The 72,089-nt window shown below is 31.7% G+C and overlaps 4 protein-coding genes and 1 long non-coding RNA gene across 5 annotated transcripts in view; 3 read left to right on the forward strand and 2 right to left on the reverse strand.

Moving 5' to 3' along the window:
- Positions 1 to 1,373: 1,373 nt before the first annotated feature.
- Positions 1,374 to 6,564, reverse strand: LOC105630005 (mitochondrial dicarboxylate/tricarboxylate transporter DTC). Its single transcript, XM_012211674.4, has 5 exons — positions 6,252 to 6,564; positions 4,903 to 4,964; positions 4,324 to 4,685; positions 1,894 to 2,108; positions 1,374 to 1,613 (listed from the first exon to the last, which is right to left on the reverse strand). Exons 1-5 carry the CDS (start codon positions 6,465 to 6,467, stop codon positions 1,563 to 1,565), a joined length of 906 nt encoding a protein of 301 aa, XP_012067064.1. The 5' UTR covers positions 6,468 to 6,564; the 3' UTR covers positions 1,374 to 1,562.
- Positions 6,565 to 32,277: 25,713 nt separating this feature from the next.
- Positions 32,278 to 33,068, forward strand: LOC149494521 (uncharacterized). Its single transcript, XM_089723774.1, has 2 exons — positions 32,278 to 32,785; positions 33,022 to 33,068. Exons 1-2 carry the CDS (start codon positions 32,278 to 32,280, stop codon positions 33,066 to 33,068), a joined length of 555 nt encoding a protein of 184 aa, XP_089579900.1.
- A 19,352-nt stretch (positions 33,069 to 52,420) lies between these two features.
- Positions 52,421 to 57,372, forward strand: LOC105630047 (fatty acyl-CoA reductase 2, chloroplastic). The gene is made up of 9 exons (XM_089723997.1): positions 52,421 to 52,554; positions 52,865 to 52,968; positions 53,083 to 53,288; positions 53,493 to 53,593; positions 54,058 to 54,226; positions 54,905 to 55,066; positions 56,035 to 56,089; positions 56,171 to 56,538; positions 56,977 to 57,372. The coding sequence occupies exons 1-9, from the start codon at positions 52,470 to 52,472 to the stop codon at positions 57,149 to 57,151; spliced, it is 1,425 nt and encodes a 474-aa protein (XP_089580123.1). The 5' UTR covers positions 52,421 to 52,469; the 3' UTR covers positions 57,152 to 57,372.
- A 6,706-nt stretch (positions 57,373 to 64,078) lies between these two features.
- Positions 64,079 to 65,092, reverse strand: LOC149494522 (uncharacterized). Its single transcript, XM_089723998.1, has 2 exons — positions 64,538 to 65,092; positions 64,079 to 64,477 (listed from the first exon to the last, which is right to left on the reverse strand). Exons 1-2 carry the CDS (start codon positions 65,090 to 65,092, stop codon positions 64,079 to 64,081), a joined length of 954 nt encoding a protein of 317 aa, XP_089580124.1.
- Positions 65,093 to 71,981: 6,889 nt separating this feature from the next.
- LOC149494523 (uncharacterized) overlaps positions 71,982 to 72,089 on the forward strand; it is a 2,020-nt gene continuing 1,912 nt past the window's right edge. Inside the window, exon 1 of the long non-coding RNA XR_016321577.1 lies at positions 71,982 to 72,089. This exon is cut by the window's right edge and continues 423 nt beyond it. This is a non-coding gene — a long non-coding RNA (uncharacterized LOC149494523).

Here is a 72,089-nt window from a genome sequence, read left to right on the forward strand (position 1 = left end):
TGAGAAAATCATAGTCATATGAGAGAGAAACCTTTTTATTGTCCAAAATGTCCTTAGTTCATTTAGAATGTCCAAAATGTCATTAGTTCATCCTCCGTTACAAAAGCGCTCTCTCCCTCTTTCCCTCTCTCTCATACACAATCACAGAGCAGAGAAATAAAGGATCCAAACCAATAAAAAAACCAAATCTTATCAAGAAATTGAAGAGCTCCAAATGCATCTGCTATTAAATGCTTAAATTCTTTAGTTAAACTATCATAAACAAAACCCAAGCAACTACAATTCTAAGTTGAAATTTTACTTTGGGCAACCAATAGAATACAGAAAAAGAAAATAAACCCAAAGAGAGATAAGTCGCACAGTCTAGAGAGAAGATCGACGAGCTGGGATTTGTTGGGAGGGTCAAGGAGAGAACGAAGGTGGTCCTAGATTGTTGATATTTCACCGCCGTTGCATAACCTCTCTTTATCGTGTTTTTGAGACTGCAAGAAGGGAGTTCGGAGTTTTAACACGCTTCAAACACAAACAGACTTCCTAAGTAGTGGTTGTCGAACCCTGCTCTCCCTTTGTTTGTTTCCAATGACTCCGACTTGCCTAGCAATAAAAATGGCCACTTAACGACCAAAATGGCTTTTTATACAAGGGCTTCAGTGTCTTTCCATAGCCACTTAATGTCCAAAATGACATTCATTGGATGGAAATACAGATAAACTATGGAGACAAAACAGTGTATTTAAAAAAAAAAAAAAATTTGGGACAGAGTAGTTAATTTTGTCATTTTGTAAGGACAAGATTATAATTTTTCCTTTTTGTAATATTAGTATTTACATTTATGACATGAATATAAATATGTTGTATCACGGATTGACACCAGGTTAAATGAGTAACCCGTTTATTTAGTATCAAATATAAATACTCTAACTAAACACATTTAAATTTTATTATTGTATTAATTTTTTTATTTTAATCATGAATCTTTATGAATCTATGCATTTTTTGTATGAAAAATTATTTTATACATTATGATTTGAGTTAAGTAGGTTAAAATTTAAAAATATTATAATCAAGTTAAGTGGATCATGTACATACAACTCACTTAACTTGTTTACTATATTAAGCGGGTTATATGGATTGCATATAGGTCAACACAACCTACTTAATCTGTTTATAATATTAGGTGGATTACACATGCCGTATTCGTATCAACTGCCTAATTTTCATATCGTGTTCGTGTCGAAAAATTTGATATGATTATTAAATGGGTCATATTCGTATTGACTCTAATCGCATTGCATGTTAGGTGAATCCGTATCGAATATGACATGTCAACCCGTTTTAAGACTTCTAACCATAATTATAAAAATAAAATAAAATAAAAACAAACAAACTATAACCATATTAGATTGAGAGAATATAGAAACCTGGCTTGCAGATCTTGAATTCCTACTCAATAGTTTAAAAGTTACATAGTTTTTCTTGTGAAGGATATGAAACAACAAGCCCAGGCTTAAAACAAGTTATTTAAATCTCAAATTCAGTCTACACCTCACCTTTTTACCTGTTTAAAAATGCTCTTCAAACTCTTTTATATCTTTTAAATTCCACCACATCATCTGCATATACATCAAGACAATAAATAATGTTGTTGCCTCCATGAGTTTATATATGGCCAAATACATAGATTGCCTCCTGAACTTTCAAAACAAAAAAAAAAAAATCGTATGACACCCCAATTTTGTGAGGAGATTAGTTTATATATAAGCCAAATACGGAACTGGTCCCCCCAAAATTGGGGATGCTGTAGTTTGTTTTTTTGAAAGTTAACGGGGCAATCTATGTATTTTGCCGTTTATATGTATGTGCATCTAGAGTGGGGAGAAAGAGAGACAGTACCATAATTGGCATTGTTGAAACAGGAATTGACCATAGAAATCCTCCATAAAGAGAGAATAGCCCTTCAAATTTCAATATTTTCAAGCGACAGTCCAAGTAGCTTGTGTACGGGTATTTTCCTTGAGAATTTGGTTTCATTGTTCTCATTCGCATGCCAACGTTAACAGGGGGTAATAAGAAGATTGATTGAAAGAACCCTGACACAGCACCTGCGGCTGAAGTGAAGCAAAACAATAACATTTAAACTTAAATGTTCCAATCTTTCTAATGCATACTGTAATTGTGATACACAGTTGCTCCTTTAGTGCATGTAATATTAAAGAAAATGTTGCGTGCAAATTTTTTGTAGGATCATCTATGGATGGTCCAAAGAATAATTACAGAATGTAAATTAAACAATACATGAAGTGAATGAATAGATACATTATTAAAGGCACGCCTACTTAAGGCTCAAGGGCTTGCGCCTCAACAGTCCTGAGGCGAGTGACTTCACTCAGCTATTGCCTCTGGGTAGAGACGTGCACCTTTTTAAGGCTCAAGAAAGGCACACCTTTCTATTTTTTGTTTTCCAGAACAAGTCACCTAAGATTTTTTTTTCAATATAAGGCTATCTAGCCAACGTCAATTTACACAAATAAATAAATAAATATAAAAGAAATAAAATGCAACACAAAAACCAGTGATGTGCTTTGTGATCCAACCTCCACTCTTTCATCTAGCACTCATCTCTTGCAATCTAGTCTTTAGCCCTAGTTCATCGAGATATAACTCTTTCAATTTTTCTTCCTATATTTTCTTTCTATTTCTTTTCTTTTTGTCATTTTTTTGATTATACACTTTTCTGCCTGAACTTTAATATCTTAAAATATAACTTGTCATGTTGCCATTTTTTCCTGATTTATGTGTGTTGCTTTCTATGTTTTCTACTTTTTTTCCTTTTTTTTAATTGATATCTTAAAATATATTTTTCAGATTTATGTATTTTATTATTTTTTTTTGCGCTTCACTTCGCCTGGAGGCTAGCGCCTAGGCTCCAACAGCCCTTTGCGCCTTAGTGCGCCTTGTGCCTTTAATTACTACAGATCGTGAATCAAACACAAGAGAATAACAAAATACAAAAAATGAATGAACATTAGATTACAACAAAAATAATATAGTGAAATGATGCCTTCAAGTAGGGGTGTCCATTTCCCGATTTTCGGAACCGGAATTGTCGGTTGGGAACCAATGGGAATCGGAATTGAAACCGGTCCAAACTAGAACCAAAACTGGGTGTCTGCGGTCCGGTTCCGATTCCAATTTTTGAGGAATCATGAACCGACGATTTTTCCAACCGGTTAGAACTAGCGGTTCCGAGTTCAAAACGGCGGTTCCAATATTTTTGTGAAATCCTGAAATTAATCTTTCTCACAATTATATAACGACTAGTTTTAAGGGTATTTGTGGAAGTTGATTTTTTAGATTTACTGTAAATATCTCCTTTTTAAAAAAATAATTAAGTTCAAGCTTTTTTCTGAAAAAAATAAATTAAGTTCAAGCTTTTTTTTTTAAATAAATAAATTAAGTCTAGTCTTTTTATTAATTTTTTCTTAAAGTTTTTTCTAAAAATTATTTCATAAATATTTAAAATTTAAATTTCAACAAAAATGTTCCATAATTTTAATTTTTGATTTTATAATTATGCAATTCGCCGGAAAATCAATGGAAGAACCGGCCGGAACCGTCGATTTCGAACCGTTAAGGAACCGGAATGGAAATTGTAACTGTTCGGTTCCAAACCGTAATTGAAACTGTCAATTTCCGGCTCCAGATTTTTTGGAATCAGAATCGAAATCTGCGGTTCTGTAATTGTGGCCACCCCTGCCTTGAAGAATTAAAAGTTTACGCTAGTGTTAGTCACATTGTGCTATACCAGGGACAATTTTTACTAGTGACTTAGAGTGGTGAGCATTCAGTTAACCGAACCGAACCAAACCAAATTAGCTCAGTTTTGAGTCGGTTTGATTTAATTCTCGGTTAGAAACCAAGAATTCATCAATCCCTAGTGACGTGCTGAACTCATTTAGATCGAGGGGAATTAGTTGATTGATTATGGTCAATGGAACCAATTGGTGCTCCTTAATATACGCAAATTCTAGATGCTAGGTTCACGTTGCTCAACGGGATAAAGAGAAATTTTGGAAGAAGTAAAACGGAATTTCAGAAAATTCAAAATGGTGGCAATCACTTCTTGTTCAGTAATTAACAAGACGAGATGTGCGTTCTGATGTGAACTAAGTGTATACTGGTTTAGGCAGATCGTCTAGCTATGCATGTGATAATTGCTACTAATTAAACTAAAAAAATGTTACTCATTTCCAATGCAACATGATACTATTAAGTAGCCTGAAAAGAAACAGCTAGTTTTTTACCAAGAAGAAGAATACTTACCAAAACATGCTCTAGTTCCATCTGAACCATATAAGCCCTCAAAATAACCAAGACTTCGATGATACGATGCAAACATAGCAGTTCTAGACAGTATAAATGGGATTGCCATGCTTGTATTTCTTGTCCATAATGCTGAAATCCCTTCCTTGGTACTAATTCGGTGGAAAGCATCATAAATATTTCTGTAATTAACACGTTTTTCAACTGGTAGACCTGAATCAGCCCACATAAGTTTTTTGGCTGAAATGTATGGAGCAGTTGCATAGAACCCGATTGTTGAAGCAAGCAGGCCGCAACCAATTTCCTGGTAGAAACTAAGTGGTCTGCCTTCATTGGAATCAATTGCTTTTCTAGTCAAACTCCTAACAAAACCAAAGGCATTACCAATTTGCTTAGCCAGAAGTTTCAGGCCAATGAACGCATTGTACCACTAGAAAAACAAAATATATAGCCAAAACAAACTCCATATATACAAGTATTAGAGAACCTGTAGTTTTACTTATCCTTCACAGAAAAGGCTACAATAAGAATGACATTCATTGTGTTCATATGTATATACGCATATATAAGAGGACTTACTCAAATGATCCAAATGTGATAGTGTCAAGTGAAAAGCAAATTGGCCAAGTAGCTCGATAAATCTGTATAGATCAGAGCCATTAAATGTTAAACATGGGCAAAACAAATGCCAGACATTAATTTAAAAAGTGAGAGGATGTTACAATTAACAATTTCATCTAATATACAGATAATATAGAAGTAAAGGTAGCATTTTAACAAACAATAGATCCCTCATGCATAAAGATATTGATGTATTCATTAACATGTGTATACACATATCAGTATCCTGAATTCTTGAATAGATAAACTCACATCTTGCAGCTAAATTACTGATCAATTTAATTGGGAGTGATGATGAGATATCATGTGCATCAAAGTACAAATTTGATATCATAATCAAGCATCGTGAAAAGAAACATATATGATCATGAATTGTTTCATTTTCTATGCTGCTGAGTACTAGTTAAGAATGATAGGAAATTGAAGGACTAAAAAGAATTGAGAAGGAACAGAAGATAGAGTTATCTGTGAAATAATTGAATAAACTCAATTATTATACTAGTAGCTTTGCTTATTTCCAAGGTGCTACAAAGTTGAGAAGCATCTATTTGAAGGGTCTATATAATTCATTTGGTTCTTCTTGTTGTAATGAACATAAGTTGTTTTTTCTTGCTAAATCAAAACAAAGAAGACAAAAAAAAAAAAAAAGGATTACTGAATTATATTTGAAGGCTATATATACCTCAAATATCCCAAGTGAAAAAAGAATTAATACTAATGAATAGATTAAAATTAAAATTTGCTGGTCCCATCAAATTTCAAAGTCAGGTTACCATGAGATATAGACGATGACAACAACAACAAGAACAACTAAACTTTAATCCCAAACAAGTTGGGGTAGGCTATAAATTTTTATTCTTTTCTATTCTAATCTGTTAATAACTAAACAGACACAGAACTTGGTTTCTAGCTTATACATATCAAGGATAAGTTTCTTTACAGAGCAATCAAACATTAGTTGATAAATAATAAGACTCTAGCTCTTACAAATTGGACTAGTCCCACCAGGATACATTGAGTTTACAATAGTAGATCTCATGAAATAGAAAAAGAAAAAGAAATCTCTTGCTAAATCATCCCATTTTAGAAATGATTTCATTTCTTTCTATTGATAGAATGGAACGGAATTCTCTATAAGATTTGTTCAAAATACCATACAAATGAATAATAAATTCAACGAATGTTGATCATAAATAACAAATCAAAATTAAAACTTTAGAATAGCAGAATATAGATTATTACATGTATAGTCTAGTCATACTTGACCCAAGAGGTATTAATTAAAATGGGAAAAGTAAAAGGGATACCTTGAGCTGAGTCTTGAGATTTATACGGCTATTCAGTGGCTTCATGAGCTCCTCATTTTTAGCTCCTGATGCCACGACCCAGTCAACACCAAGAGGCATCATCTTACAGAAGAATTCTGTGAGAAGTGATGCTATTCCTGCTTCAACAAATGGCTTCAATGATCCAGTGAAATCCAAAGAAGAAGATCCAACACCATTATTATTATTATTTTCCATCTCCTGCTTCTTCTTGTCTACAACAAAACCCTATTCCCTCTTTGCACATCCTAATCACAACTTACGCTAATTATATGAAGTACTGAGACGGTCCAAATGACCAAAATGTAGAACGGAAATACAAAAAAGAGATTCTGATTTTTGATTTGTTGCATTTATATGCAAATTAAAACGTCGTCGTTGTTATATATAATTAGCCTAATCAATCTCAACCATTTGGCCACTTTTTTAACGGTAGAAACCTTAACACTATTTTTGAAAAGAAAATAATAAAAAATAAGAGTTGCAAAAAAAAAAAAAAATAAATAAATAAAACTTACATTTTTTTTCTGTGTTTATTTTTATGAATAACTAATCTTTTCATGACGTGTGTTGCATGTTGACTATACCCTTTATTTGTATTTTGTCAAATTTTTTATGTCATTACTCACTTTTACTTAATATTTATACTTGTTTTGATTATAATTTTTGTCTTATATTGTTTTGATTTTTATAATATTAAAATAAAATTTCATATGAGATTAGCGTGAATATCATGATTAATTAATAAAACAACAGTGTGTATACACACACATTTTGATTCAATTTATATCGTTATTTATCTAAAATTCATTATAACTGTACATATGCAATCAATATTACCTAATAAATACATTTCAAAATATATAGATATATAGTGTAAACCACTAGAATAGTCGATCAGGGACCGATTATTCCGGCCTGAGCTTAGTCATAGTTAATACTCCTCGCCCTTCCCTGCAGGTAGGGGTGTAAATGAGATTAGTCGAGCTCGAACTTGCCAGTCTCAAAGCTCGGCTCGATAGAATTTAGCTAGACTCAAATATTTAGGCTCAAGCTCGGTTCGATGAAAGCTCGAGCTTGGTTCGAGCTCGACTTGAGGCTCAAGTTCAACTTAGAAAATTTGAAGCTCGAGCTGGACTCAAGGCTTGATGCTCAATGCGCGAGTAACCTAAAATAATATTATATATATGTATGTATAAAAGCTCGATAAGGCTTGATGAGCTTTCGAGCTGAATATCATTAGGTTTGAGTTCAGCTTATTTTCTAAATGAGTAGGCTCGAGCTCGAACTCGAACTCGATTCGAGCCAAGCTTTTTCAAACTCTTTTCAAGTCGAGCTCGAACAGTTTGCGAGCCGGCTCGGCTCATTTACACACTTACTTGCAAGTGTGCTTAGTGAGAGCGAGTCCGAGAGCTCTTCTCACACGTCCAGCATGCGTTGCCAACTGAGTCACAACTTGTAGGTAATAATAATAATAATAATAATAATACAATATTATATATATTTTTAAAAGTAAAAATTTCAATTGTTATTATCCCACACACATATGTTATTTTTAAAAATAAATTCTAAAATGTAAAAATTTAAAATTTTAAAAGGCTTAATAATGTATATTTTAATTGAAAATTTATTTTTAAAAATATATATCCAATCAAATTATACAAACATAAAGAAAAAGAATATCATAAAAATATATATTTTTTCTTTTTTTTATGTTTCTCCTAAATAAAACATTTTAAATTATAATAATATATATATATTTATTAAAATATAAATTTAAAAAAAAAGATAAAACTTAAAATTTAAAATGCAATGTTATCTATATGTATTTATTTAAAAAATAAATTTATCAAATTATATTCAATCAATTATAAAATATAATTTTTTTAATTGGTCATAACTAAGGTTATTTTAGGATATTCAACTTTTATTAAGAGCGCAATTGAAAATTCCTATTATTTCCAATATTCTCATATTTATAAATAATATAGTAAATTAAATATAAATATTTTGAATAATTTAAAATAAATAAACTAAATGGAATAAATTAAATGAACAAATAAATATTTATTAAAATTTATTAGATACAATTTTGAAATATTTATTAGGTGAATTAAAAAATATTAAAATTTCTAATGTGCGTGCACTATTAAAAAAATTTAAAAGTATAGAATTTAAAAAAATAACTAAAAAATCTTTGAAATTCAAAAACTTGAAACTCATAATTATCTACTTCTTTATAAATTATTCAAATATTTTATGTGTGTAGTATTTAAAAATAAAATATAAAATTTTTAAAAACTGAGAAAAAATCCCTAAAATTCAGAAAATTTGATAAGTCATAATTATTATTTATATTTTAGGGTATCCCGAATTTTATTAAAATGTTTTAGTAAAATTTATTATTTCTCCCTCACTCCCACTTTGTATTATTATTTTTAATACAAAATTAAGTATTGATTATTTTATCCTTTTAAAATTTTATAATGTTAAAACATGATTTTGTATGAAGATTAATAATAATGTAATAGCTCTCTTTCAAAAAAAAAAAAAAAAAAAAAAGCTAATTAATAAAAAAATAAAAATCTATCTATATCTATATCCATATATATAAATGTGAGAAGAGGAGGATAAAGAGATTTTCGCCCTTAATGAGTTTTGAACTATCTTAAAATGACCTTAGTTATAACCAATTAGATAATTACATTTTATTAATTGATTGGATATAATTTATAAAAATTATCTTTAAATAAATACAAATAGATAATTAAGAATCTCAAAATTTTAAGTTTCATATTTTTTAAATTTATTTTTTAATGAATATATATGATAATGAGATATTTGAAAATTTTTATATTTTATTTTTAAAATTTTATATTTTATTTTGATTATAATTTAAAATATTTTATTTAGGAGATAGATAAAAAGAAAAAAGTATACTCTTTTTTAATATTCTTTTTTCTTTATGATTTTATGATTTGAATGAATATGTTTTTTAAAAAATAAATTTTTAAATAGAATAATATTTTATTTAGAAGAGAGATAAAAAAGAAAAAAACTTGGCTATAGAAAAAAATGAGGGTATATTTGTAGGGGATAGAACGTTTTTTTTATGTAATTTTTTTCATTAATTATATAAGTTATTTATTTATTTTAATTTGCAACATACAATAGAGAAATAAAATACTTGAATAAAATCATTAACTGACCAATATTGGATCATATCATAATTTTCTTTGAAAATTTCATTTATTGACTTGGCTTTAGTTTTTTTTATTAATATTAAATTATTAAATTATGGTCTTTCCGGATGAAGAAGGAGTTGATTTTTAAAATTCAAATTAGTAATTTTTTAATATAAAATTTTTTTTATTATATGTTGAGTTATAAAAAGAGTTCTAAATAATAATTTTTTATTTTTTATTTTTTTTTACTAAATTAAATTTTAACTAATATCACTTTAATTTAGTAACAGATATATATCTCCATTGAAATAAATAGATGACCTCTTGATGATTAAGCATTTTTAATTTTCGTAATATTTTTTCTCTTATATTCAAAATATGTTTGACTTGACAGAAAATAGTGTGTGTGTTAATTTTTAGAGTTTCAAGAATTTGTGTGTATGCACATATATTACTTTCTCAAATGCACTGGGTAAGTAATACTGCCACTATAACTAAAGTGATTACTATTATCAATTCAGATATTCTCATTTCTTTTGTTTCTTTTACCTAGGAGTAAAAATAACTTATTACTATTTTTCATTATATTTGTATATTAGATATTGATTTGGAGTTGAGGGCAGGAGGTACGTTGGAGATTGAACGATAACTTGATTTTCTTTGTAGGCACTTATTAGGGTTTTAAGAATCTGTATTTATAAATTAGGGATTAAAAGATTAAATTTTAGGATGGATTGAAGTTAGACCACTTTCATTACATAAAACTAAATATATTTACAGAATATTTAAGAAGGTCGGTATTGTAACTTTTTCAGTATATCTCAACGAAATACGATTTCATAATACATTTTACGATCATTTTATTATACAATTTGTTATTTTTTTTAACTGCAAAGGAGGGGTAAAACCCAAGGAGCTAAACTACTTGTCTAAACCCAATTGCACGAACTCTATCAGCTTCTAGAAGGCCATGAATCGAAGAAGGGGCCACCTCCACCACTTGAATCCCTCGCTGCATAGTTAACGCACCCTTAGCCAAAGAGTCAGCTGCCTGGTTAGCTTCCCAGAAGATCTTACAGACCTTCACCTCCCACTTACTACTCAGCACGGACATGCACGAAAAAAATATTCTGATATCTAGGAGAATTGGTAGACCTCCTTAGCAAGATGTCAGCTAACACCGGAGAATCCACACGAAGTTTTACCCTCCTCAAGCCTAAATCCCAAGCTAGGTTCAAACCTTGGATAGCTCCCCATATATTAGCTTCAAAAGCAGTAAAATTACCTATGTTCATCTAAAAACCTTTGACCCATCTGCCATTCTTATTTATAATGATCACCCCACAAGCTGTAGGACCTAAGTTAGCCATACAGGCCCCATCTATGTTAACAGCAAACCAGTCAGCCGGAGGAGGTTTCCAACTGACTAACACATTCTAATAACTCTGCTCCCTTGGGAAATAATGCCATTGAAACAGGCTCTCTCGCACTCGCGAGTCTTCAAAATCAGAAATTGGCAAGAAAAGCCTACTTGTTGCTGAGTAGGATTAAAGATCCTCTCATTCCTCTTTTTCCAAATCCACCAAATCAAAAAAGCAAAGAGAGTATTCCAAGTATAAGCCGATTGATCAACCTCAGAGCAACATAAATAGCTCAAAAGCTAATCTATTAGAGTAAAGAAACTCGTTAACTGATTCCTAAGCTAAAGAGACCACCACACAGCCTTAGCCAATGGACAATCTCTTAGAACATGGATCACATCTTCAGTACCACTCCCACACCCTACGCAAGTACTATAATTAATGAAACCATGTCACTGTCTTTCTGCATTACACATGATCCAACTATGGACAACCTTCCAAATAAAAGTCTGGATCCATTGAGGAAGCTTCAGCTTACAAACAACCTTCCAGATATCATGAGTCAACGAGGGATCCTCATCAACCAAAAGAGAATACACAGATTTAATGGAGTATCTCCTAGTAGGAGAAAGACCCCACACAATACTATCCCAATCCCTCATATCATCGCTTAATAGAACCACACCAATAAAATCAAGGATAAAAGATGGGAGTTTGTGATTAAGTAAGCCCCACTCCCACGATCCCCTGGATCAAAATAATCGCATATGAAATTCCCAAGCTCATCGGGATCAATAGGAGAAAGAGCACAGTCAGACAAAATTCCAACATGAAACCACCTATCAGACCAAAATTTAGTGGACCTTGCATTTTGAACATGAATAACACCACCTCTCTTGACTGTGGTAATACCAGCACAAATAGATTGCCAAATGTGAGAAGAGGAGGACTTGGGTTTATAGTCCCAGGTCAATCGCCCATTCATATAATTTATTCATTTAACATTTTGCCCATACGGAGTCTTGCTTCCGAGTAAGCCTCTAGCAGAGCTTCCCACCATATGCTCTATTCAGGAGATGCATATCGCGAATACCCAAACCGCCATTAACCTTGGAGCAAAGAATTCTCTCCCAACTAATAAGATGCACCCACTTCTCTCATTCCTTGCACCAGCCCATACGAAATCCCTACAAAGACGCTTAATTCAGCTACAGACTAATGCTGTGAAAATGCCAGTTTGCATAGAATAGGCAGGAATGGTAGCTAGAGTAGACTAAACCAATGTGGCCCGTCCAACCATTGAGAGTGAATTAGCCTTCCATCCTGCCATCTTATTTCTCATCTTCTCCAAAATATAAGTACAGGTCATGGACAGATCAATAGCAAGCGATTCATCGATATTGGAGAAGAAGATCTTAGACTTATTAAGACTGATTTTCTGACTTGAGGCAAGAGAGAAACGATCCATATTATTCAAGACAATACCAAGTTGAGGTAAAGATGCTTCCGCAAATAACACCATATCATCAGCGAACATCAAATGAGAGACAAAGGGCCCTCTTCTGGAAATTGGTGATGGAATCCAAGCTCCACAATTAACAGCCTTATGAATCATATTAGAGAGACATTTTATGCACAGGACAAAAAGGTAGGGAGATAAAGGATCTTCTTGACGAATTTCCCTAACAGTTGGAAAGAATCCAGCTTAGCACCATCCCATTAAACAACCATGGATGATGATATCCCAAATAAGGCGGCCGTACGATTTCTCAAGATCAATCTTAACAGCGATAAAGCTCGTAGAGCCCTTCAAAATGCTCATAGTATAGATAGCATCTTAAAAACCATGATGTTATCTATGATTTGACTGCCAGGCACAAAACTGCTCTGCTCAGGGCCAATCTTATTATTTTTGAATGATGTTATAAAAGATTATTTCATCCTTTAATATTGCTCCGTGCATTGAGAGTTCTAACACTAGTAATATATTAAATGAGAGTAGTTTGCCTTATATGAAAGCCAAGTGTAAGTAGTATAATTTATTTTGGATTGTAGAATGACAAATATTAGAAGCATAAATGGAAAATGAAAAAAAAAAAATTTCATGCAAGTAATTTATTAGCTGTGTTTATTGATATGTCTTTTCATTCCTCAAGATGGATATTAAAAATATATATACTGATACATATACATATATAATATATATGTATAATTAAAAATAGAACTTTTCTTTTTATACATGTATAATCTTAAATTTTTAGGAAAATAGTCTATTAAGATGGAACCAAAATGAGAATGAGAAAAGATACTGTTATAATTCTTATTATCATTTACATGAATAGCGTGTGTGCATTTTTTGATACAGGTCATAACATGCATGGTTTTTGTTATTGCATACTTTAGTAAAAGGTTTCGCATGATATTTAATAAAGCACATCTTAGCATTGCAACTTTTCAGCATATCTCAATGAGATACAATTTTGTAATGCATTTCACTATCATTTCATTATCATAAGCTGCTATCATCATAAACTAAAATATATGTGATATTTAGAACTAATATATAGGTGCTTGTTATTTGAACAAGTCCACTGAATTGGCATGTATGAGAATTCAATATGGACAGTTACCTATGTCTATAGAATACTCAAGTGATGGTTGTGTAAGTAATTTTTTAACTTGAAATTACTAAGCTATCTTGTACGAGGATGATTATGTTTTGATTCTTCATTCACATTATTCATTCATGGATAATAAGCAATGATTAATTGGCCATAGTAGAAACTATACGAAGATACTTGTGTATTTAAGATAGGATTCATAACCCTAGGTAAATTAAGAAAAATGTTATAATTGTTCTCTATTAGTATTAATTAAGAAATCCTTGCGCAAGGTAGAATGAAATTAGCAAATTAGATTTGAAATTTTATTCAAATGGTCAATGGCTAAGATTAAGAGAATTAACATGATTTAGTAAAGCAAACACACTTCTTGCTTAATTATTAGATTAAAACATTAATGATGAAATGATATTAATTACATTGATAAGTCATACATTGAAATGTTAAGTCAAACCACTTTGACTTTCCAAATATTTAAATAGTCATTGGTGTGTTATTAGACAATGTTCTTGACCTTCAAATATTAATAATTAATTTAATTTATATTTGTTACCAATATATTTAGAACCTAATAGATCACACATATAAGAATGAATATGAGAAAGTAAAAATGAGAAATCGGATCAAATATGACTTGATTACAAATAAGTTTGGGGCTTTAAGGGCAAAATTATAATTTATATTTAATTACAACTTTAACTAAATTATTAATATTAACTTAGTTAATTTATATCTAAAATTTATTGAGATAAATTTTAGATATATAAACCTAATATATTAATTATGATTTATTCATTTAAATATTTAAATAAATAAATAAAATTAATTAAATTGAAAATCCTAGATATATATGTATTATGATTTATTTATTTAAATTATTTAAATGAATAAATAATGACATATATATTTTTAATTATAATTTATTTATTTAAAATGTTTAAATAAATTGATTATATTTATTTATTTATGACCTAGGACTTTCATATGTAAGGTTTAAGAGACGGTCTGAAACCAATTGTTGGATTCATAGCCACCAAAACTAAATGTAGAGCATAAGATAGCTAGACCCATAATACTCTCTATTTCTTAACCCTCTAAAATAGTTTTAGAGTTTTTCTATTAGCTGTTTGTGTGGATACTACTAGAGGCTGGACAATTGAACGGCTTGTGGTTTGCGAGAATCTAGCAGCGTAGATCAAAGTTTTGAAGAATCTACAAAATAATTATTCTTCTAAACAATTTATTTCTTTAATCATTTAAACGGATCACTGTAGGAATAATTATTTTGCTATAATTATTTTATTTCACCATGTATTATTGATACTGAAACACAACACACTGAAACTGTATTATAACGTGTGAAACAATATTTTTGCATTGATATATATATATATATATATATATATATATATATATATATATATATATATATATATATATTTTTACATTTTAAAGTTTATTCTAAAATTAGGATAATAATCTTTTTTTTGAAAAATTAATGTCCTAATTTATCAATGATTGAAAATTTGATTAGAATAATATATTAAAATAATAATATAATAAAATTTCTTAATCAATTAATAAAAATTATCAAAAAAAAAAATTAATTGATTAATAATTTAATATCATAATTTATCAATTTTTAAAGACTCTAAGTCATTTAAACTTATTATCTATTATCCAGAAGGATATTTTAAGGTTTCTAAAATTTCACTAAGGTTATTATAGGTAATCTCATTATTCCCTCCTCATTCTCACATTTTTATATGGTCTAGATAGATTAAAGAGTAGTGTTATTCTCAAAGCAAATTTTATTAATGTTAGCTTAATGATTTTTTTTTTATATATTTAAACAATATGGTGTTTGAAGCCACAATTCAACTCATCTGAATTCACGTTGGAAAGTCCTATGAAGAGAGGAAAATATACCAAAGCGTAAACTCGAGACCGTTGATTAAGGAGAAAAGAGTTATGTCACCCTTTATGAATCTTTTATATGAAAAAGACTTAGCTACACATAGTGTGTGAGCCCTTCTATATATCAAACAAATCAAAAATAGTGTTTTGGTTCAAACGAGAGTATTTCCGACCATACTCTAGACAAAAAGAGATAAAACGGTAATATTTTCAAAAAAACTCTTTTTTGATTAGCTTAGTGTATAGGACCACCAATACACCAAGCCAATACTTGTAACATCCCTTCCCGGTCCACCCATAAACCCGAATAAACCGAGCCGAGACGTTACAAACTGGTTGACTTTATGGCCTGACATGCTGAAATCATAATGTATATTGAATATAATATCATGCTGATGTTGTTTACATTAATAATATCATTAATATTTATAAAACATGATACTAGTTTCAAAATGGAATGGGCCCAACTGTGTGCCCTGTACATGCCATGAAAAGGATAGACAAAAGATACACATCCAAATGAGTAGCTACCCTGAAGACTGAGTCTTCTACAGATGAACTGCAGCAGTTGTAAGTTGACTCTCTACGGTCCAGTCTCAAAACCTGTGAGTTAAACAGGTAACTCGCTGAGCAAATAAAGCTCAGTGGATATCTCAACATGGAAAGAAACAATTAAGCACATACATGTGTAGAAAGAATCATGTAAACACATATGGCACATATAGACACACATATCACGATACTTTCAGTTTACCTTGATAGCCTTTCTTTCTGTTTATTATACTGTATGATTCATGCAATGTTAAGTCAAGATATCTGTATGGCTCCATAAGGTTATAGTGAAACCGAAGTGATAAGAAAAACTGTATGAAACTGGATGAATACTGTATGCTTGGCTGCTATGGCCCATATATAATCATATCCACTCAACGGCCTTTAGCCGGAGTACCAAACTGTATGAGGTGCAGATCTGCTATCCTATGTCGCGACATGGTCTTATCTACATGGTTTCTACCTAACCTCAATGGAGCATAATGTTGGTATGTCAATAGTATAACACAATATCACATTAATAGTTCATAATTTATGTTCATAACTTCATAAATCATAATGTTTACTTGATTTCACATCATTTGTATGTTTTCATGTTGTTTTGATACATGTTCTAATGTTGTCTTTTCGTTTTAAAATGATTGGAGGCATACAAGTTGAGCAAAGGAATTCAATTGCATTGAAAATGAAGTCCAAAAGTGCATGAAAACACAAGTCGCGAGCGCGCCTTGCAAAGTCGCGAGCGCGTAAAGTGCAAAATGAGAGGCAGTGAGTTTCGGGCACAAGTCGCGAGCGCGCAAATGAAAGTCGCGAGCGCGTAAAGTGCAAAATGAGAGTCAGTGAGTTTCAGGTGAAAGTCGCGAGCTCGCCATGCAATTCGCGAGCGCGCGTCGCGTTTTCCAGCCTGCACAGCCTGTACTCTTTTGGTCATATCTCTCAATATACAACTCCGATTTGGATGATTCAAAAACCCATGTAAAGCTAACACATAGAGGAACAAATAACTCTTCTATGACACTTCCTAATTCCATCATTAAATGGGGTCAAAATCAAGATGAATTTACTGGTAAAATTTCTAGCAAAACCTGTTTCAGCATAAACTCAATATTTACTTCATTTATTCAATTCCTCCCCTGTTTTCTCACCATTACCAGTCCTCCCACTCAACATGAAGCAATATATTGTCTCATTATCAACACACCATACAAATTCTCATGCAAAGAAAATGGTAAATGAAAAGAGATATCAAACCTTTACTCCAAAAAGCTTGAGCTCTTCTTTAGCTTCCTTTTTCTACTACCTTTGAACTCACTTCACCTATAAATAAGCATTCTTATGAATATTCTAAAAATAGCACCAAATGATTCAATTATGAACTTCAAGAAGGTTTACTTACTTGGATAGAAGAGAAGTTGAAGTTAAGGCTTAACTACCATTAAAATTGAAAGGAAGATGGAAGATGAAAGGAAGAAAATGAAGAAGATGAAGATAAAGATGAAAATGGGAAAGTGACATGGAGCTCACGGGTAGGTTCCCAAAATATCATTTATTGGGTGTAAAATTTACTAAATGGTACCTCAAGTGACAAAAGGCTATAACTTAATACCCAAGCTTGATCGTTTAATGCAAAGAAATCCTAATCCTTATACTTTGATCTTTTTCTCTCATTCAAGTAAGTCCACTTATAATCCCATTCTACCCCAACCGGGTTTGGTTCAACTCGACTCAACTCGACTCTATGCAAAGACTCGACTCGGTAGGATGTCACAATACTGCTGGATCAGATATCAATTTTTAAAATAAAATTCACGATAATGTGATTGGATGCAGATCTAGCATAATCCGATCCGAATTCGATCCATGAAAGGTAATTTTGTTTCTTTCTTATATTTTGAAACTTGTTGATTGTAATTCTAGATGTGCATTTGCCTCTATTTTGCTCTTCCTTCATTCTTTTTTATTTATATTTTAAATCATTATCTCCAATTCTTTTACCATTTTCATATTTTTTTAATCTTTATTTCAAATAAAAGAATATAAGTCGAACATTACGACCACTAGCATGATTTCTTTTGCGCTTAGCAATTCTTAAAGCCTCTTCTAGTGATCAAAGTATACAATATTTCTAATTATTCTTAAGAATTTTTGTGTTTTCACGCACAATAAATAATAGAAATTTTTATTAAATTATTCTTTTCTTTTTAAATAAAAATGACAATATCCGATTTGCTCCGACATCCGATCCGATCTGAATCCGAGCGGAGCAGATATAGACATGGCTATATGAACATTTTCGTGGATAGAATATGGATTTTGTATAATCTGATCCGAATCCGATCCATGATCATCCTTATTCACTCGTTTATTCAAGAATTGATGGTGTTATTAGAAACAGAAGACTGAAATATATACTAAACTTGTCTTCTAGTTTTAGAAATTTTCACTTTTCCAATGTTTTTAAAATTGATCGGACATTGAACTAGCGTGATGACTAGGTCATTGTTCGACTGAGTCAATTCGGTTGAATCGAATTTTTTACTTATTTTAATTTATAAAAGAAAAAAAAAATATTTAACCATTTATCACCAGTACAAATAATAATAGTAAATCTTGTATATTAATATAAGAATAATAATAATCAAATATTTAAACAAGAAATAAAAAAATAAAAAAAATAAAAATTCAAAGAAGCATTGTTGTTTAATGGTTAATTTCACAGGTTATTCTTGAACTTAGGGGTTCACACTTAATTGTGCCTAGAATTTAATTTGTAACTTGAAATGATCCAATTTTGAATTGATTAGAGTAAAAAGACCTTTGTCCATTTTAATTGCTTTATGATTATTGGAATGCCACGTAGGATTACAATTCAACTTTTTTATTTGAGTCAGAATTTCACTAACTTGAAATCTTTTTTTTCTCTCTTCCAGGTGAACTTAATTCTCTCTCTTTTCCTTTTTCCTTCCATTTCATCTCACCTACTCAACTTCCTTAATCTTTCTCTCCTTTTTCAGTTGATTATCTATCCTCTCTCTCTCTCTCTCTCTTTCCCCCCCCCCCAATTAATTTCTAGTTCTTCTCTATCTTATTTTGGTTCTTTGGTAAAGAAACACTAGAGCAAACAAATGACGTTCCATTATAGAAATTTTCATCGAAACAAATTGCATTTTAGAGAGAGATAGACGTGTTTGCTTAAGTAATTAACATAGAGAGAAAAAAATAATGGATACAAGAATGCACAGTAACCAGATTGTAGTCTTTTTACTTTCCCTCTTTCCCTTTCTAAACTTGTTTGTCTCCCTTAAAAGTATGATCCTTCTTTGTGTTGTGAAAGCAAAGAGTTGGAGTTAGAGAGTGGGGAGGACTGAGGTCCTCGCCGTTGCAGATAGCGACTAAGAGGAGGAGTTGGTCTTACTTGTCAGTAGAGTTGTTAAAAGCTTTGTTGGTCGGAGCCACTTCCCGGCTAAGCTTGGATGATTTTGGAGTTTTTATATATAAAAAATAGTAATATTTTATTCATCCAAAGCTGTTGCTTGAAAATTTTCCTCCGGTTTCTCTGATTCCAAACTATTAGAAATGGAAAGGGTAGAGGTAAAATAGGTAAGAAGTAAAAACCCATAATGTGAAAATAGGTGATATGAGCTTACTCGGGCTTAGCCAACCAATGCTAAAAGGTTAATACTAATTAATTAAAACCACCATTAATGGATATAGTATTTAGGTGATGTGGGATTACCTTAGATGAAATGGGTTAGTCATAAGAACCAACACCAGGAATAATTAAAACCGGGTCGAACTTGCTTTGATACCATATTAGAAATGGAAAGGGTAGAGGTGAAATGGGTCGGTCATAAGAAGGTGTGAAAATAGGTGATATAAACTTATTTAGTCTTGGGTCAACCAATGCTAAAACATTTGTAGTAAATAATTAATTAGCTAACTTGCCACCTTTATATGCGCTTGATGGACATGGTATTTAGGCGATGTGGGATTTTTAACACAAAGAACCAATTTATCCTCTTGTCTCTCTTTTTCTCATCTCTATAGTTGTTGCATGAATTTTTATAATAAAATTAAATGGGAGAGTAAAATTATGGACGCAGATTGGGGATAGAAAAATCATGGAAGAGAAAATCATGGCATGGAATTAGGAAGTAGATTGGGTAGAGGAAACTTGATGGAGATGGAAAGCAGATCGAAAAAGGAGAGTAGAATTAGGAAAAGAGACATAAATAAATCGTGGGCTTCTATTTTTTTCATCCCATATTGTGAAATCATATAACTTACAGTAGATTTAAAATCTTAAGATCAACGAATAAAAATAATTAATTCTCAAAATTTTGGTGCTTTGAAATGATTTGATCTATAAAAAAGTGGTATAAGAACAATTACAAGAAGATAAAAGGCAAAGATAGGCCATCAAACCTCCAGAACCGAAAAAAAAAAAAAAGAAATGACGAAACACCTTTTGGGATCAGATTTGTCTATGATTGGTGAATAATTACGAAGTCTTCACATCTTTGTAGTAACTATCTACTTCGATTTGTAGAAAGGGCAGTAAGAAGGCGAGAGAGATTGGCGACAAAGAAGGAAAGAACACAAAAGGAGATCGATGATTCGGAATTTGCCAATTTAGTATATATCATTGTTCACTTTTACTTGTTATATACTTCAATTCTATATGGCCTAATACATAAATCGCCCATTAAGCTCTCACTGAAAAATCTTGTGGCTCCATGTACTTAAAGTTTGATCTTATGGCCCCTTAAACTTCATTTTTACATCAATTACACACCTCAAATTTCATTTTTTATGTCAATTACACACAATACCATACTGAAAAACCCAATTAAGAATGCACCCATGAAAAAAGATAGTGATAAATGTTGAAGTATCCAACCTGTCATTTCTTAAGCTTTTGTTTTTAACTTTATATTCTCTCTCTTATTTTCAAACATAAAACACAATTAATTAAAATACTTTTTATGCTTTTCCAATTTTCTTTCCTATCTCTTCTTCTTCTTCTGTAAATTAACATTCTCAGCAATTTTTTTTTTTTTTTTTTGCTTTTTATTATAGAATGGGGAGATCATAATGGTTTTTTAATTAAATAATTTTTTATGGTTTAAAAGCTTTTGCAGTTTAATTTTTTTAAAAAGAAGAATTATGGAGTTTAAAACAAATAGATTAAAGTACCTTATTTTCCTTCTTCTGCAGTTTAAATTTTTAGCTTTAAGTATTTTTTTTTTCTTTTGCTTATTATGGAATGTGAGCTGCTTCTCGACATTTTTGTTATGTTCTTTTATAGAGACTAATCTAGAAATGAAAATAAATTTGCAAACAAAAAAAACATAAATCCCTGAAAAAATATATATCCAAACAAAATAGAATAATAATCGAACAATAAAGCATAAATTTGTAGAAACTTATAACAAATAAACGTAAACTTAGTAAACCTCAAGAAGAAACCTAGATCTCCTGAAATCAAACAAAGTATAAGAAAAAGATCACAAAGAATTTGTCAAGCTAAAAACAAAAGAGATTTTAAAATACTCTCAACAAATTGAACAATATAAAGATAAAGAGATGAAGAAACAAATACTTGAATGCTATGCCAAAAAACAATAAAGCTCTCAACAACTCTCTCATTTTTGTTGATTGGTTTAAGGAAAAAAAAAATTACAAATTGAAATAAGAACCCAGAAGATAAAAGAGAATTCGAAAAGCTAACAACATGTGTAATTTGATGATAGTGTTAAAAATGGATCTACATGTGGATTTGTTATGGTGAGAGCGAGAGTAAAAAGAAGAAGATGGATTCGATGATAGTTTTTGATTTTGATGGAGATATAATTTTGATTGAAGATTAAGAGATAAAGATTTTTTTTTTTTTTTTTTTTTTTTTGGGAAGAGAACCCTTTTGATTATAATTTGGAATTTTAATTTTTTTTGTCATGTTTTTTTATTGGAGCTGAGGTGAGGCTGATGTATATAAATAACTTGTCATTTGAATTGATATTGTCTACATTACAACATGTGTAATTCATGATTTATTTTTCTTCTGGCTTGGTGTGTAATTGACATAAAAAGTGAACTCTACGAGACCACAAGGTCACTAGAGAGCCACAAGACTTTTTTGATGGAAGTTTAGGGATCAAAATATGTATTCAACCATTTTTATGTCGATGCTCACTTTTAGTTGTTATCTATACTCGTTTTAATTTTTTAGTATTAAATATTGATTATAATTTTTATCTTATATTTTTTTCGTTACATTTTGTTTGCATAATTTGACAATGTACGCATATTAAGAATTTAGTTAACAAATATTATGTTGCCTTTTTTACCCTTAACTCATTAATATATTAAAATGTCCTCATTTAATGAAGGATCATAAAAGTTATAATGAGAAGAATAATTGTTTATATATATAAATTTAGAAACCTTGCAAATATTTTGAGACATTCAAAAAAGGAATAACAAATAAAATGAGATCAAGGGAATATTATTTAGATTTTTATAATGTTAAAATAAAATTTCATATAAAATTGATGTGGGTATAACGGTTAAAACAATAGTGTGTATATACACACACTTTACTTTAATTTAGATCATCATTTATCTAAAATTCATTCTAACTAGATATATATATGTACAATTCTACAATATCACCTAATAAATACGTTTTAATATATGTAGATATAACAATAAAATATTATACATATTTTAAAATTAAAAATTTCAATTGTTTGTCATTTCACACACACATACATGTTCATTTTATTTAAAAATAAATTTTATTATTCACCTTATCCTCACATTTATATATAGTATAAATAAGTTGAGTTATTATTCACACACACACACAAACACACACACACACACACACACACAAACACATATATATAAGTTGAAATAAAGAGAAAGTTCCATACTCTTTCTTTCTTAAGCATTCTATTTTTCTTTTTTTTTTTTCAGAAATTTTTGAAGCTTTTCGTTATAGGTTGGACTATTTAAGTATTTTGATTGATATTTTGCTATAAATTATCTATATTGAATTATTTAATTTGCTGAACTTTTTATGTATCTAATTATCTATCATAAAATACATTTTGAGTTGTTTCAATTATAAACCCTATCTAAAATATGGCCATATTAGTTGAATTTTTAAATTGAATCACAAATCATACTTTGTATCTAACACTACATTTTTAATGGTTGTTATCTCATCCACAGTAATTCACACTAATTCTAAGCTTTCTATAAACTAATATTTATTTTTTTTGGGAGCGCTAAGTCCCTTATAAGCATGCCATGCTTTATGTCCCATGCAAGTATACCATTGGAAGTACAAAAAGTTATAGGTCTTGCTGAATTTTGAGACTAGGAAAGTGAGTTAGAATGAGGCTATTTATTCTTTTAAATCAATTTTCCCTTCAATCCTCTTCTATATCTTTCTTCATCTTTACAGGTAATCTTTCTATTTTTTTTTTTTTTTTTATAACCTCTAAGATATTAGAGACTACTTGTAGAGAAAGATTAATTGTGTTTAGAGTTTTATTGCTTCGAGAGTCCCCTCTTTTGAAAAATAATGTCGTATATATAAGGTTCTTTTTTGAACCTCAAGTCAGTATTTATTTATGAAAGCATATGTGTTCCTTATTAGGATTCTATGCTAAATATCAATATTAATCCCTATATTGTTGGAAACTTATATATAAATATCATTAAGTCCCTAGTAAATATTTATATTCTATCAGATTGCCCCCTTGAGTTTTAGACAATTATATCTAAATTATTATTCATTTTCTCTTTCTGTTTTGAATTTCCATTATTATTTTTTTTAAGGTTCACCTTTAAAGGATTTCCAAGGTTCACCTATTGGGATGAATATATAGATTTGGAGTAACGTCTTAAGTATTTCAGCTAAAAAAGTTACCATCTCGTAGCGGTATTTGGATATTAATTGTTTAATTTTTTACCTTTGGAAATTAATTTTTGAAGGCACTTAGCCTTTTTAAGCTCAATCCAGAGCATGGCAAAATGAACCCTTAGCTCAGAGAATGTGCTTAACCTTTTAAAACACTTTGCTTTTTCAGCTCACTTAAAGCATGGCGAGTTGAGTCCGTAGCTCGAAGAAGGTACTTAATCTTATGAAGGCACTTAGCCTTCTTCAGCTCATTTAGAGCATGGCGAGTTTGATACCTTAGTTTGGAAGGTGATTAACCTTATGAAGGCATTCAGCATTTCAGCTCACTTAGAGCATAACAAGTTAAGCCCGTAGCTCGAAGAAGGTGCTTAACCTTATGAAAGCCTTTAGCATTTTTCATCTCACTTAGAGCATGACGAGTTGAGCCCGTAGCTTGGAGCAGGAACTTAATGTTATGAAGACATTTAGCATTTTTCAGCTCACTCAGAGCATGTCGAGTTGAGCCCATAGCTCGGAGAAGGTGCTTAACCTTATGAAGACACTTAGCCTTTTCTAGCTCATTTAAAGCATGATGAGTTGAGCCCGTAGCTCGGAGTGTTAAAGCTAATAATTTGAGAGAATAATGTTGATATTATTAGCTTGTGTATATCAATAGTTACAGCCCTATATATAGAGTATAAATCCTAACAAGAAAAAGACTAAGAAGGAAAGGAAGTCTCCCTACTTAACAGAGATATGAAAAGAGATATAAATGAGATTACAAAATAGGGAAAGAGATATATTCCTTGACATCCCCCCCTCGCAAGTTGAAGTGGGAAGCCGAAGCAAACGAAGCTTGTCCCGAAGCAATAAGAACGGACAATGAACAAGAGGCTTTGTAAGGATGTCAGCGAGTTAGACATCTCCCGAAACATGTTGAACCTGAAGTTGTTGCATCTGTACTTACTTTCGAACAAAGTGATAGTCAAGCTCAATATTCTTGGTACGAGCATGAAAAACAGGATTAGCATAGAGATTCACAACACCAATGTTATCACACCAAAGCATAGCAGGTAGAGAAAGAGGAAAGCAGTTTAAATAGCAGAGAACGAAGCCACATCATTTCAGTAGTGGCATTGGCAACTGCTTTGTATTCACTTTCAGTTGAAGACTGAGCAATAATGGGCTACTTCTTCGACTATGAAGAAATAAGATTACAACCAAAATAAATGGCATATCCACTGGTGGATCAACGATCATCTGGGCAGCCTCCCCAATCATTTTAAGAAAAAATTTGCATGCGAAAATCATCATTTCTAGCAAAAAAAAAAACCCAAAATCATGAGTGCTATTGAGGTAATGCAACAAGCATTTGACAGCCTTCCAATGTTCATCGGTAAGACTGCATAAATTGAGATAGCTTATTCACACTGAATGCAATATCAGGCCGAGCTAAAGTAATATATTGTAAAGCACCTAAAGCTTGGTGATACAGTTGAGGATTGTCATAAAAAACACTTGTAGATTTAGATCAAATTGGACTGCTAGCCATAGGCATCACACACGGCTTAGAAGCCTCAAGGCCATGACATAAAAGAACATCCCCAGTGTGGTGACGTTGGCTCAATAACAGCCCCTTGGCTCGGTTGAATCTCAATGCCTAAGAAAAAGTGCAACGGACCAAGATCATGCACAGGAAAAGTATATACCTTAGAGTTGACACAAAAACCAATACAATTTGGAAGCATCTGAACAAGTCACAAGAATATCATCCACATAAATTAAGATGTAAAATTTGAGGTCATTCTTGTTCAAAATAAATAATAAATGATCAACTTTGGATGATTGAAACCCCAGACCATAAAGAAGAGAAGCAAGATAATGAAACCAAGCCCACGGAACCTGTTTAAGACCACATAAAGATTTTTTTAGTTTGCACACATAATTAGGATGAATAGAATCAACAAAACCTAGAGGTTGATCCGTAAAAATCTCATGATCCAAAAATCCATGAAGAAAGGCATTAGAGATGTCAAATTGACGAAGTGGTCAATTATGTATGGTAGTAAGAGCAATAACGGTACGGATTATGCTCATCTTGACAACAAGACTGAAAGTTTAAGAATAATCAATACCAGATTCCTGTGCATAACCCTTGGCTACTAACCACACTTTGTAGCATTCAATAGATCCATCAAATTTTCATTTAATATGGAACATCCATTTATTGCCAATAATTTTTTACTTATAGGCCTCGGGACCAAGCTTTAAGTTTTAGTGGCAAAGAGTGCATCATATTCAGACTGTGTAGCACCCTTCCATTCTACATAAGGGACGACTTGCTAAAATGTTTGAGGCTTAATTTGAAGATAATTTTTTTTAATGCAAAGCAGAATATGCTTCACGCCTGGCCATGGTAGTGGGGCATAACTGCATAGGGTGAGTACGGGATAGAGAGGTTGCAGTGTGAGGTGGTTTAGTGGGAGGTTGAGGCTGATCATATTTGGGGAAGTTAATGACTAAATTAACGGGAGGAGGAGAGATGGGGGCTGTAGGTGAGCTAATGGCAAGAGAAGAATCATTGTGCAAACATGGCAAGGATAAAGAGGACGATGTACCAACCGAATTAAAAGCTAAAATATTTGAAGAAAAAGAAGGAGATGTACCTGAAGGTTGCACAGGAGCCTCAAGAGAATGAGTTGTATGTGAAACAATAAGTGTAACATCCCTTCCCGGTCCACCCGTTAACCCGAATGAACCGAGCCGAGACGCTACAATCTGGTTGAACTTATGTCCTGTCATGCTGATATCATCCAGTATGCTAAACATGAATACGAAACACTCCCAATTAAACTCCAAACTTTCGATATCTCCAATTAATCATCATAACACAATAACACTTTATATATATATATAGTCATAACGGTATAAATCCTCAATAGCATTTAAAATCCAGCAATTAATTGCATTCATGATCTATATCAAGTCTTCATGAACTAATCATACCAACTATTGTAAAATATTTCATATTCAATCATTTCATAAGGATTATTCTTATCTCCAAATACTTACGCCAAAATAATTACATGCTTCACTTATATTTCCAATTACATAAGCTCCAACAAATGTAATAATTATACATGCCATAATTCTTAATTATACATACCATAATTCTTAATTATACAACTTTCAATCTACTACTCCCAAATTAGTCACTTTTGCTTTGATAGTACTCTTCAAGTCTTCAAATAGCAACCACGATCTTCAACCTACGCGTGATAAAAATCGACGCGCTGAGTATAAAACTCAGTGGTGCTCATAATTCACATACTTAACAAAGTGCGATGGCAACTAACTTAAAATACAAATTTCATAAAAGCATTTAAAATCATAGATTCAGTAAATTTCAACATCAATGTATCTTTATAGCAAAGAATAAACTTCTAATTCATACCATAAATAATTTAGTTCTAATTATCTCATAACTCCTTTACATGAACCTTTAATCACACATATCATGATACTATCATGATCTTACCTGCTGTTCATTATGTTATATGAATGAAATCAATAAACATATAAAAATACATAACAGTATATTTTCATTGTCTTACTTGCTATTCATTACGCTGTATGACTTATGCACTTTTTAGTCACATCCTATAAGTTATGATTAATAACATCTCATAACTGTATGGCGCCTTAAGAATTAAATAAATAAACTTATAAGCATATATAGCATTATACTTTCATGATCCTACCTGATGTTCTTTATGCTGTATGAATTCTGCGACTTTTATTAAAACTCAATGAACATTGCAATGAATAAAGAAACATATAAGCACATACATATGTAGAAATAAACATGTATTCACATATGGAATGTAAGCACACATATCATGATACTTTCATTATCATACTTGCTGCTCATTATACTTTATGATTATGCAATTTGTAGTTAATATAACTGTATAGCTCCATATGATTCTGCAATTTGTAGTTAATATAACTGTATAGCTCCATAAGGTTATAGTGAAACCAAAGTGATAAGAAAAATTGTATGAAACTGGATGAATACTGTATGACTGGGCTGCTATGGCCATTATATAATCATATCCACTCAAAGGCCTGTAGCCGGAGTACCAAACTGTATGGGGCGCAGATCTGCTATCCTATGTCGCGACATAACCTTATCTAAGTGGTTTCTACCTAACCTCAATGGAGCATATTAGTGGTATGTCAATATATAAAACAAAAGCATATTAACTGCTTTATAATTTCATAAACCATACTGCTTACCTGCATGCTGATAGCCTCACCAAGCGGGCAACTTGTGTCATGTTAGTTTCACATCATTTGCATGCTTGCATTTTATGTTTATACATGTGTTCATGTTGTCTTTTTGTTGTAAAATGATTGAAGGCATACAAGTTGAGCAAAGGAATACAATTGCATAGAAAATGAAGTCCAAAAGAGCATCAAAACACAATTCGCGAGCGCGCCATGCAAAGTCGCGAGCACGAGAAGCACACAAGAGGGTCAGAGAGTTTACAGGCCAAATTCGCGAGCGCGCAATGAAATTCGCAAGCGCGAGAAGTGCAAAATGAGAGTCAGAGAGTTCACAAGCCAAATTCGCGAGCTCGACATGAAATTCGTGAGCGCGCATCGTGTTTTCCAGCCTGCGCAGTCTGTACTATTTTGGTCATATCTCTCAATTTACAACTCTGATTTGGGTGATTCAAAAACCCATGGAAAGCTAGCACATAGAGGAACAAATAACTCTTCTATGCCACTTCCTAATTCCATCATTAACTAGGGTCAAAATCATGGTGAATTTACTGGTTATTTTTCCAGCAAAACCCGTTTCAGCATGAACTCAATATCTACTTCATTTATTCATTTCATCTCATGATTTTTCACCATTTCCAGTCTTCTTACTCAACATTAAGCAACATATCTTCTCATTAACAACACACCACACAAATTATCATGCAAGGAAATGAATTAAACTAAAAGAGATAGCACACCTTCACTCCAAAAAGCTTGAGCTCCTCTTTTTAGCTTCCTTTTTCTTCTACCTTGGAGCTCACCTCTCCTATACATAAGAATTCTTATGAATACTCTAAAAATATCACCAAATGATTCAATTATGAAATTCAAGAAGGTTTACTTACTTGGATAGAATAGAAGTTGAATGGAATGCTTAACTCCCATTAAAATTTTCACTACCATTAAAAGTGATGAAGAAAGGAAGGTGGAAGAGGAAAGTAGAGGAAGAAGATGAAGATAAGGATGAAGAAATGAAAATGAAATGGAACTCACGGGTACATCTCCAAAATATCATTGATTTTTATGTGAAAATTACCAAATGGTACCTCAAGTGTCAAAATGGTACAACTCAATACCTCAACTTTATACTTTAGTGCAAGCAAGTCCTAATCCTTATACTTTGATCTTTTTGTTTCCTTCAAGTAAGTCCACTTCTTTTCCTGATTTCAATTACATCCCATTCTACCCCACTCTGGACTTTAATGACTCAAACCGGGTTTTAGATCAGCCTGACTCGACTTCAAGCAACAACTCGATTCAACAGAAAAATGTGACGTTACAATAAGCTATGGCGATGACTTGGAAGAAGAAGAAGAATTTTGGACCTGTACCAAAGATGAATATGGAAAAGATTTTTCATGAAAAATAACATGTCTAGCAAGATAAACCCGATTTGTTGTGACATCAAAATAACGATAAGCAGAGTGGGATGGACTACAACCCAAAAAGACACAAGGCGTGGACCTATGTTTGTTGTATGGACGAAGAAAGGGGTATACAACACAATTTAAAATCTTGAAAGGAGGATGTTTTACAAAAAGGCATAAAGAAAGGTGATTGATTGGTTACGGATTGTGATGACAAATTATTAATTAACGAGACACTAGATTGAAAAGCATAACTCCAAATTTGTGGCAAAGAAGCATGTGATAATAGTGTTAGGATAGTATCCACAATATGTAAGGTTTTTTGTTCAGCTACCCCATTTTGTTCATGAGTATATGGACAAGCAATGCAATGAACAATGCCATAATTTTTAAAATATTTATTTAATTTCTGATATTCACCACCCCAGTTGGAATAAAAGGCTTTAATGGATGTGTTAAATTGTCGTTGATCATATTGCTGAAATTGCAAGAACATGGAATAGACACCAATCTTTTGCGTTAAAAAATAAATTCAAGAATAACGAGTGTAATCATCGACAAATAAAAACATATAATGAAAACCCAAGGTAGAGAAAATGGTAGTAGGTCACTAAACATCTGAATAAATAATATCAAAGGGAGCAGTTTGTATGTTCAACAGATGCTAAAGGAAATCTTAGACAATTTTCCTAAACAACACGCAGAACAAGGACCTAATTTAAAAGAGGAATTAGGCAAATTTGACTGACGAAGAACATTGGCAAGAAGATGAAAATTGAGATGACCTAAATGAACATGCCAATCATCAAATGAGGGAACGGTTGCCATCACAGGTGTGGTGGAGCAAATTGTTTTAGGAGGAATAGGTGTGGTTTGAATCAATAATATAGGAAATGCCTTGATAGTTTAATAATGGAGCAAATTGATGTCTCCAGGCCAAGTAATTTTTGGGGTTGAGTTTAATTGTAAAAGAATCATCTGTAGACATGGATAGATTAGAGGAAGGAAGGGGTGCCAGTATAAGGACTATAGACACGACGATGGTCACTGGTGAAGGGGCGCCGGACATGGTAATAAAATCAGAGTTCGACTATGGCTCTAATACCATCTTAAAGCTAATAATTTGAGAGAATAATTATGATATTATTGACTTGTGTATATCAATAGTTATATCCCTATATATAGAGTATAAGTCCTAACAAGAAAGAGACTAAGAAGGAAAGGAAATCTTCCTACTTAACAAAGATATGAAAAGAGATATATTCGCGATAAAATAGGGAAAGAGATATATTCTTTAACATTAGGGATTATAGAATAGGGAAAGAGATTTATTCCTTAACACAAAGAAGGTGTTTAACCTTATGAAGGCACTTAGCCTATTTTTCAACTCCTTTAGAGCATGTAAATTGAGCACTTAGCTCAAAGAAGTGTTTAACATTTCAAAGGTGCGTAGCCTTGCAGAAATTTAGCCCTTTGCCTTAGAGAATCGGAGCACCTAGCTACCTTATAACAAAAAATAAATAATAAATATAAACTTAATTTTGATTTTTTTTTCCTTTAATACATAGCATTAGGCTACTAAATAATATAGTCACATATTTCAAATAAATAAATAGATAAATATTAGAAATACATATATAATGAGAGAAAACATATCTCTTTTTTCCTTCTCTTTCGGATACGGTCTCCTTCTTTATCTCAAATGGTTCAATTACTTAATTTTTTTCTTTAATACCTAGCACTTGACTACCAAATAATGTAGTTACATAGCTCAAATAAATAAATAAACAAATATTTGTTGATGATCACAGGAGTGATAAGGTGGTTATAAGTGATCACACTTCCTTGCAAGCACCTGTTGTGGAAAATAAGGAGAAATAAGGTGGTTTATGGAGGAATAAGGATGGCTAAATATTTTCCATAATCTGTTAGATATATTTGGTTGTTGGATTACCATGTGCAGATTGTATCTTGACTGAGTTGGTAGCTAGGATCTGCTTTCAATAATTAGTTAATATTTCATAGATTATTAAGGGATTTTTTGTACTTAGTCGTCGACTTAACCACTATATAAGTGGCTTCCTTTCATTACTTGTATATACAGAAAAAAAACAGCATTAATACTATATCAGTTGCTGCACCTTCGTATATACATATTCAAAACTCTTGTTTCTATTTTTTCTTTCTTGGTATCAGAGCCTAAATCCAGGCCTTTTTCTTTCATATTACTCTCATGGCTTCCTCTTCCCTTTCTCTCAATGTCGAAAATTTCGTCACCCTCAAATTAACCCAAAATAATTATTTGTTATGGCGTGAGCAAGTTTTAGGACTTGCCGAAAGCCAAGATCTCACAGAACACATCACTGAAGAACCCCCAATGAACCCAGCCGGATCGGACAAAGCCACAGATCAGGCCATTCAAAATTTTACTACTTGGAAAAAGGCAGATCGATTGCTTCGTGGATGGATCATAAGGACTCTCTCAGAAGAATCCCTTGGTCTAGTTATTGGCCTTGACACAGCGTTTGCTGTGTGGAATGGTTTAAAAGAATCATACGCCCAAGTTTCTCAAGAAAGGGAGTTTACACTCCGTCAACAATTAACCTACCTTCGCAAAGATGAAATTGTACCCATCACCACTCATATTCGCCAGTTTAAAAATATTTGCGACAGTTTAGCAGCAATTGGCCGCCCCATTTCAGAAAAAGAAAAAATTTACAGCCTATTAACAAGCCTTGGTCCTCAATATGAAACTTTCACAACCACCATGTTGAAACCCCCAACTCCGTCTTACACTGAATTAATTTCCCAACTTCAAAACCATGATCAAAGGCGAACCTGGTTCGCAAACTCTGGAAATTCGGCCTTGGCTACTCATACTCCACATTTGGCGTTTTATGCACAATCAAAGAGAGACCAACAGTTTGGTGTGTCAAATTCCAACTATGACTCAAAAAATTTTCGCTCATCTTTTTCTTCTGCAGGGCGTGGATTTCAAGCACAGAATCAAAGGAATTTTTCAGGCCAAACACGACGACCTGCACCACCTGGAAAACGAAGGATGACAATAGCAGAACGCGAACTTTATCGAGATGAAACCTGTCAGATTTGTAGCAAAAAAGGACATATTGCGAAAATTTGTTGGTGGATCCCTTCTTCAACACCCACAGAATCCCTTCCACAAGCTCTGGCGTCTTTAACACTAGATAATAGTGTTCGTGACCATGATTGGACGTCCGATACCGGTACTACCAATCATATGACTGGTAATGAAGGTATGGTATCTAGTCTATATAAATATACAGGTAGCGATTCTGTAATTATAGGAGATGGTTCTTCCATCCCTATAGCAGGTGTTGGAACTGCTAAAATTTGTAAGAATAATAATGTTCTTCCTTTATCTGAGATTTTGTATGTTCCTAGCTTAAAAAAGAATTTACTATCAGTAAGCAAGTTAACTTCACAATTTCCAGTAAATTGTGAGTTCACTAACGATTCGTTTATTGTGAAGGAACGGAAGACAGGCGCAACAATCATGCAGGGACCAAAGAAGGGTGATTTGTATACAATTTCCAGTAGTCCTGAGGCTAATTTTTCATTTCGTTTTAAGTCTTGTAGTGCCGATGTGTGGCACCAACGTCTAGGACATCCACAAATGTCTGCTTTAAATAATCTGCATAATAAAGGCCTCATCTCTGTTAGAGGACCATTAAAAATAAACCAAGTTTGTGATAGTTGTCAGCTGGGGAAACTCAGCAAATTTCCTTTTTATAAAAGTGCTAATTCTGCTACAACTCCTTTTGAAAAAATTCATTGTGATTTATGGGGTCCAGCCCCAGTTCTGTCAATTGAAAAATTTAAGTATTACGCTTGTCTTGTCGACGATTTTTCCAAATATGTGTGGATCATACCCTTGCGCTTAAAATCTGACTTTTATTCGGCTTTCATTGCTTTTGAAAGTTACATTAAAAGACAATACAATGCTGTTATAAAAGTTTTCCAATCTGATGGCGGAGGTGAATTTGTTAATTCTGCTTTGGCTACACATTTTCTTAAAACTGGTATAGTTCACCATGTTTCGTGTCCCTATACACCAGAACAAGCTGGAACAGTTGAGCGTCGACATTGTGTAATTCGTGAGTTGGGAATGTCCATGTTATTTCACAGCCGTCTTCCCTTATCTTTTTGGTTTAATGCTTTTTCAACTGCAGTATATTTAATTAATCGGCTTCCATCATCATCAATTTCTTTTGAGTCACCATTTTATCAATTACATCATAAGCATCCTGATTACTCTGTTTTACGGGTATTTGGGTGTAAATGTTTTCCGTATATTTGGGATACAAGGAAAAATAAATTTGACCCAAAGTCTGTTCTTTGTGTGTTTGCAGGCTACAGTGATAAATACAAGGGCTATCGATGTTATGATATTCAGAACCGGAAATACATTATTTCCAGGCATGTAGTGTTTGATGAGGGTTGTTTTCCTTATAAATCAAAAGAAAAAAATGCATCTCAATGTGCAGAACAAGTATTTGATACTTGGATACCACTACCAGCTGATGTGTCAACTATAGAGGACAAACCCAACCAATTATTATCCCTGATACCTGTCCCGTTTCCATTGCAAAAAGACTCGACACAATCAGAAACTGAGCCAGCTGCATGTAATATCCCTCAGATAAATTCAAACACATTAGAAACAGGTCCCTCTTCAACGAATTCACCCGCAGTAGCGTCTGCTGATGAATCCGCACCACTGGTGGATCCTCCTTCTCCACTGCCCTCACCAAATTTGGGAACAGGTACTCTTTCTTCGCCCTCATCTTTGTCCACGCCATATACCTCACCTTTCCCTATTACGCCTGATTCCCCATTACCTAATTTTCCCTCATCTTCTAGTTCGTCAAATCCCCAATCGCCAGCCACGAATTTGTCGTTGTCTGACACTTCTTCCATTTTGCCTATTCCTAATATTGAAACTGAAACACTAGAAAATCAGTTGAACGTTCTGTCCCCTGAATTATCTGTTTCAGTTGATGAAGTTTCCTCTGGAACAGTCCCTCACGCATTGGTACAGGGTGCTCCCCGTCATTCAATGGTAACACGTTCTCAGTTAGGGATTGTGAAACCGAATCCTCGCTATGCTCTTTTAACAGAGGTGGATACTTCAATTCCGAAGGAGTCACGAACGGTACGACAGGCCCTGGCACATTTTGGTTGGAAACATGCCATGGAAGAAGAATTGACAGCATTACACAATAATCAGACATGGACTTTGGTTCCTAGACAGGCAGGCATGAATATTATAGGATCCAAAAGGGTGTTTAAGGCTAAACTGAAACCAGATGGTACTTTGGATCGGCTGAAAGCGCGATTAGTTGCAAAAGGCTTTCATCAAATTGATGGTCAGGATTTTACAGAAACGTTCTCCCCCGTCGTCAAGCCTGGAACTATTCGAATGGTTCTTTCGATTGCTTTGGTTCGGCATTGGCAGGTACGTCAGCTTGATGTCAAAAATGCCTTTTTGCATGGGCATATAACAGAGGATCTTTTTATAGACCAACCACCAGGTATGATTGATTCCCAATTTCTGACACATGTGTGTAAATTGAAACGAGCTTTATATGGTTTGAAACAGGCTCCGCGAGCCTGGTTTGACAGATTGAGTAGTTTTTTAATTTCTTATGGTTTTGTTTGTAGTTTGGCCGACCCTTCCCTGTTCATTTTTAAGTCTACACAAGGCACACTTGCACTTTTAATCTATGTTGATGACATGCTTTTGACAGGTTCCTCAACTTTGTTAATTGATAAATTTGTCCAGCTATTGTGTAGTGAATTTGCTATGAAAGACCTAGGGCTCTTGCATCATTTTTTAGGTATAGAGGTTACACACACAGATGATGGAATTTTGTTGAATCAGACCCATTATGCTTTGACATTGCTTGAACGGTTTGGAATGGTTGACAGCAAACCCATGGCTACTCCCTTGGAGCTCAACCCAGCTGTTGAGAAGGTTGCAGCTTCTGTTGACCCTCATTTATATCGGAGTCTAGTAGGCGCACTACAGTATTTAACACTCACACGTCCAGATATTGCTTTTAGTGTAAATTTTGTTTCTCAGTTTTTGCAGAATCCAACAGTGATGCACATGAAGTTTGCCCATCGGATCCTTCGGTATGTTAAAGGAACTTTGAATCTAGGAATATACTTCACTTCCAAGTCTTCGTTGTTGTTGCAGGGTTATGCTGACGCTGATTGGGCTGGTTGTCCTCTCACAAGGCGTTCAACAACGGGGTACTGTACATTTCTTGGACAGAATCTCATTTCCTGGTGTGCAAAAAAACAGCACACTGTCTCCCGCTCAAGTACTGAAGCGGAGTACCGAGCCATGGCCCACACTGCTGCAGAACTCACTTGGCTAACTTATTTGCTTCAAGATTTTTCCATTCCCATGCCAGTTCCACCGACACTATATTGTGACAATCTAAGTGCACTGTTTCTTACAGTCAATCCCGTGTTTCATGCCAGAAGTAAACATATCGAGCTCGACTACCACTTTGTTCGAGAACAAGTTGCACGTGGTCTTCTAGTAACCAAATATGTTCCCACTACTCAACAGGTAGCTGACATCTTCACTAAACCCATACACAAGTCTGCCATTGCTATATTTTGCAGCAAACTATGCCTCCAGCCCCGGCAAAGTTTGAGGGGGGATGTTGATGATCACAGGAGTGATAAGGTGGTTATAAGTGATCACACTTCCTTGCAAGCACCTGTTGTGGAAAATAAGGAGAAATAAGGTGGTTTATGGAGGAATAAGGATGGCTAAATATTTTCCATAATCTGTTAGATATATTTGGTTGTTGGATTACCATGTGCAGATTGTATCTTGACTGAGTTGGTAGCTAGGATCTGCTTTCAATAATTAGTTAATATTTCATAGATTATTAAGGGATTTTTTGTACTTAGTCGTCGACTTAACCACTATATAAGTGGCTTCCTTTCATTACTTGTATATACAGAAAAAAAACAGCATTAATACTATATCAGTTGCTGCACCTTCGTATATACATATTCAAAACTCTTGTTTCTATTTTTTCTTTCTATATTCTATCAATAACGTTATTATCTCATCTTGAGAGAAATTAGACAATAATCAAAACAAATTATTAATTAAAAAAATAATCAATAGCTCATGCCACATTCAAATAATACATGGCTTCTAAGCGAGGAATATGTAAATATGTATTTAAAATATTAATGCGGGAGAAAATTTATTTTTTTCTCTTTTGGACTGTGCTTCAATAATTTATCAATCCTACTTAGCAAATTTTTTTTTATATATATAATTGCATAATTAAATACATGAAATCAATAGCCGAAGAACACGCAGACTCAGATGTGTGAGAAGCTATTCTTATGATACATAGACCAAAAGTTTTACTAAACTTAAGAGGATAAATAAAATAAATAAAAATTGGCACTTGGCAGTGTCGATAAGCAAATTGTTCAATGTACAATTTGCAATCTCAGCACGGTCGTGAGGCACTTTCCTACAAAAATACCTAATAAATAGCATCAAGTATGTACACATAATACTTATTTCGCATGGCATATTTTATCAAGTATGTACACATAATAAATAGCATCTATTCGTTTCGATTGTGTTGAGCACATATAATATTAAACTTTATAACCTGCAGATGATCCAATCTAAAGAGCAAAATAAGCTTAACTTTTGTCATACACTATTTGCATGTTTTAATGTTGATCTACACTATGATAGATTATTCAATAAATCTTTGGAAAAAAATCCAAATTGACTTTAAAAGATTTTTTTTTTTTCATAGCATATGTCGTCAATTTGATACATCGTTCACATAATCAGGTTAAGGTAAAATTTTAATGTAAATTAGAATATTTTAATGTAAATTGATTCTGTCACCATGTGCATGATATGTATGTTAATGTAAAATTTTTATGCGTAGTATATAAGATCCGTTGATTGGTAAATTTTAAGATTTTTTTTTAAGAAAATCGATGTTTGGTTGCACATATAAGATAATTTTTTTGTACAGCGTGGCTGTTAGTGTTTGACATATGTCTCTAATTATAGAGGTAGTGTCCTTCATATTTAGGATAATCGCAGAGAATAAAAAGATATAATACTGCTAATCTAATTATAATCAATTCAATTTCCATAAATAATAATTTTTCAATTTGATTATTTTATGATATAGACTGAAGGAAAAAAAAATTTAAAAAGCAAAAAAAAAAAATCTATTCCTCAATCTACTTTGATTTGAAGTACAGTTTGGTTGCCTTCATCAACATTATGTATTCTCATCCCACAATGTTATACTATCTATTTGGTCTGCGTATTATTGGTTTTTTTTTTTAAAAAAAAAAAGAAATACTTCTTCGAATTAACTTAAATTATAGAAAGACAACAAGAAACCCAGTATCGAATCCATGTAATACTAATGTTAGATCTGTGACTTAATAAAGCCTTACAATCTAAAACAGCCAAACCTAATTCACGCTTATTTGTTTTTTTACTATGATTTAATTTGAATATTAATATTTTGTTTCTATATAACACTACATTTTTAATGCTTTTCATTTATTTTTTTGTTATGATTGGACCACTTAAGTTTTTTTTATTTAAAACTTTTCTATAATAATAGCTAATATATATATTATTATACTCCTAAATTCTTAAAATTGAGTCAATGAAAATATAGAAAAAAAAAATTAATCTCTAATGACTTTAACTTTTATTTTGTTATATTATATTTTTTTTGGCTTATCTTTTTTTAATTTTTTAGTTCAAATCGTTATCATTATCATTATCATTATATTATATTATATATACATAAAGGAGAATTACGGTCATTCCAACATGTGCTTATATGGCATCTCCATTAAAGAGAGAGTTTATAGAATTTGAGTATTTAATTTTTAGTTCAATAGGAAAAATTTGGCTCTTAAAATTAAATTGTATGAGTTGTAAATCAGAAAATGTAATTCTCTTATTTAATATTATTTTTATTGTCTTTAACATTATAAAATATAATTTTTTTGATAAATATTATAAAATATAATTAATGTTGCCTAATTACTATTTCTCCCACTTTCTTAATTTTGAAAATTACTCAAAGATCTTCATATTTTTTTTTTTAATAAAATTTATTAATGACAATTTATGCATTACACATTACAAATGCCTTATTCCTTTCCATTTTTTTTTTTTATCTTATTTAATTGAATCGATGACGGTTTGTGCATGAAATTGGGAAAATTTTCTTTATTGTTTTTCGGATTTTTAGCATATAAATACAAACAGATTTATATGCATATTAAAATTCAACTAAAATCTATAAATCTAAGCTGGAGCTTTAAAATTGAAAGGTTAAAAAAAACGCATAAATTTATAGCTTTCCTCATCAATCATTATCCTCTAATTTATGGCTTTTTATGAATTTAGCTTTCATGAATTTTAAGCACAAAATATATCATTACGTGGCTATTGATGTTCCCTGTATTAAAAATTAAAATAATATGTCTTTTTTAAGATATATATCACTAAAATTAAAATTCAAAAAAAAAAATATGCCTTCATCAAATTAATAATTAAAACCTCTCCTCTTTTTATGACCTGTTTACAAATTAGCCTCTATAAATATTCTAATTTATAATTCATCTACTCATAATTTCCCCGCATTTCATTTTTTTTTTATTTTGCTTGAATATATGAAACTATTTTATTTCTCTCTTTCGTTTTTCTCCTTCTCTTTTCTTTATCTATCATGTCTTTTACTTTACATCAATTATCTGGTTCAATTTATTTTTCTGAATAAAACATACTTTTATTTTTTTATTGTGTATTATGTCGTATTATATTACTATATTTTTCGTGTTGTTTGAAATCTTTAAAATTTGATTTTCAAGACATGAAATTTGAATGAATTCTTATCTGAACAAATAAGAAATTCAAGTAATATATATATTCTTAAAAAAAAAGTAATTTACATATCCAAAAATGCCGTGTTAGATTATTAGTTATTAAAATAGTTCATTTTATTGTTATTGTTTTTGTTTTAAAGATGATAGCTATTATTAATATTTGTATTTTTTTATTACACCTATTTTATAATTCAAATAAGATAAAAATATTACACGCGAAGCGCAAGGTACCGTTTAGTAAATTTATAAATCTAAACTGTCTTTAATAGCTTAAGTATAGCAAATAACATTTGGTTTATATACTTTTTTGTATTAATAATGATATGGTGGTGGTGGTGATGGTGATGGTGGACTGGTAGTTGTGGTGGTGTTGGAGGTGGAGTGGTGGTTGTGGTGGTAGAATGGTAGTTATGGTGGTGGTGGAAGTAGAGTGATGTGCTAATTACATTATATATTTTCAAACAAACATAAAAAGAGAACGGTGATTACATTACATAAATTTTTACAATTTCATTACCAAACATAGTAATGAAATCTTGATTACATTACATTTTTGATTGCATTACATCTTTGATTACATACATTACATCAAACCAAATATAGTCTTGGTATTATATTTATGCCTACTCAATATAATTGTAGTTCAAGTGACAATTAATTACAATCATTTTATCTTTCGGAGGTTTTCCGTTCTCTCATAAAAAATCGGGCTTCAATATGAAATGCCTGCTAGGGTTCTTGACTAATACAAATTCATTTGAGATTTTCTCGCAATGCCTTTGAACAAAGGTATTTGTTGGGTTTTTTAATTTCTCATATTTTGATTCTTCAATATAGTTGTTTTTATTGTAATAATTTATTGAAAATCTATATTATGTATTTTCAATTTTTATGTATAACTCTTTGAACAATTTCAAGTACAATAAAGGTAGTAAGATTGAAAATACATATAACTATTATGAAATAAGTGGATGTCTCATATGGACTAGAAGTCTCTATTCTTAATTATTACAAACTCTATTTTCCTGATTTGTGTAGGACTCCATTAGGTTCCACTTATATAATTATATATATATGACTTCTCATTAATAATATGACACATTCTTGTACTATCTCCTCATTCTCTCTATTCTCCCTTTATTTCTCTCACTATTTTTTTTATTATTTTATAACAAATTATCAGCACTATTTTTCTATCACTTTTTAAATCAAAGAGGAAAACTTATGGTTTACGACAATCAAGTTAGGTTTGTAAATTTAAATTTATTTATATCTAACAAGTAAATTCTTTACACGTTTTAAGAATTATATTACTGATCAAGATGCTCCAAAAATCAATATACGAGTTTTGTTGTTTAAATTATTTACTTTGATGGCTTGCTGCACCTCATCAATTGGGTTGAAATAACAAGATTTTGCATGCACTCTCTCACACACGAGCATGTAGAAGTCTATTATACCTTTCACGTATGACTGTCTAGATTTCGTAATACAGTGGGCGCTAGATTTCGTTTATACTTGATTTTGATTTCATTAAGTTCTTGAAATTAATTACAAATATTTTATTTTTATTTCCGGTTCTCATTATCTATTTGACATCATGATTGATTAATTAAATTAATTTATAACATTGCTTATATCAAGCAATCCATAACTGCATATGGATAAAAGAAAAAAAAAAAAAAAGAATTAAGGTATTGATATAATGAAAAGCATACATCTTACGTCATATTTTTTTTTTTCTTACGGTACTTGTGTATTTCTTTTTATGATCATATCATCTAATGTAATAATTATTATTTTGTCTTGTTATAATAATTCTCATGATATTAAATTTTATAGATTTTGAATTTACAGCCTTTAATATTATGGGCACGATTTATTAATTATGAGGTACTAGATGCTATGTGTCTTTGAAGACACTATCAATCATAGAAATCAAGAATCTAATTGAAATAGTTTCAAGGCAATAATTTTCTTTTATTGTATGTTTGATAATTAAATATCCATTTTTTTTTTTTTTGGAATGGTTTGAAAGAAGGTACAATTACCGAAAATTCATCGTAAATAGATGCATTTATCGTTGTAAAACTTCAAAACTGTAAGTTGTTTTAATTTTGTAATATTAAAGTTATTGTTTTTTATTATAATTATTGCTATATATCGATTATATTATCCATGTACTACAAATTTTGAGGATTGATTTATTTTAAATATAATTAAGATATTATCATTATTATATTTGGAGCTATGTTAGCCTTGATTTAGAATTGCCAATCATATTTATTCCTCGAATATGCTCGTGATGTAGCAATATCGAGAAAATAGATTTTAAGATATATTTTGAGTTTATTTCATATCTTTTTCATTGAGCAAAATAAAGAGCTCTTAATAAATATCACGAAGCTCGCCCAACCGGATTTACTTCATTCCGTGAAGTGAATGAAATAACATATAATACTGGACATGTGAATAATAAGATCCACCAAATTAAATGTGATGCATTCACTGAAGTGAATGCAATAATATATGATATTGGGTGTGGACATAAATAATGACAAGGATATATTTGTCTTTGAGAATATTAATGAGATCAAGTTGAAATAATAATTTTAACAATTACGGTGGTCACATGAGTTATTAAGAATAAGTACAAATAAATGTAGCATATATGGATATTGATTACTACACACCAAAATATTGAAAGGCAAATTTGGGTTTGGTAGTAAAAGAATATTTAAAGACTCTAGAAGAGCAAGTATTGCTACTTAAAAAAATGAATTTTATGCATAACATATTATTCCAAAGATATTCATTAAACTGGATATCATATAGAGATAATAATTAAAATAAATATGATTGTAAATCGGAAGTTTACAAATCTAAATATTTTATTATTTGGTATGATCTGTTAGACCATCCCAATCAATAATGATGCAAAGAGAAAATTTTAATCCTTATATGAATATTTATTGAAGAACTAGATGTTTCTTCAACTCTAATGAATTTTTCATGCTTAGTTTGTTCTCAAAGAAAATTAATTATTGCGCGATCACCAAGTTCAAAAAGATTGCTTACATTTTCTAGAATTTATAAAGTAAAAATTATTTATCAATTCATTCATCATATGGATTATTTAGATATTTTGCGGATGCATCCAAAAGATAATTATATGATTCTTATTAACTTGCAACCTGAAGTTTGCAAAGATTATTATCAACATGCAACCATAAGTTTGCATAATTATTTGCGCAAATAATTTAATTAAGAGTACTATTTCTAGATTTTGCTATTAAGCTCATTTATCTTGAGAATGATGGTGAATTTACACATCATGCTTTTAATGATTATGATATGTGTTAATTGAAATAATTATAGGGCAACCCATTGTTGCTGACTCATACTCAAAATGATTTAATATAATCATTTATTATATAATTGCAATTAATTGCAAGACGATTATTATGAGTAAGCATGGCCAAATTACAGTTCTGGGAATCGGAACCGTCGGTTCGAACCGGCCCGGAACCGTAACCGGAACCGGTAAGAACCGGAACCGGGACGAACCAGAACCGAAATCGAAAAAATTTGGTTCGGTTTCGGTTCCAGCAAATAAGGAACCAGAACCGGCGGTTCCAGAGAACCGGTCGGAACCGAACTGGAACCGCCGGTTCTCCGTCCGGTTAGAACCGCCGGTTCGAACCGGTTTGAACCGGCGGTTCTAGCCGTTGTAACTATCAAACCTACTGTTTTTTTTTTTTTTTAAATTTGTTGTGAAATGTCTTAATTACTCCTCCCAACAGCCATAAACGGCTACATAACGGCTAGTTTCAAGGGTATTTTTGGAAAAATGAATTTTTGGATTTATTATAAACACCTCATTTTATTTACAAATTCATTACAAAAAAATCTCAACTCTCTCTACTTACTCTCTCTACAATATACTACACTCTCTACTTACACTCTCTACAATATACTACACTCTACTCTATATTATTCATTTATTCTTCTCTACTCTACAATCTCTCTTATTAAGTAATTATTCTCTCTAATTTTTTTTATTCAATTTTCCAAATTATATTTTATTATCATATAATGGCAAGTGGAGGAAACTCAAATTCGGGTAAGGGCAAGGGAAAAATTGGAGAATCATCTATCCCTACAAACGACATCTATGATATGATTCCCGACCAATTTAATTTTGAGGGTTTTCCAAATGAAAATTTGGATATTCCAACTCAAGAATCTGAATTTAATGAGCAATTTCAAGAAGATGAAGAGCAAGAGCAAGAGCAACGAGCAAAAATTGTTACAAGAGCAAAACAAAGTTCCGACATATTCTCCATTCATTTCACAAAAAAATTCAAAGGTGAGAAAATGTACGATGTAATTTGTAATTATTGTGGAAAATCTTATAAATTTAAACAAGCGGGCGGCTATGGATCATTTTGGAAGCATTTGGAGACAAAACATCCAATAAAAATAGGAGTTGATCGGTCTCAACAACAAATTTCCAGGTACGCTTCTAACTTTTCTTTATTTAAATATTCTGAAAAAATACAAAAAGAAGAATTAGCAAAAATGATTTCTATGGAACATTTATCTTTTAGTTTTGATAATAATTATTGTCAAAAAGCTTTAAATCCTTCTGCTAAAAGAGTACCAAGAAATACTGTAAAACGAACTATTATTTCTTTATATAATAAAGGAAAAAAAGAGTTAGAACTTTTATTTTCTCAATTGAAAATTCGTGTTTCAATTTGTTGTGATGTTTGGAGTGATCATTGGCAAATGCATTCTTATATGGGTATTACATGTCATTGGATTGATGATGATTGCAAAATTCAAAAAAGAATTATTGGTTTTCGTGCTTTTGATGATAAACATACTGCAAATAATATTTATAAAGTAATTGTTTCAATTTTAGATAAATATAAGTTGAAAAAAAAAATTTTTTAATTTCATTTGATAATGCTTCTGTAAATACTAGATCAATTATTGAACTTAAAAAAAATTTGTGAACCAAATATTGGTGGTAAATTTTTTCATATAAGATGTGCATGCCATGTTTTAAATTTATGTGTACAAGATGGTTTAAAAATTCTTGATTCTTTTATTTCTCTAATTAAAAAAGCTATTTCATATTTATGGACACATCCCAAGTGATAAAAAGTTGGGCTAAATTTTGTAAAGAAAATAATAAAAGACCAAAACGTTTTCCAAGGGATGTTCCAACTCGTTGGAATTCAACATACGAATTACTAAACGAGTCTTTTTCTTATAAAGAATTATTATGCTTTTTTGTTACTAATAATATTGAGGATATTAATTTATATCCACAAAATTGGGAGATTTGTGCAAAAATTTTAGATATTTTAAAATTTTTTAATGATGCTACCTATAAATTTAGTGGGGTTTATTATCCCACATCTAATTTATTTTTACCTATGTGTATTAATATTGTTACTGCACTCCAAGAATTTCAAAATGATGATTTATTAAAAGATTGTATTTTTTCAATGAAAAAAAAATAGTTATCTTATTTTAAAAATATACCACATCTTTATCTTGTTGCTATTGTATTTGATCCTAGATGTAGAATGGATGTTTTATGTGATTATTTGACTATTTATTATGACGTATTAAATCTTGATGTAGAAGATAATGTTAATATAAATGTAGTAATGCATGAAGTTAAACAAAATATTATGCAATTATATAATGAATTTGTTCAAGTTTCTAGTTCATCTACTTCTATTTCTACTTTTTTTCAATCTAATATTCAACAATTTCCAACACAGAGGGTAAGTGGTGTTGGTGTTGCTCAACAAGTTTTATTACAAAGACAAAAAAGAACAAGGGAATTCAGTTCTATTTCTGAATTTGATAATTATCTAACAACTTCTTTTGAGTTTGGTGATGATTATGCAGATACAGATTTTCCAATTTTAGATTGGTGGAGTCGTCACGCAAATACTTTTCCAATTCTTTCTTTACTTGCAAAACAAATTTTAGCAGCTCCGGTCTCCACTGTTGCGGTTGAACAAGCTTTTAGTCAAGGAGGAAACATACTTGATGAAACACGATCTCGTATGACACTCGATTCATTAGAAGCACAAGCATGCGTGGATGATTGGACCAAGGCCGAACTAATAGCCCAAGAAAATCCAAAAGAAAACGAAGATTTATTTGATTTATACGATGGGTCTTCAACGGGAACATCAACCGATGGTGCAAATAGCGATTAAGGTAAAAGGAGTGAAATTGGTATAAGATAAGTAAGAACTACGTGGGCTTACGTGGGCTTTGATTCCTCTAAACCCCAAGAGGATACGTAGGCAACTTAATTTGTTTTTAAAACAAAAAAAAAAAATCAAGTTCAAGCCCATTTTTTTTAAAATTATGTTCAAACTTTAAAAAAAAAAAATCAGTTGAAATTTTTTTTAAAAAAAAATAATTATGTTCAACACTCAACAATTCGAGTCCTTAAAAAAATAAATTTAATTGAAGTATTTTTTAATTTTTTAGGTGTATTTTTTAATTTTTTATGTTCAAATAATTTTTTTTTAAACCGGTCTTCAAAATTTAAAATTTTTTAGGTGTATTTTTTAATTTTTTATGTTCAAATAATTTTTTTTTAAACCGGTCTTCAAATTTTAAAATTTTTAGGTGTATTTTTTAATTTTTTATGTTCAAATAAATTTTTTTTAAACCGGCCTTCAAAATTTAAAATTTAAAATTATGCGATTCGTCGGAAAACCGATCGGAACCGTCGGTTTTGTAATCGGATCGGAACCGGATGGTTCCAAACCGGAACCAAAACCGGACCTTTTCGGTACGGTTTCGGAACCGTGGCCAAGCCTAATTATGAGAATAAAACTCCCTTTTTTTAGAGGGACATGCTATTAAATTCAGTAGTACTTACTCGCATCAAGCAAATAAGTTATCACCCATTAAGAATTTTTTTTTTAAATGTGCGGTATATGTTCTACTTGCTCCACCACAATGCACTAAGATGAGTCCCCAAAAGGAGGTTGAAATATATGTTGGGTATGATATACGATTAAATATTTAGAACTTTCAAATAAGAAAGTTTTATATGTCAAATTTGCTAATTATTATGGATCCTGACATTAGGGGGAGAAAATAAGCAGCTAGGAGAATAAATTAGTTGGAAAAGAATTATCGTTATTATATATTGATCCTCATATAAGGCAGTGTGAATTTAAAGGTTTAAAAGATAATTCATTCGTAAAATATTGCAAATTAGCTGTCAAATATATTTACTTATCCAAAAGAAGACAATTAAATCTCACATATTAACTGCAAATTGCTTTTATTATAATTGAAGTTCCTAAAGGACAAACTGCCCATTTTAGCGAGTCTAAGGCATGCCTGAAGCGTGGTAGACCAATCGGTTCCAAGGACAAAAATTCTAGAAAAGAAAATGAGCAAATATTCAAGATGGTTAAGTTCTAGAAAAGTAAATTCTAGAAGAGATCCTAAACATGATTAATAAGTTTTCTGAAGAAACTGACGTACCTGAAATGAATAAAAATTATGAGATCTCTATAAATTATATCATGTCAGGACAAATATGGAACTGATATAAAATAAATGTCGACGATATTTTTATATATAATATAGTGCTTGAAATTATGAAAAATAAGGATCTTGAACATAGTCTATTGGAGAATATAAACATATAATTGATTGGCCAAAATAGAACGACCCATGTAGCATTTAAATTTACTTGAAAAGTAAAATTTGAAATTTTAATATGCGAATGAAGAGATGTCAAGCCAGTAGAATACAAATATGTATTTGTGCGAAATTGAAATGGAGTCATAAGATATAAAGCAAACTTGTTGCACATGTTTTTCACAAAAAATTGGCATTGATTATGAGTATAAATACTCTCATGTGGTATATACAATTATAATTTGATATTTGATTATTCTAGCAATTTATAAAATTCTAAATGTGTCTACTGAATTAATGTCTGTCTATTTATATAGCTAACTTGATGTATATATCTGTATGAAAATCCCTAAAGGATTCTAGTTGCTTGAAGCATAAAGTTAAATTCTCGATAAATTTATTCAACTAATATTATAGAGATCTATATAGATTATTGGATAATGATATCCATGAAATACTAAAAAATGCTTGAAGCAAGCAAATTGAGACCCCGAAAAATATATTCAAGATTTCTATATGGATTAAAGAAATCTTAAAACATATGGTATAATTGCCTTAATGATGTTTATGGCTAAGAAAATATTATATTATTTTATGATTATATATTTTTATAATATTTTATTATTGAAAGCATACTTTTGATATTTATTTTATATACTATCATGAGTAAGGTAATCTCTTGATTAGTGAATATCTGTTGAAATGATATTTTAATAATATTGTTATATGTTCATGAATTTTTATAGAGATATTTGAATATGAATTTGTCATTATTTTATTTATGAACATTATAAGAACTCCTGAAAAGCTCCTAAAGATTATAAACTCTTTAAGGGAAGAGTCTGAGATGAAAGACATTGAAAATATAAAATTTTATCTCGACTTGAAAATCGAGCATTTCATAAATGAAATTTTGCCTATAAATCCACATAAACGACTAAGTTATTTAAATGATTTTATATGGATAATCGTGGAGCCACTTGATGAGAAGAGGACCATTTTCACTTTGAGAAAATTCTGAAGAACTCTTAATCCTGAAGTACCATATCTTAGTGCAATAAAGGCCCTACTGTATCTTGCTACTTATACTGGACTTGATTTTTATAAATTTTATTAGCAAGATATAGTTCTTCCTAGATATGAAGAAATTAAATGGAGCTAAATACATATTTTGGCATCTCCATGACATGATATATATGAGTTATATTGTAACTAACATGTCAAAATCAGTTTTGATCAGCTATGAAAATGCAGTTTACTTGTGTAATCAATATTATGTTATATCATAATCAAGTGGTTCGTTTACATGTGGATGTACAATTATTTCTTGGAATTCAAGGGATAAAGCATTGCTGCTACTTCTTTTAGCCATACAGATACTTTAACAACTCATAACGAATGATAAGAATGTGTTTGTCATAGTACGTGCAGTCTACTTCTGTAGAGAAAAAATTTCTACAATATTACATGGAGATAATATTTTTTATACTCATCTCCCTTGAAGGAATGATATATTTAAGAAAATAAGAAGATCATATTTTACAAAAACTCTTCTTCGCTCATAATTTACAAAAGAATGATAATCTTGAAGTTCAACCACTCAAGTGATGATATTGTTGATTTGCTCATCAACATACTCTCTACTTCTACTACAACTTTTCTACCACAAGTTTTCAAGAATTGACGCACAAAATTGGACTGCACAAAACTCAAAGATCTCAAAATTTATTTTTATGAGGAGAGTAAATACACATTGTATTCTTTTTCCCTTTAACTAAGGTTTTCTTCCCATTGGGTTTTCCTAGTAAAGATTTTTAATAAGACAGTTTTTCAATGCGCATTGAAGAAAAGAAAAATGTACTCTTTTTCCTTCACTACGATTTTTTTCTACAGGGTTTTTTCTTAATAAGATTTTAACGAGACATATTTTTTTGAAGAATGGACATCAAGGAGGAGTGTTATGAAATAAGTGGATATCTTATATGGACTAGAAGTCTGTATTCTTAATGATTACGAACTCTATCTTCTTGATTTGTGTAGGACTTTATTAGGGTTCCACTTATGTAACTATATATATGTGGCTTATCATTAATAATATGCCACATTCTCGTATTCTCTCTATTCTCCCTTTATTTCTCTCACTATTTTTCTATTATTTTATAACAATAACTGTGTACATATTTGTTATTCAATAGAAGTACCTAAATGCTTTATATTTGGTTTTGCTTTATATTATATCTAACAATATATATTCACTGAAAATAAAAGAAAATTACTTTCTCATTAAAAAATATTATGATTTCTATGATTATTCGTACATAATGCGAGAGTTAAAGGATCAGTTATTTTTGGAAATATATGCATTATAAATCAAAAGATTTTCAAAAACATTAATGCTTACTCAAACAACATATAAATATTTACATGCGAACCGCGGTTATCGACTAGTTAAGAATAATTAATAAGGCCTAAAGATTAAAAAAAAAAAAAAAAGGTTTTAAATAGGTAAAGATGAAAAGAGCAGATTAGTGGACTGTCTAGAATTTTTTGGAGAGCAGTTAACAACAACAAATCAAGCCAAACAACAATCAATTAATCAACTCAATGACAAATATAAAAAACAATTATAACAAATATAAATGTAAGCTTTTCAATCATTTTTAAGTTTTATTTTCAATTCCAAGCATTGTCTTTTTAATTTTAGACTAGTGTGATTTGGGTCATGATGAGACAAAATAATGGCATATAAATTGAGTAGTATAATCTCATATTGTCTCTCCCTCTCTCTTAAAATGTAAGTAGTTTGAAATTTTTTATATGAGATTAAGAAAATAGTTAATTTTTTTAAATTATAACAAAATTGATCAAATTAACATTCATTTTAAAGCCAAGAATAAGGTAATTTCTCCTCCATACACAAAAAATAATATTATAAAAATAAAATCTGAGCATTTTAATATAAATATGTGAAAAACAGTAAGGTTAATTTCTCCTCGACACGAAAAAATAATGATAGAGCAATAATGGTTGTGTACCAACTGGTCCATCCCTCATCTCTTTCTGTACAGTTGACAGTTGCAATGATGGATCATGAGAGGCACCGAAATTAATTGTCATTTCCAAATTACAAATCTGAACTGGCTCATAAATTTACTATTCGTATCAATTATCCATTCTAAATTTAACTAAATATTAGTTTAAGTACTTATATTTAAATTAAATAATTAATAATTTTATTATTCATACTTATTCGAAATTTAATTAGAATATTCTTAAGTACATAATACATCCACAAATTTTAAACTACTAAAAACTGAATCTATTTGGAATAATTTTTTTATTAGTGACGAATGGGATACCCACAACGACACCATTTTAATATGATAGATATTAGGGATTAGGTAGCATGCTAAAAGACCTAAAAGTGCATTTGGTTTGGTTGACTAACGTAGCTGGTAGCTCTTTCGTACCTAATAGCTAAGTTATGTATGTTTAGTATTTTTTTCAGTAGCTCATAGCTGATAAAAGTTTCAATCAATTGTTGTTTCTATAAACTATGTTTAAGAGCTTTTTTGCATGAGGCAGCTGATTTCTTATTTATATTATTTTGAATTTCATTAATCTCATAAAAAATAATTATTGATAAAATTATTTTTTTTCAAATTAATATTTTTTATGATAATTTTGTTTATAATTATTTAAAAAATTTTCTTAAATATTATTTTAAAATTTTAATTAATATTTTTATTTATGTAATACATTAAAATAAAAAATAATAATATATTCATCTTAAATTAAAAAAGATACATATACATTAGACATCATAATATATAAAAATAATTATGCCTATAATAGTCATTTTATATTTCAACAGCAACCGCTACTAAAATTTTACCAAACATGAACAATAATCAGCTAACCGTTATCAGCTATCAGCCATCAGCCATTAGTTGTCAATAACCGCTATTAACTATCAACTGGTATGAACCGCTAAACCAAATATTGCCCTAAATCTATTGTTGAATTGGTTATTTTTGAATAATTAATATTTTTACTTAAAAAAAATTTAAAATAGTAATTATTTTGTGATAGTTGTTTTATGGTGTTAGTTAATTATCGGCTTAGTTTATCATGTTTGTTCGGCAAAATTAGTTGTTAATGTAACTATTAGCTGTTTTAGTAATATTTAGTTGTTAGCCGATTGAGTGGCTTTTTATAAAACATTAAAACCAAAACATTACATGAGTTAACTTTTCATAAAACACTACCTTAATCTCTAAAAGCTAATCAAACGCTATATTAATTACCGAACACTATAAACAATAGCATTTGACATTTTAACCGATTAAAATGCTAAAAGCTACTTAAAAAGCTGTTATCGAATACGACCGTTAGCTCACTCATGTACTAGGTATAATATCCTATGCTAGTTATAATAAATAAGGTCTTCATCATATTTATTTATTTATTATATTTCAATTTGATAAATTTTATTTTAAGTGATATCTGGTGAATGAATTATACAGACTTGAAGTTCCCATAATAATTCCGCAATATCCCATTTTACTAATAGTGTTCAAATTGAATCAAATCAGTCCAAACACAGTAAATCAATTTTTCTAAAAGAGTGGGACTCTAAATATAACTTTGTCCATTGAATCGAGTTGACTTAAATTCAGTTTGATTCGATTATTTTTTTTATTTTTCTTAGATTTTTAAGATTTTTACGCATCAAACTAGAATGAATTTTTTTGTAGTTTTTTTCTATAGAAAATAAAACCGAACTCAAAATGAATTTAAAATGCGGAATTCATATATAAATGAATTCTAGATAGAATTTTTCATATTTGGAATAAATTTAAAAATAAAAAATTTATTTATTTTTATTTCTCAAATATCCTTGGCATAAAAAGTTTAAGAGGCTATGTGGATGGATAGTTTTATAATAAAGTTTTAAATTGTTTAAGTTTGTGAAATTCATTTAGAAATTTCATATTTTTTTATAAAAATCGGTTTAATTTTATTGAAATCCATTAAATTGAATTGTTAGTTTTTTCAAACCAAACACAAAAATATGAATTTATAAATTAATTTCAATTTTGTGAAATTTATTTATTCTAATCAAGGGGTTAATAATTTAAAAATTAAATTCAATCAGATTACTTCAATGTTGTTGGTTTTATCAGTCATGCATGTGGTTCAATCATTAATGTGAGGCTTGACTTTTGTCTATTTAAGAAGTACCTCAAGCTTGCCAAAATTAGGAAAAAGATAGAAAAAAAGAAGGCAATGGCATGTTCTGGAATTGGGATTGCTGATTTTCTCCAAGGAAACAACTATTTCGTCACAGGCGCTACCGGTTTGTTAGGAAAAGGTACACACTTCTCTACTTGCGTTAAATGTGATTAACAACTGTTATCCATGTTGTATAGCATTTATTCTCTCGGTCTATTGAACCTCCTATGTAAAGATGATAACAGGTTAGATATCCGTTTAAAATACAGTATCCGAATCCGAACCCATCAAAATCAGATCGGAAATGGATCGGGTATCCTTCAGATCGGATGAAATTGTCATCCCTCCTCCTATGTATCAAAAGAAAAGCAACTGCTAAACCACACATCATTACTTCATTTATGTTATGTAAAATCAAAATATGACTCACCTTTTCAATTAAATTTCAGCTTTGATTGAGAAGATGCTGCGGACAATTTCTCATGTGGGAAGAATCTTTCTCTTGATTAGGGCGAAACACGAAGATGCTGCAATGGAGAGACTGAAAAATGAAGTATAATTAATTAAGGAACTCATGTTTTTAATATTAATATCAATAGGGACCTAATAATTAATTTATCAACATTAAAATTTTTAATTAGTTCATGAATTAAATTATTTTGGGTAGATAATACATGCAGAGTTGTTTAAGTGCTTGAAAGAAATTCATGGAAAATCTTATGAAGCATTCATGATGAGCAAGCTAGTTCCAGTGGCTGGGACTCTATGTCAAGATAATCTGGGGATGGATGCTGAAACGGCTACTGAAATTGCAGAACAAGTCCATGTCATAATAAACTCAGCAGCCACTACCACACTTGTTGAAATTGAAAGGTCCATGCACGAATTCTCTTTTGCTTTTTTCTTTTTTATCCATAAGGAGGAAAACTATCGTCATCGATAGGATTTCAACTTGAGAATTATTATTTCTCACATAAGTAAGAAAATCAATCCGACCGAACCTGATTAACTACATGAATTCTTTATTAGTTATATATATTTGATATTTTATTTATTGAATTTGGGACTGTGATGTAGGTATGATGTTGCTCTAAATACAAACACCAGAGGACCTCTTCGGCTCTTAGATTTTGCAACCAAGTGCCAGAAGCTTAAAGTTTTCTTGCATGTATCAACTGGTAAGTGAAGGCAAAGGTTTAATTTACCTCAATCAACCTGGATGTGCTATATAATTTACTTAATTTTTTTTGTACAATTACCATGACTCCAAATTCGCTCAAATTAAGGAAAAAAACTCAATTACTTTTGGACAAAAAGATAAAATAATAATTTTTAATATTAATATTTTATTTTTTATAAAATGATATTTTTCTTTTACCAATAATGCAAATTGCTTTATCAATATTAAAATACTAATTTTTTATTTTTTTTATTTTTTTTTTATAAAATTGGACTTTTTATTTATTTGGTGCAGTGTTAGCAAATAATATAAATTGGATAATTGTAAAAAAAAATAAATAAATTAAATTTTAGCAAATAATATATCACGCTCAAGTTCAGGAGTAAAATAACCTTTATTTCAAAAGTAATCTATGATTTACTTGTTAAAATGTATAACATTTAACACATATACTATACACAGCTTTTGTTAACGGTGAAAGACAAGGAATAATTCTGGAGAAGCCTTTTCACATGGGACAAGGCATTGCATCAAAAGTCCCTTTCTTGGATGTGGATGCTGAAATGAAATTGGTTTTCATGGGGTCTCTTGGGAGTAATAGTAATACCTATCATCATTTGGGCATGGAGAGGTATATATCTACTGCCATATATATATATATATATATATATATATATATATATATATATAGTTTTAATCGGCCTAATGTATAAATTTGCTTCTGAAATTTACTCGATTTATTTTGTGTCACCATCAAGTTTGCAGGGTTTATTATAACCTTAAATTTTCACATTTCAGGGGCATGGCTGGTTGATTGAACCGCCGGTTCAAAATTTTTAAAATATTGAACCTTAATTGGCCCTTGAACCATTGGTTTCGATTTCGGCATGGTTCCGATGAACCGACGGTTCCGTTCATGGTTTCCAGCAATATTAGTATTTTTTTTTTTTCAAAATAAGAAATAAAAATTCAGTTCTAAGATTGTCCTTTTTTTTCAAAAAAAATTAATATGAATTTAAAAAATATTGATAAATTTTATTTTAAATAACTTTTAGAATGCTCATACTCATATATTTGAAAATGCAGGGTTATGATTGAACTTTTAGAAAGTTATTTTATTTTGACGAAGGACATAGTTATTACTGAAATGTAAAAATGTAGAATGATAATAGATCATCCGTAAACTTGAGGGTGGCACAAGGCAAGTCGCTTAAACTTCAAAGGCAGATAAATGCATTTGGCCGTTCTTAATTTTTATATGTATATAAATTTTGACAACCATACAAATGAAAATAAAAATGGATAAAAGGGCAAGAAAGTATGGATGGAGAAACACCTATGAATTTACCAAAGCCATGGCAGAAATGTTGCTAAATGAGGAGAGGGGAAACATACCAGTTGTCATTATCCGTCCAAGCATTATTGAGAGCACCTATTCGGACCCTTTCCCAGGATGGATACAAGGAAATAGGTACGCATATATATTAGTAGTAATTAAGCAATGATGTTCATTTTGCCATCTTAACTTGTTTGCAACGTACCATTTACTTAAATTTTAGCTTTTGAATCAATTATAGCTGGAGATTTCAATTAAAAGAGTAATTCGATTCTGCGATCACCGCATGTAAAAGACAGACAATAAGAAAAGTTAATGACCTAACCTTTTATCAGCACAAACATGTTATCTATTTTCTCAATGACCTAATCAACACTTTTGTTTTGGTAAAAACAATGGCTGAATACATAAATTCACCCCTAAATTTTGCGACTTTAATCTTGTGGTACCGTGAATTTTGCAGATGATTTATCGTGCTCCTAAACATGTAAATTTTGTTACTGTTACACACCTTTCAATATTAATATTATTAATTTTTAGGATTTTTCGCTTTTATTTGTAAAATATCGACTTGATAAGTAGTTAGCATGACTTTTAGAACAATAATTTTCATAAATTAACTTTTGAATGAGTGTTTAATTGATCTGATTTTGCAAGTTGAAGTATTGAATAAAATAATTTTTGAAAATTAAAGGATTTAATAGGTGTAGTTTTATAAATTTAAGAGTACTTTGATAGGTCAAAATAAAAATTAAGAGTCCCACAAGGTTAAATTAACAAAATTCAGAGGTGAATTTATATATTCCGGCTAAAAAAATTGACCTAATTAGTTTGTAGTTGAAATTTCCTATCAAATTTAGTTTACAGACTCAGTGTTGGATTAATTATACAGTGCAATAAAAAGTTCAAGGTGCTAATTGCACATCATTCCAATTAGTAATGCATGTACGATTTATTGTGTTTCCTCATGCTTTGCTTATCTTAACCCTTTTTTTTTTTATGACACCAGATATAGGTAAGTCATTCTCTTAAGTCATTCTCTTATTATATTATTGTCGATCTTTATTTAATGAATGATGACAAATATCAAATATTATGGTCAGGATGCTGGACCCAATATTTATATCCTTGAATGCGGTCATTGACAAGTCTAGGCAAGTCTTATCTATTTGGATAAGCTTTAATAAATTAGTGTTGAAAGCATGCATGCATGAGCTATTATTACCATGATGGATATAGGTACCTATAGACATGGTGGTGAATGCTATTTTAGCAGCAATAGCAAAACATGGAATTGCTCCAAGAAAATCAGAATCAGAGCTGAAGGTGTACCAAGTGGCATCATCTGTTGCTAATCCAGTATCCTACGAGAATATTTTCCAGTTTGCTCGCGATTACTTCACTTCTTGTCCATTAATGGACTCCAATGGCAAGAAGATTCAGATAATTGGATTCAACTTTTTTGGATCAATGGACAGTTTCGTGTCTTACATGAGGGAAGTATTGGCAGCGCAGCAAAATATTGCAGAAGCAGAATTTAACAAAAGACTGAACCGAAGTACCCTGCTGGCCGAAATATATCAGCCTTATATGTTTCAAAGAGGATGGTAAAATTCTAGATTCAGCTTTCTTTATATATATATATATATATATATATATATATATATATATATATGGTATTACTTAAAATGTGGATTATCCCTCGTACCATGTTTCTGAAACGTCGTACCCAAATGTTATACATATGCATGCCAAAACATCAAAATTAGTGAATTGAGCAACCATTAGCTATAATATAATACTTAAAGTCAAAATTTTAATTAAATATCTCAAAATCTTAAACTTTTAAATCTTCTAATGATAGTAGTCAGTCACTGAGCATATTTAATAAGTTCTTAAATTTACTAAATAGTTAAAGAATAATCTTATTTGATAAAATAAGCTTTCAATTGTAATTGCTTTCAATTATATTATTTCTCATGTATTTAATTCAAAGCGAATTCAATAAAGTTTTTTTTATTTTGATTTTTATTTTTGTTTTGTAGGTTTGATAATAGTAACACCAAGAAACTGATTGAAGGTATGTCTACTGAAGAGAAAAAGTTATTTGGGTTTGATGTAGAGAGCATAAACTGGAAGAACTACTTCAAAAGCATCCACTTTCCTGGCCTGAGAAGACATGTTATTAAAGAAAAAACAATGGCAGCTGCAAGGCTGTGATATCCCTGCTTTAACAAATGGCTTCAATGATCCAATCAAGCCCAGAGAAGAAGATCCAATACTAGTACTACTATTATTAGTATTTTCCACGGCCAAAAACTGTTTATTATAGTAGGTAATGGATAGCGGGTACCCAGAATCTAATACTCGTACAGTACCTGTATCCGTTGTCAGTGGTAATTTCATTACATGTATGTCACGATCCATTTTCATGAACCAAACCGACACTAAGATCCAGGTAAGCATAAGGCTACCAAGACCCATAATAAGCCTACGAATCACTGAGCCCAAATATCAGCCCCAATTATGAGTTTACCCATTTATATTCCCATAGCATTTAGAAGGCTCATGTATCTTATAATCATACATCTTATGAAGTCGAAGTCTATATTTTCTATTAAAATATACAAGTGCCACGGTCTGTATAAATTTCAGAAATAGTAGTAAAACAAATAGAAATCATATACCCGACCCGTTGCATTGAAATACAATCAATAATTTTAATCGGGCCCATCCATGGCACCATCAAACCACATTGTCATAATATATGGACTTGTTCATTCATAAGAACTAACAAAGATTTTAGTTATACAAACATATTCGAGTAGACAATTCTTCCATCAATACCCAACTAGTCTTAAGGTAACTGCAAGGGTTGGATTTTTTATATATAATTTGGGAACAGAGTTTTAACACAAAAAATAAGTTCAAAAGCAGTTAAAATTTACATTAAGGCTCTGTCAATTGAGGGGAAAACAAAGCTATTCGTCAAAAGAAGAAAAGAGCTTCTTTCTGAAAAATTTAGATACAACGGGAATGAGTATAAAACTCATTGAATAATAATAAAACTCAGTGAATAATAATACATAATACTAAATTAAAGCAATCACAAGAAATATCCCAAGACTCTTCTAATTGAGCATTCATCAGTCATACAATGTCAATCGTAGCACCTATGAATAATATCAATCATAATGCACTCCAAGTGGTCATTAGTTAGTGGAATTACCTCAACAGGACCATGCTCTTCCCTAAGCATGCTTTAATAATAATGATATAACCTCATGGTCCTATGACTCGTGTACCCATGGAGCCCACCCTGTTGGGACAAAACATAGTCAGATATAAATATTTTTCATAAACATTTTTATTTATCATAAGAATTTTCCCATGATAAATATCTTAATTCGGGGTACAGAAGGAGGGGGGGGGGGCACTCTCACCGCTTACAACCCATTGACAGCATTCTCAACATGCCTGTGCTCTCACCCAGGTGATCCACGTTGTCCCAACTTTCACATAATAATCACATCACATAGTATTAAGTAATTATTCACAACATTTATCAATGCACATCCACATATATATATATATATATATATATATATATATATATATATATATATATATATTATTACTCACAGAGAGATTCAAAAATTCTAGCCTTATTGAGCACTAGGACCGGAAGAGGAAGAAGGTCTCGCTCTATCACCAGCTATAAGAAATAAACAAGCTAAGAATTCGAATTCCTATACTTAGAATAATATTCTAAAAATTCTACCGAAAATTCGACAGAGTTTCCCCTAAAAGTTCAACTTTTTCCTTGATAAAATATCCATAATTCTCATTAATATAAAAACCCCATCCGTTGGGCAACATCCACATCAATAAAGCCATCTGTTGTTAACAATATTCATCAAGGTCTCACCCATATATCCAACTTAATAATATTACATTCTCAACTTTATATATATCAAATATTATGTAACGGTGGATTCTAAACCAATAACTAATATAACTTGTTAACATAAATACTATATACTACAAAGCTTAATTTTATTCATAAAAAAAATACTATTTATATATAAAGCTATCTAAATATTTTAATTCTTATCACTTTACTATATCTACTTTGATAATTAATCAATATAAATTTGCTAAGATCACAAAATCTACCTATGAGTCACATTTTTGCCTTTTTTGGCTTTAAAGCCGAATTTCTAAATTTGCATCGAGTAAATTGTTCGAAGGTCAAACAAGCTCAAATTGCAAAACTAATTACATATTTATAATCTACACAAAAAGGAGGATATTCTACCTCTTTAGAGTTACGGTCACCAAAACCACCGTTGCTGTACAGGTGGCCAGAGTGGCAGCAGGCCCGGAATTGAGCAAACTCAATACCATTTTGCTACAAATTTAACATAGAGCTTCAATTTAATTTTAATTTCTACTAATTAAATCAATTTTGTCTAAATCCCCAAATTTAGTCATTTTAATCCCTAAGCTCTAAATCCTCCAAAATTTTACTCAACGAGCAAATTAATCAAAGAAGGGTTAACTAAGAATTAGACTAGGGCAATGTTAAGAACTCGATACCAAAAGTTCATGCGATGATGATGACTCCACTAACAACAATAAATGGTACCTATGACTAAAATTAATGGTAACAATTTGGAGGTTATTTTTCATTGTAACAAAGAAAAAAAAAAAGAACTACATGATCTTTAATTCCTCTAAATCCCCAAGAGGATATGTAGGCAATTTAAGCATAAATTTTTATAAATTAGCAAAATTTTATGTATGTAGTAAATTAGCAAAATTTATAAACGTAACAATCACGATCTCTTCATAATAGTTTTGAGTTTTTTAATTTATAAACATTTAATGAAACTTTTTTCCATTCAAAAAATTTTAGCAATTTATTTAGTTAATAAAATTTAGACATTTTAAAATTATAATTTACTTGTAAAACTAGAATCGATCTCTTTTTTTTTTTTTTTTTTTGAAGAAAATATATGTAACACCAAAATCATTTTAGAACTATAATTAGAACCATTATTTCATTGGAACTAAACTAAAACTAGAATCATATCAAAGCCGGAATTCAATGGTCGATTTTAGTCCAAAATTTTAAATATCTCAAACCATCGATTTAGTGAATAGGAATGGGTTGTTTATTAAATTGGCCTTGTCCGAATTTTGAGCCAGCTTGTTTACAATAATTGAGTCAAGCTGAGTCAAACTTGTATTTAACTACTTTTAAACAAGCTAAGTTCAAGTTTGAACTCGAGCATATCCCTACAATGCTGAACTCAAGCTCACTGGAGCTAAATGCAGCTCCTTTACAACCTTGAATTTGGGAGAAAAGTTGGAGCTTTGAGTGAGTGGTGCAATGTGGTAGGATTTAAGGAGGAGAGAGTCATGGTTTGATATGTTAGGAAGTGGAGACATTGTCTTTGCACCATGGTGGGTGATGGTGGTGGTTATCGTGGGTGAAAGATGTTTTACAGAGAGAAAAATTGTTATATTTCTTCTGTAAAGATTACATTGTTTTTAATATACAAACTGCTTCTAACTATCCACTAATTACGGCTCTAATTGCTCCTAAAGTTCCACCTAACATTGACTTTTACTTTTACTGTGTGTACAGGTTAGTGGACAGAGAAATGATGAACTATGATTCTGATCCCTACTTTTTCTCTTCATCCGACACTCCCCCTCAAGTTGAGTAGTGGGATCTCCAATACTTAACTTGTTTAATACGTTATGAAAGGAATTTCCATTAACTGCTTTTGTCAAAATATCTGCCAACTGATCTTCAGATCGAACAAACGGCAATTCCACAATTCCTGCTTCTAGTTTTTCTTTGATGAAGTGTCTATCAATTTCAACATGCTTGGTCCTATCATGTTGAACAGGATTTTCTGAAATGCTGATTGCAGCTCTATTATCACACATAATTTTACTTGCTCCAGATGGAGGAAAACCAATCTCACTTAACAATTTCCTTAGCCAAAGAATTTCAGCTAGACCACGAGCTATTCCTCGAAACTCTGCCTCTGCACTAGACAATGCTACAACTTTCTGTTTCTTACTTCTCCATGTGACTAAGTTTCCGCCAACAAAAGTGAAGTAGCCTGAAGTAGATCTGCGATCAACATGACTACCTGCCCAGTCTGCATCAGTATAACCTTGTATATCCAAGTGCCCATTCCGTTTAAACAGAATTCCTTGACTAGACGTGCCCTTTAAGTACTTGATGATTCTTAACACTGCATTCATATGATCAGTTTGAGGTCTGTGCATGAACTGACTTACTACTCCAACTGCATATGCTATGTCTGGTCGAGTGTGTGAAAGATAAATTAATTTTCCAACTAGTCGTTGATACCTTTCTTTATCAACCGATTCTGCTCCTTCTACTATCTGAAGTCCATGATTTGTTGCCATAGGCGTGTCAGCTGGCTTGCAGTCAACCATTCCTATTTCTGCCAAGAAATCCAGAGTATACTTCTTTTCACATATAAAAATTCCACTTGTTGATCTCAATACTTCAATTCCAAGGAAGTACTTCAGTGCTCCTAAGTCTTTCATTTCGAATTCAGTGAATAAGTTCCTTCTCAGCTTTGACATTTCTTCATCATCATTTCCTGTAATAATCATATCATCAACGTAGATAATTAAACAAGTAATAAGATTACCCCTTTGCTTAAGGAATAATGTATGATCTGAATTACTTTGTTTAAAATCATATCTCTTCATTACAATTGTAAATCTTCCAAACCAAGCTCTTGGAGACTGTTTAAGACCATAAAGTGACTTCTTCAAACGACAGACTTCTCCAGTTTTAAATCCATTTGTGAACCCTGGTGGTGCTTCCATATAAACTTCTTCTCTTAGATCTCCGTGCAAAAAGGCATTTTTTACATCGAATTGATGGAGTGGCCATCCTTTATTAGCTGCTATCGAGAATAATACTCTGATCGTATCAATTTTAGCTACTGGAGAGAAGGTTTCTGAATAGTCTATACCATATGTCTGTGTATATCCTTTTGCTACTAACCGAGCTTTATACCTTTCAACAGTCCCATCCAGTTTGTGTTTGATCGTGAAGACCCAACGACAACCCACTGATTTCTTTCCATCTGGTAATTGACATTTTTCCCATGTGTCATTTTTAATTAGAGCATCCATCTCCGTCTTCATTGCCTGATTTCAATTTTTTGATTTTAAGGCAAGCTCTATAGTATGAGGAACTTCTTCTGAATATAGAGCTATAGTGAAGGCTCTGGCCCTTTCTGATAAGCTCCCCCTGACCACATTTGTCACTGGATATTTCGTTCCTCGTGCTTCTTTTTCTGGAGAATATCTTTTAGGTGGAACTCCTCTGTTACTTCTGGGTGGTAGGACATACTGTCCAACATTCTCTTCCTGTTCTACAGAAGTCTCCAAATTATCACAGTTAGGCAGTTCAATAACAGGAGTCTCTGGAGCATCAGAATCTCTTACCTCAGGTATCAGGGAGGAAGGAAGACTTTCTTCAGTGGTATTGAGTTCCGTAGACTGTATAAATGCTTCAGATGGCCCGGTGGTACTGTTAACTGGTTCTGAGGGAACGTTGTCCTGAACATTGTCCTGACTTGGAAACCAACTCAGTGTGTCTTTAAGTTCTCTCTCCCCCTGACCACTGGGATGGGTATTATAGTAATACTCAGTTTCAAGGAAGTCACAATTCATGGTAGTAAATACTCGACGGGTTTTTGGGTCGTAACATCTATAACCCTTCTGATTGACCCCATATCCCACAAACACACATTTAACAGCACAAGGATCAAATTTTGTTCGGTCAACTTTGGGTATATGAACAAAAACAGAACACCCAAATATTCGAGGTTGAATTGTAAGAGTTGAGGGAATTGAGGTAAATTGAGCAAGCATTTGTATTGGTGTCTGAAGTTTTAAAACTTTAGTGGGAAGCCTGTTTAAAAGATAGACTGCTGTGGCAATAGCTTCAGGCCAAAAAAATCTAGGGACACCAGACTCAATTAACATGGCACGAGTCATTTCAAGAAGAATGCGATTTTTCCTTTCTGCCACACCATTTTGTTCGGGTGTGTGAGGACAAGTTGTTTGATGGACAAGTCCTTTTTGGTGAGAAAATTGCTTCATGGATTCATTGATGTATTCACCCCCATTATCAGATCGTAAAATCTTAATAGATTGATTAAACTGAGTTTGGATCATAGTATAAAACAGAATAAATTTATCAACAACTTCAAATTTATTTTTCAAAAAATACACCCATGTCATACGAGTGCAGTCATCAACAAAGAGTAAAAAATATCTAAAACCTTGACCTCCTAAGACAGGAGCTGGACCCCACACATCAGAATGAACCAAAGAAAAAGGAGACTCCATATGGGTATTACTCGGTTTAAAAGTTTGTCTATGACTTTTTGCCAAAACACACGTCTCACACTTAAACATATTATTTGACTTAAATATATTTGGAAATAACAGACTTAAATAACCTATGGATGGATGTCCCAGTCGTCGGTGCCAAAGCCAAGCTTCCCGTTCAGTAGTTCCGTGAGCCAGCATTACAGTACCGTGTTGGGCCACTTCATCCACATAATACAATCCATGATGCTCAGTGCCACGTCCAATAATCTTCCCGCTCCTGATATCCTGTAAAATACAAAAGGTAGGATGTATTAGTACAATACAATTTAATTCCTTTGTCACATGACTAATCGACAACAATTTATGAGACAATGAGGGAACATAAAGACAATTTGGTATTTTTAATGTCGGTGAAATTTCAACAGATCCTGCTCCTTCTACGCTTGCAGTGCTTCCATTTGCAGTTTGGACATGGGTTTTTTTTGGTTTTAATGGTGCTATTATGTCAGCCGCCTCAAAAGTCATTGTATCAGTAGCACCACAGTCAAAAATCCAACGATTATCTTTTCTTGTCTGTTTATTATTATTTTCAAAAGATTTGGGTTTTATGTTAAATGACCCCATTCTTTTTCCTTCACCTTCTAGGGTTCCATCTGCCCTTTCATTTTGTGCTGCCACCATCCCCATCGCTCCTCTCTCACTCTGACCTCCTCTGCTGTTGCCACCGCTGCTGGCAGCCTCTCAGTTACCCACGGCGGCGGCTGCTTTGCTGGTCTTTGTGCCCTTGTTTCGGTGATTCTCGTTCCACCATTCTGGATACCCAATTAATTCGAAGCATTGATCTTTTGTGTGTTTGCTCATCCCACAATGAGAGCACTTGAGTCTCGATTTATCTGGACGGGATGATGAACCATCGTTTCTTGGTTCTGACCGCCGCTGGCCACGCGCGACGAGTCCTACACCAGTTGCTTCGCTTGCTTCTTTCTTCCCGATGATGACAAATCCGTCGCCTATGCCCTGTGATGGCGATTCTCTGTTAGCTGGTCCCATGATGTTCAATCGGGCGGCTTCTTTCCGAGCAGAGGCGTAGGCGGCTTCAGCTGAGGGAAGATGCTCCGATCTGAGGATTTCCCTTTTGATCTGATCGTACAAGTGATCTATTCCATTTAAGAATTGAAATAGTTTTTGTTCTTATTTGACTTTGTTGTATGTCGCGATATCTGTTGAGCATGTCATCGGATTAGGCTCCCTGCGATCGATCTCCCCCCATATTCCTTGCATGGTGAGCCAGAATTCTTCTAGTGTTGATGATCCCTGTTTCATGCTGTTTGCTCTGGTATGTAGATCAAATATCTGTAATTTATCTTTCCCACTGCTATATGTGATAACAAGAGCATTCCACAAATCTTTAGCTGTGGAATACTCTGTTAAGTTGTTTGCTAGTTGTGGTTCCATGTTCTGAATTAACCATGAGAACACAATCAAATCTTCTTGTTCCCACTTTTCAAAAAATGGATCTCCAGTGGATGGAGGTGTAGCAGCTTCAGTGATGTGGTTTAACAATTTTTTTGATTTTCCCCCAATAGCTACTTTCATCATACGTGACCATATTGCATAATTTTGGCTATTTAATTTGACATTGATGGTGAGGTTATCTGAAATGGTTTGTTTCTGGTTTTGGGTATTGATCAGGTTTGCAATTCTTGTCAGGTCTTCGTCGTTGAGACCCGAGGTATGAACACTATCATCAGACATGATGATATTTGGTTATTTCAGGTAAGTCAGAAGGTAGATGATGAGCTAAATGTGTTCAGTCAGTTGTGACTAAAAAACACCAGCTCTGATACCATGTTTTACAGAGAGAAAAATTGTTATATTTCTTCTGTAAAGATTACATTGTTTTTAATATACAAACTGCTTCTAACTATCCACTAATTACGGCTCTAATTGCTCCTAAAGTTCCACCTAACATTGACTTTTACTTTTACTGTGTGTACAGGTTAGTGGACAGAGAAATGATGAACTATGATTCTGATCCCTACTTTTTCTCTTCATCCGACAAAAGAGAGAGAGAGAGAGAGAGAACGTGCTAAGTTGGAAGAGAGAGAATAGCTTATTTTAATTGTGTAAATTTGGATTAAATGAAAATAGTCCACATATCATCCATGTAGCTTTTCAACGAACGGAAATCAATTCATGTTTTATTATTACATAAATAAAATTTATGTGATTTTGAAGTGATGAAGTGAAATTTGGGCAAGATAATGTTCCGAGATGCCAAGATCAAGGACAACTAATGAAATTAACCTCTTTACCTTTCCTTCTTCTCAATCTATTTATTTCTTCTCTTCGAAACTGTATCCGACATCTCATTTCCTCAATGAGGTAGTGGCTAGGGTGAGTATACTTTGGTTCGAATCATTCAAATTGATTTGAACTGAATTGTTCAATTCAGTCGACTTCCTCGTATTAAGGTTCGATTGTCGAATAAAGTGATCAAATTGAAAGTTTTCTTATTCTATCTTAATTTCGAGAAAATAAAAAAGTTATGCTCAAGATTGTATTGACTTGAAAAATAGCATGCAAAAGACTGATTAAACAGTTTGAATCAAACCAAATTGGTTCAACTCAGTATGATTCCAACCTCTACTTTATTTCAAGTTGGTTTTAATTCTTAAAGTTCGAGTTTTAGCTTCATTGACTTTTATTCTATTCAAAACCAAATCGACTGTTTGCACAACCTTATAAGTGGCCATCTCTGCAATAAGCTTTGTGCTTGCAAGGCTCAAAGTAAAGGAAATTGATTAAAATCGAATCAAATTAATGTTCAGTTTTTGGTTCAATTATTGGATTTCACACAATTAATGGCTAAACAATTCTCGATACCCCAAATTTTATGGATTGTAACAATTACACCCTAAAATGAATTTAACCCCTCAGATACCACAATTTAAAACTTGTATCACAATTGCACCCAAAATTTGAAATTTGTCAAAATAGAAATTAAAAAAATAATTAAAGTGGGATCTAAAACAGTTAGCTAACCCAACTTGAGTTAGCACACACAAAACTTAGAGTCTTGATATTATTTTGCCCTTGCTCTGTTACAACCTCTCGTCTCCTGTCGCCTACTACCGCACAACAATCGTAGCACCTTCCATATCACACCAATCTCTTCCAAAATAACACTGACCAATCACCAAACTCCATATCTCCTCTCCAACAAACAAACCCATCACCAATACGATAACTCCGTTAAAAAAACCCGGCGAACAAACCATCTTTTATATCTATTCCTGTAAACATGTTTTGGGCTCCCTCCAACATGTGGGACCCACATTCATTTGAAAAGAAAAGAAAAAAAAAAGGAGGAGGAATCAAAAACACGTTTTTGATTTTTTTTTCCAATGGTTGGCAGCCAACCATTCAAAGGTTGGCATGCCAATTGACAAAACGGAGTGTCGTGCATTGGTAATGCACAGCTCTCTCAAATCCTCTCTCAAACCTCTCCTATAAATAGAGGTAGTGAATCTCTCTTCAATGTACAGAAACAAATAGAATAGGAATACACAATTGAGTGTAGAGAATTTTAAGAAAGGGTTACTGAAATTGGGAAAGAGAGAAAATAGTGAGGAAATTATTTTTGGAGTGTTTTTGGGAAACACTTAGAGTACCACTATTTTTGTAACCTCTTTTGTACCTACTACTTTTAGTAGAAGAATTATTCGGAGTTTTTGTCCTGTGGACGTAGCCCATAACAATTGAAGGGTGAACCACGTAAATCCTGGTGTTCTTATTTTTTCATCTGGCATTTACGATAATTATTTAATTTTTACCGTGATTATTATTTCTGGTGGATTCGATCGTCAATATCCAATACGAAATTATTGGAGATATATGTGGTAAGGGTCCCTCCAACATGTGGGACCCACATTCATTTGAAAAGAAAAGAAAAAAAAAAGGAGGAATCAAAAACACGTTTTTGATTTTTTTTTCCAATGGTTGGCAGCCAACCATTCAAAGGTTGGCATGCCAATTGACAAAACAGAGTGCCGTGCATTGGTAATGCACAGCTCTCTCAAACCTCTCCTATAAATAGAGTTAGTGAATCTCTCTTCAATGTACAGAAACAAATAGAATAGGAATACACAATTGAGTGTAGAGAATTTTAAGAAAGGGTTACTAAAATTGGGAAAGAGAGAAAATAGTGAGGAAATTATTTTTGGAGTGTTTTTGGGAAACACTTAGAGTACCACTATTTTTGTAATCTCTTTTGTACCTACTATTTTTAGTAGAAGAATTATTCGGAGTTTTTGTCCCGTGGATGTAGCCCATAACAGTTGAAGGGTGAACCACGTAAATCTCGGTGTTCTTATTTTTTATCTGGTATTTACGGTAATTATTTAATTTTTACCGTGATTATTATTTCTGGTGGATTCGATTGTCAATATCCAATACAAAATTATTGGAGGTATATGTGGTAAGGGTCCCTCCAACATGTGGGACCCACATTCATTTGAAAAGAAAAGAAAAAAAAAAGGAGGAGAAATCAAAAACACGTTTTTGATTTTTTTTTTTCAATGGTTGGCAGCCAACCATTCAAAGGTTGGCATGCCAATTGACAAAACGGAGTGCCGTGCATTGGTAATGCACGGCTCTCTCAAATCCTCTCTCAAACCTCTCCTATAAATAGAGGTAGTGAATCCCTCTTCAATGTACAGAAACAAATAGAATAGGAATACACAATTGAGTGTAGAGAATTTTAGGAAAAGGTTCCTAAAATTGGGAAAGAGAGAAAATAGTGAGAAAATTATTTTTGGAGTATTTTTGGGAAACACTTAGAGTACCACTATTTTTGTAATCTCTTTTGTACCTACTATTTTTAGTAGAAGAATTATTCGGAGTTTTTGTCCCGTGGACGTAGCCCATAACAGTTGAAGGGTGAACAACGTAAATCTCGGTGTTCTTATTTTTTCATCTGGCATTTACAGTAATTATTTAATTTTTACTGTGATTATTATTTCTGGTGGATTCGATCGTCAATATCCAATACGAAATTATTGGAGGTATATGAACAACTAGTATCAGAGCCTTTGGTTGGTAAATTCTCTCAAAGTTACTATTCACGTGAATAGTGAATTTTGTGAATAGTGAAATTTGAGAGAATTTACCAACCAAAGGCTCTGATACCAGTTGTTCATATACCTCCAATAATTTCCCATTGGATATTGACGATCGAATCCACCAGAAATAATAATCACGGTAAAAATTAAATAATTACCGTAAATGCCAGATGAAAAAATAAGAACACTGAGATTTACGTGGTTCACCCTTCAACTATTATGGGCTACATCCACGGGACAAAAACTCCGAATAATTCTTCTACTAAAAATAGTAGGTACAAAAGAGATTACAAAAATAGTGGTACTTTAAGTGTTTCCCAAAAACACTTCAAAAATAATTTCCTCACTATTTTCTCTCTTTCCCAATTTTAGGAACCCTTTCCTAAAATTCTCTACACTCAATTGTGTATTCCTATGCTATTTGTTTCTGTACATTGAAGAGGGATTCACTACCTCTATTTATATGAGAGGTTTGAGAGAGGATTGAGAGAGCCGCACGGCACTCCATTTTGTCAATTGGCATGCCAACCTTTGAATGGTTGGTTGCCAACCATTGAAAAAAAAAATCAAAAACGTGTTTTTGATTTCTCCTCTTTTTTTTTCTTTTCTTTTCAAATGAATGTGGGTCCCACATGTTGGAGGGACCCCACAACAAAACATTCAATGTTTGTCAAAATATGATTTTATCATTAAACAATAAATTTCATAGAACACTCAACAGTTGAGCTTATGCACTTAAAAGAGGTGAAAAAAATAATTTTCTACACCTTTCCTTCGATTTCTCAGGGACCAAATAGGGTAGATAAGAAAAGTAAAGCAACTTTAAGAAATAAAAGTGAAAGGGATAAAAAAAATTAACTAAGAAAAAAAAATTAATCAAAAGTTGATCTACAAAGTCGACAGATTTAAATTACAATTAAAATTCACAGACAAAACCAAATCGGAATCAAGTAAAATACATAGACAAAAGGAGAGTCCAATGGATATTATTAAAAAAAGGAAAAAGAGAAGAAAGATTTGACCTTAGAGAGTGAGAAAGAAAGAGCAAAAAAAAAAAGAGAAGATCTTACCTTAAGAGAGAGTGAGAGAAATTCAACCGAATGTTCAAAAATGAAAAGCTCAAAATAGCTACAGATGGTGATTTTAAGCTTACTACACTAGAAATGGCGGCCGAAGTTGCTAAACTGAACCGAAAAGCCTCAAAATGGCAAAACTAAAAAACCTTTAAGCTTTGGTTTGCGAAAATGGAAGCTTGATTGACTAAATCATGACTGGCAATAAATATGTTATGGCAGGAGAAGTCGTTTGTTGTCTGATTCTTGCTGAATGATTTCCGAAGCACAAAAGGAGGAGGTGTTATCCTCTATTGTACATCGTCAGAAAGTGTTCCCGTTTTGATGAATAAGGACTTTCACTATTCCCAGCCCTATGAAATGGTGCGTTCGAGAAAGCCAATCAAGGTGAGTTAGCTAACTCATGTGGGCCCAATCTTATTATTTTTTTTTAAGGCAATTTTGATCCATTTTGAAATTAGGGTGCAATTAAATTAATAGTTAAAAAAAGGGTATATGGAGGGTTAAGTTTATTCTGAGTAGGGGTGAGCAACTGTCGGGTTGGGTCAAAATCCGACCTGATTCGAAATACCTGAAATCTAAAATAAGAGGGAATGGCTTCACTGATCTAACCCCTATAAAAGTTTGGGCCCCACCTGAATAACCCTCTAAAAATCGGGTCGGATTATTCGGGCCCGTTTAACCTGATTTTCAATTAAATATTTTTTATGGGTTGGATTATTTTTTTAACTAGTCGTAGACCCATGTGTTGCACGGATAATAATTGATAAGTGTTGTTTTTATAGTATTTTTAATGTAATTTTTATTAAAGTTTTTAGTATTTTTAATTACTTTATTTAGTTTTTATCTTAATTTTATTTATGTTTTCATATAAAAGCTTCCTTGAATAATAATTCACTTGATCTTAAGGAATTTGTAGGGTTTTTGCACAACCAAGGAAAATCAAGTCAGACCCTGGCACGCCCCAGACCATGCGTCCAAGCACGCCCGTGCTAAATACCAAGTGCTGATTTAAGTCAAAATTTCCAACCATTCCTTATCATTTTCATGAGCTCACCTTGGATACTTTCTTGACATGCAAATCAAGTTCTAATCTATGCACATGGAAAAGACAAGATTGAGAGAAATTTAAGGCCTAATGAGAACTTTATTCCCTAAACAAGGTGGAATTTATTCCCTAAACAATGTAAAATTTCTCTCCCAAGAAGTCTATATAAAGAGAGGAAGGATCCCAATTGATCCCATCCCACACATTACACCACACTCCATACTCTTTCTCTCATTTTATAGCTTTGTATATAGTTTATTTTTAGAAGTTAAGTATTCAAGAGTTGTGCAAAGTTTCAAGGAAGCCATCCAAGCAATTTATCACTAGTTCTTATTTCTAAACTCTTAATCTTGTTTATTTCTTTCATTATCCTTATTGATTATGGAATATTTATCAAGTATTATTGGGTTTTATTTAAGTACTATGTGTAACTAAATTCTTATACTAGGGGTTTGATGTAGCTTAATCTCTTTTCCAATTTATGCAATTAGATTTATTTTTCCTTATTCAAGTTATGATTTATTAATGAACTTAATGCTTCTAGGCAAAAATTTCCCCTAAATTGATTTATTTCAATTATCACTATCAGAAGAAGGATCTTTGATAAGAAAAGGTTAATAAAACACATGAGAATAATAACTTGATGCGAAAGTTATATGGTTTGACTCCTGTGGGGTTTTTATGATTTATCAACCTTAAATTGTAAATTCGTAAACAACTACATAACTTAATGATTTAATTCATATTTGATTGCGCTATTGGAAGATAGGTAATTAAATGGAATTAAAATAGCTAGTAATACATCAGAAGAGCTTGTTAGTGAATTCAGAGTTGTTTCCCCTACTTGAATAATTAAATTGATCAATGAACTAATGAAATAAATTGGATAGAATTAAGTGAAATCAAAACCCCTAGTAGTTTCAATTCCTTTATTTCTTTTAATCAATTTTTGTTTACTTGACTCTTGTTTATTTTACATTTATAAAAAAATTCTCTAAATTATCGTTTAAATAATAACGAGATAACATAATTTTGGTACTTGGATTACAATCCTCGTGGAAACGATATCTTACTCATCATATATTACTTGTAGCGATTCGTACACTTGCGAATTAAGCTGTCAATAATATAAAATTTCATTAAAATAAATAAATATTTCATTATTAATCTGAAATAACCCGAATTTTTATTTTCAAAGATTTTCCATTTAAATTTAATAAACTGACAGTGTGGAAAATGTATCTAAATATTTAAATGCAAATTAGTAATTTGTACGGTGATAAACCGAATCAAAAACCTATGAAAAATCGAAAAATCAAACAAAAACCAAGATTTGGGCTGAATCAAACCAAAATCGAAACGAATCAGCCCAAACCATCTTGAAACCTCTCCTTTCTTTTATCTCCACGCTCACTCACCTCACCCCTCATCCATTCTCTGTGCCTTCAGTCAGTCCACCGACACTGCCACCGCCTCCTCCTCCTCCTACTCCGTTCTTCTTTCTTCTT

Source organism: Jatropha curcas, chromosome 7 (assembly GCF_041381405.1).
Source record: "Jatropha curcas cultivar XTBG-Jc1 chromosome 7, XTBG_Jcur_1.0, whole genome shotgun sequence".
NCBI lineage: Eukaryota > Viridiplantae > Streptophyta > Magnoliopsida > Malpighiales > Euphorbiaceae > Jatropha > Jatropha curcas.

Excerpts from the sequence above, each read along its gene's own strand:
- LOC105630005 (XM_012211674.4), bottom strand. The coding sequence starts at position 6,467 with ATGGAAAATAATAATAATAATGGTGTTGGATCTTCTTCTTTGGATTTC. Across the intron at positions 4,965-6,251 it reads ATCTCAAGACTCAGCTCAAG|ATTTATCGAGCTACTTGGCC; the intron begins GTATCCCTTTTA and ends TGATCTATACAG. Across the intron at positions 4,686-4,902 it reads ATCACATTTGGATCATTTGA|GAGTTTGACTAGAAAAGCAA; the intron begins GTAAGTCCTCTT and ends TGGTTTTGTTAG.
- LOC149494521 (XM_089723774.1), top strand. The coding sequence starts at position 32,278 with ATGTTGAAACCCCCAACTCCGTCTTACACTGAATTAATTTCCCAACTT. Across the intron at positions 32,786-33,021 it reads TCATATGACTGGTAATGAAG|GAACGGAAGACAGGCGCAAC; the intron begins GTATGGTATCTA and ends TTTATTGTGAAG.
- LOC105630047 (XM_089723997.1), top strand. The coding sequence starts at position 52,470 with ATGGCATGTTCTGGAATTGGGATTGCTGATTTTCTCCAAGGAAACAAC. Across the intron at positions 52,969-53,082 it reads TGGAGAGACTGAAAAATGAA|ATAATACATGCAGAGTTGTT; the intron begins GTATAATTAATT and ends TATTTTGGGTAG. Across the intron at positions 56,539-56,976 it reads TATATGTTTCAAAGAGGATG|GTTTGATAATAGTAACACCA; the intron begins GTAAAATTCTAG and ends TTTGTTTTGTAG.
- LOC149494522 (XM_089723998.1), bottom strand. The coding sequence starts at position 65,092 with ATGTCTGATGATAGTGTTCATACCTCGGGTCTCAACGACGAAGACCTG. Across the intron at positions 64,478-64,537 it reads ATATCGCGACATACAACAAA|ATCAAAAGGGAAATCCTCAG; the intron begins GTCAAATAAGAA and ends TTGTACGATCAG.